This window comes from Mesoplodon bidens (genome assembly GCF_964165515.1).
Source record: "Mesoplodon bidens genome assembly, chromosome: 9".
Classification (NCBI taxonomy): domain Eukaryota; kingdom Metazoa; phylum Chordata; class Mammalia; order Artiodactyla; family Ziphiidae; genus Mesoplodon; species Mesoplodon bidens.
In genome coordinates, this window is record NC_138166.1 from 71,161,748 (window position 1) to 71,233,836 (window position 72,089).

A 72,089-nucleotide genomic window follows, 5' to 3' on the forward strand; every position below is an offset into this window, starting at 1 on the left:
AGTTCCACGGAATTGGCTAAGACAAGACTTAAATTAACAAACCACGATCTTTATTGCATCATTCAATTTCTGTATTCACTCAGTGAAATTTTTAAAAGTCAGAGATCATGACATCAGAAATCAGTAGATGTACTGGCTCTGGGGATGACAGCCTTCCTGTCTACATCTTTACTAGTTTTCCTGCTAGTTTTTTGTTTTGCTTTGTTTGCTTTTTTGCAAAAATTTATATGCAAAAATTGAGACTAATAAAGAAGACAACAGGTCTAGTGAGATCAAATAATATTCATGACTGAAAAAAATTATTAAGAGAGTATCATGAATGGTATTTGGGAAAAATACTTATTTCCCCAAATTTGGTCTGGATATTTTTAAGTTTTCCATTTAACCAGAAGACTGGTTTAAGAGGACAAAAGATGATCCTGTTTCTCTCACAAAATGGTGCAGAATATATATATATTCTTTGAAAAAATTCACTATCAAAATATTGGAACTCAGCAGGGAAACACAATTGCATTAAGCCAATGTTCGTGAATATTGAGAGGTGAATGTCATCTCATTTACCTATTTACTCTTACATTGAAAAATCTATTGAGATATTGGTGGCTTATACAGATGTGATTTTTTGAGATAGTTGATTTTACTACCTACACTTGCTTGACTCGCAAATTAATTTTTAGAACTTTGTTTCTAATAGTCAGAAGCCCAGCAAGATAAAAAGGTGATGGTTATTACATCACATTTCTTACCCACTATAGAAGCAGATATACAATATACTTCTTTTTGTTTATTCTCATGCCACACCCTTTTGGCCCTTAACCAATACTTGAGGGGACACGATGAAGGCAGCTATGCTTATAAAGTTGACCCTTGTCATGATGATTCACAGTCAAATCTTTATTAACCAGGGGCTGCCAGTTCTTCCTGAGATCCACTTTTCTTGTTCAACATAGTGATGTGGCCAAAACAGGTTGCAAAAATCTACCTCTCCACCTGGCAATAGTTTCATAGTTCTTATGACTTTATTTCTAATTCTTCATAAGTAATGTTTGGAAAGTCAGTTAAATCACCAATTATTTCTTCTTTGCCTGCAGAAAAGTACACAATGGAGTATTTTAAATCCTTTGAAACTTCTCTCGTCACATTACAAATATGCATGAGAAGGTATAGTAAGTTAATGTTACCAAAAGTCAAATAAAAGAGATAAAAAAAAGTTACATTCTTTTATGTATAAGGGAACAATTACAGTTTGGACACCTGTGTTCATAAAGTAATATAGTGTTCTTTGCATTAATAAGATATGGCATATTGACTGAAACTCTTAAAGGTAGAATGCAAAAACCAAGCCATTAGGAACTGAAGAAATGCTAACCCTAACTTCGTTGTAATCTAGACCTGTCAACAAAATTATCAAGATAGCAATTTTAGAGATAATATTCTAGGTAGAGCCTACAGTATCCCACTTGTATTTAATGAAAATATGCTCTCTCAAACAATCAAATATTTGCCCTAAGTTCTACTTCAGGATGTTTGTATTTGTTCAACTAAAAAGTTAAAGTCAAGCATTCAATTTCAATGGGACTTAAGACAAGCATGCAATTAGGGGATTTGGAAATAGTTGTGTACCTAATGAAAATTAACGAAATCATTTACTACCACATGAAAGTCAGTTTAAATGCTTCATTCTCATGTTGTCTTCCCATGCATGCATGTTTCTTAGGAGTGTAGGATAATATATGCAAGTGTTAGTCATTGAATTTACCTTTACAGGTTAATAAACAGATTACTTTTTCTCTCTGAAGATCAATGTTATATTCTCCATAAAAGAAGTTCCTGTTAAAAAGAAATCACCCAAGTGGGCTCCCTCAATATGACTTTCTTCCATATTTCTGGCCAAGTCAAAAACATCAAAATACATATCGATGCCTCCTCCCTGAGGACTAGCCATTCAGGGTATCAAAGGAAGTGCTCTGCCATAGAACAGAGCACAAGGTTTTGCATATATTAGTCATTCAATAAATAGTTGTTGAAATCAATTGTATAAGATTATTTGCATTACCACTATGTGACTAAAATGACTAGTTCCATTATTTCACATACTTAGCCATAGATGATAACAGTAACTGAAGTCACTGCTATACTGGATATTCATTTCTCTCTCAGTGGATCTCCATATCTACCTATTTGTCTCCTTAAAAATTTGAGTTATCATTTAACAACCTGATAACTATATAATAAATATCACCAATGATTAGTTGTTTGTTCTCTAAATGCACCTTGGGGAATAATTTATTGTTTTATAATGAGAAAAGTTAAAAATTTGTTTGAAGACAAAAAATAGTACCAAGTAAAATAGTTCATTAGGAAATCTTTTTTAATTATTGTTATCATTTAATGCTTTATGCTTTATAGGTACAAATTCATTCTGAAGCAATGCTTCTGGAACTTTTAAATTTCCAACTCTGAATAATAGTTGACGTCAAAATTGTTCAGCTGTGTTATACAATCTCCCTTTAAAAGAGAAAAATATTGCTTAAAGACAGGCCATCCCCCAAATTTTGCAGAACTGAAAGATCATCTCTTGATTGTTTCAGTCTTTGTCATATTTGGGTTACGAATGCCCTGACTTTGTAGGTATGCAGGATATAAAACATGTGTATGTGTATTAAGTGTTATTCAAGTACACAATGTGTTTCTTCAGGTTAAATCACATTTCAATATGCATGGGTGTTGTTCTTAAAAATATATAATCAAAGTTGAAAGATTCGATTTATCAAAATGTGCTAATAAATGATACAGTGGTAAATGCAAATTTCATGGTCAGTATTAAAAGACAAAAAAAAGTCTTCTGCCATTGTCCATGTTTTATCTATTTTTTTAAAAAGTAGAGGGAAAAATACACTCTGGAAAAAAAAATGAAGCTTTACTGCAAAAGAAGTGAATGCAAGAAATGGCACTTTAAGTAGTGAAGAGACATGAAGCATTGAAACTTCATTGCCTGCTAAGGAGCAACAGCTGTACCTAATTTCAACTTGACGTGCTTCAGATCTCATATTCATATAGGTATTTAATGATCCAAACATAATGGTCCTATATAGAATAATTACTTATATGAAGGAGCAAACTTCATACGCATTCCTTTCTAAATGATCCTTCAAGAGAAAAACTGTGCTGGCTCTTTGAACAACGAATAGTCTCTTTCACCAATCCAAATGTTTGGGGCTAAATAGCTTATCTTTTAAGAGAGAATAATAATAGTGCTGAGGTTACTTCTTTTTGACAGACTCTTTTTGTCTTCCCCCTTCCCAGCACAGCCAGTACAATGAAAAAATGTAGAATGCCAAGCCGGTCATTAAGTCATACTGATAGATGGTTACAAGAAATATCAGAAACAAAAGGAAATAAGGTATTTTAGAGTTGGTGTATTTCGAAAGCAGAGATTCCCTTTGAGCTTGACTTTCCTGGGCAGGGAGATTGTCAGAAGCAGGGCTCTCAGATTCCTTGTCTCCTGAAGAGCACAGTGATTGTCCAGAGTTTATTAATCCTTCTTTTTCATTCCTTGCCTCTTCCATGTTCTCAGAAGCTTCACTGATTAAAATTGTTGGCCCTAGAGATTTCTCCACACTGCATTCTCCTTGTTGGACAATCTGGCCTATACATCTTTCCCTCGTACTATCTGATGTCACTATTCTTGAACTTTTGGAAACTTCTTCAGGTGTAGACGCAGGAGGATGGTGATTCTCAGCACCCTGGATTTCACTTGTTGGATTACAATTATATTTTGATTTAGAAGAAATAGATTGGAGAGTCATGGTAGTAATTGCATTCTCTATAGCAGTGGCCTGTTCATGAGATGGCAGTGAAGTTTTAACTTGGTGATTAGAAATGTGAGAGCCATTCTGAGAAGCTCTATTAGTGTCTGAGTTTAAAGCAGAATGAATAACGGCATCTGTATTCGTTTTCTTTGATAATTCTTGGATCTGCCCGTGATCTCTATTTTCTGGAAATATTTGTTTATCTGTTGGTAACATTCCCAAATGTAAATCTAGTTTTGAGGCTGCTTTTTGATAGCCTGTAATGACCTGTGAGGATTCTTCTACAGATGTTGTATTTCCAATGACACATTTCTTCCTGTCATGTGTCTTACCAGGATTGTAAATAGATATGGTTTCTTCCTTCTCCATTTCATCTACATGTACATTACAAATACCTAAACATGATTCCTTTTCAAAATCATTGTCATAGATTACACCCACTGTATCTCGTTGACAAAGGGTATCATGTGAATCATCATTTCTCCCTTCATGTGGATCAAACGCTGTTTCCTTTACCTCGATGGGCCTGTCACTTCGTGCTGTCTCTTGAGGTAGCTTAGCAATTATTGCTTTTTCTCTAGCAGACATGCTTTCTAGAGGACTTTCTGATGTTGTCTTAATTATATAAGCTGTACCTGCTTCTGCTTTCTCAGTAATACCATGATCAGCTAGAGAAGACAGTTCACAGCTCGCTGTTTCTTGGCAGGTAAACAATTCTTCTGTAGGATTAGCTTTCAAACTCCTTGTATTATCTCTTTTTTCCCACATGTCTCCACAATCTGCTTGTTCTTTGGTCTGCTCTGTTATATTTGTCTTACTCTCTCTTGCTCTTCCCAGACTTTCCAGAACATTCCAACTTTGTTTATGCTGGGTGTTCTTATTTTGATCTTCGGGATTAATCCAGGCTGATTTTTCTTCTTCAACTTGGAAAAGATACTCATTCCTCAAAACATTTCTATTTCTTGGTAAACAAGCTTGACCAGGCATCCCTCCTAAAATAGTGCCTTCACTAGTCGAGAGATCGAGGTCTGAGGTTGTTAACACAGCTTCCTCGCAGCTTCGATTTGTCCTTGGTGAATGAAATGTATCTGCTCTGATTGACTGGTCATGAATTGGGGTATCCTTACTCGGCAGAGCAGTTAGGTCTCTGTTACTGGCTCCCATCCCTTCCACACTTATTTCAGAGTGGCTCATCTTCCTTTCTTGGTCATGTAAGATTGACTGAAAATTTTTGCTGTGTTCTTCATTAACACCTAAACATATTCCTTGCCCCTCCTCATTCTTACCATTGCCATAAGCTTTCTTGGAAGATCCTTTTTCTACAGACTCTTCTGAATGGAAATCCAAACGGAAATCACCTCTTAAACATTCCCAATCTTTTACTTCAGTTTGTTTAGCTTCTCCTTCAAGGTTTTGATTAAGGTTGTCTGCCATTAGTTGATCTGCAGAGGGACAAGATATTTGCACTCTGCCTTTCCCTTGGGCTGGATTAGCATTATTATCCAGTACTTCTTTGCTACCAATATGTACTTGCACTATTTCGTCACTACTAGTATTTCCCAGTGATGGCTTGATTTCTCCCATATCTGAAGTAATTTCCTCTGAAGGTTGATAACTACACTTATTTCCTGAGGAATATTTTTCATTGTCGTAAAACTCTCCCTTTAAGGATCTTTCTGCTGATGAACTTGAAGACAAAGGCCTTTTAAACAAGTCAGTGTATACTTCGTCATGGATTTGCTTCTTCTGTAACCCTTCAGCTTTATTTGGAAAATTGACTGTATTCTTTTCATCTCTGGAAGCAGGACTTCTTATTAAATGTTGATTTATCTTAAGGGATAAAAACACAAAAAATAATGATCAAATGATTTTCAATATACAACGCAAAGTAGATAGGTTTCATTAACTTGGCTAGTAATTATCTGGTATATTTCCTTGATTCATTTCATTTGTGGATTTTGCACAAATTGTGGAAGCTGGATGTTTTGGGGGTATCCATGTAGGCTATGACTTGGGAATGAGATTAATCAGAAAAGGGGCCAAAATTAATCACTCTCTTTCCTAGCTTCCAAATATCACATTGTATTATTCAACTATTCTTGCTTGTCATTGCACTTTCTCCTCACTTAGGATATACACATTGATAGCTCCATGCTAATCAATTAGAGAGCAGCTTCCTAGATGCCCCTTTCTGCATTTACACTTGCTGTAGGTGCCCCTATTACAGTTTCTCTTATTAATATGTTTTCTGCAAAGCCTCTGCAAACTATTAATAGCAAAACGTCACTCAAAGAAAAGTGAGGGAGTTAATGTCTCTGCAAATTCTGTTTTAATGACCCTCTGCCAACTGGTGCTCAAATGTATTTGAGCTCTTCAGTGATGCCAACTGTCAGGATTTAACAGTGAGATGCCTGTGTTTTTTTTTTTTTTTCTCATAACTGACATTTGCATGATCTCAATAATTATATGCAAATCTTACGTTTTCCCCTTCTTCTCACATAAGGCTCATGTTACTTGTCAACTGCACAGCTGTCTTGTAAGCCAATGCCTGTGGGTTCCACAGATTTGGTTGTATTTCCATCTATTATAGAGCTTCATTGTTTTATGCATTAACATCAGCATGGAGCAAATTAGCATCTAAATTACAGCTCCCTATTCATTTATTGGATGTACAATCTCAGTAACTTCTAAACAAACTTTTATATTTGAGCCTGCTGATTGTAATGAGGTATATTGGTGAAGTATGTGATTTTTCAGGGCCCTTTCATTATATTCTGTGGTTTGAAAAAGATGGCGATGTTAACTTTCAGCTGGTGAGAATTCTCACAATGGGTGACAACTTTGTAGTTTCTTAAAGTTGGAGCAAAGTAAATTGCATACTTTAGTGATGCAGCTTCCATATCACTATAGAAAGGGTGGAATGTGTGGGGAAAGCGGTGAGCTCCATTTCTTTTCTGTTTCAGCACTGACACTTGAAGAGGCAAATGTCATTTTAATCTTAGATGATTATGAATCCATGTATCCTAATGATATGAGCTCCAACCAAATACAGTAAAGGATAAATTGCATTATGTGACTCATTTACTCCTATTTCTTCCTTTGTGATAAAAATGCTATCTAAACCATCCCCCTAAAAATCCCAAATAGATTGAATGTTCACCAAGTGTGAAATTTATGATAACAAATTTAATACTAAATTGTACCATTCTGAATTTGTTTCCTGTTTGAAAAATATGGCACAGGCTATTTTATCCTCATTTGGTAATTTAATACTTTCCAATGATATAGAACTTAGAGATTCTCACAGATGTAAGTAAAAAAAAAAAAAATGCTGCTAAATGCAAGAATCAGACTTGTAGAGCTGGGCAGAACCCTAACAATCATCTAGTCCAGCCCTCTCATTTTACAGACGAGATTATGATAAGTGTACACTTGTCACAAAGATTAGAAATGCACATTAGGATAGTACTACCTTTTCTGTAATTCCTACAAACTATTACTCAGAGCGACTGGTAAATAGGTAAGAAATTAATGTCATTAATTTACCATTGAAGAGACCAGAAGCAACATACTGAAATCAAAGTGCCTTGTTGATCAAGCTAGAGATGCAAGGACAGAATAGGCTGCACTTTCACATTTGCAAATTATTTATTAGTTGAAGCTATTGAAAGGCAGGCATTGCAGCATCTTTGAAGCATAAATGGATTCATCTTCTCTAATACCGAGGCAAACAGAACACTTACCATCAAATCTAATTCTTTTTCATTATGTTCATCATGTTCCGTGTTTACATCTTTTACATTCTGATTACTGGTTTCCAAGTTTTCCTTGTCCTCATGAGAATAAACAATTGTTGGGATATAGGTATCTGAAAAGTTAAGATAATTGCACCTATGTAAGATTGTTATAATTGAAGGCTTTAACAAAATAAATATATTCTGTTTAAAAATTAAAGAAATATTACCTGTAATCTTTGAATTCTCAGAGTTATTCTCATCTGATGTTACCAATGATTCTTCTTTACTGTTAAGTTTAAAACAAAATGTTATACTTTTTTCTGGGACTATATTTCTAAGTATTTTTATAGAGGAGGAAATTCAAAGCAATTACAAGCCAAACAAATATTATATAACCTTTCACATTTTCTTGCATTACTTTGTATATTTTTAAATTAACTTGATCTCTTAGAATGATGCAATGATATATATTAGTTGTAGAAAAATGTAAAAATTATTTACACAATTCCATAATTCTAAATAAAATTATTTTACTCATATTAAAACACATAACCAAAGGAAAAATATATGTAAGTGTAGATTATTCCATCATTCATGAATTTAATCTTTGCAAGTGAAAACATTTTTCACTTCTTTTAAATGATGAAGTTTTATGAACTGACAGTCCATTTGTGGTCATTGAAATTACTTTCTAACATTCCAATTATTTTTTTGTGTTCCATTTTACTCAAAATTCTTCCAGTTGAACTGACATATTATTAACTCTCTCTAGAAAAGGAGAAAAAAAACAAACTTACTAGAAACTGAAAGGCAGCTAAATTTATACCCAGTTTAAAGACTTCATGTGTGTCTTGCCAAAGGCCAATTTTACAACCAAGGCTTTAGATCATTCATATGGAAGCATACATTTTCTTTCTTTAAAATAATTCAGGTTATACTAGCTTTTCTCTCATATTCTGCATGCTTATTGAGAAAGCTAAATACTTTTTTCTTTCAAATGTAATCTGTTTGTAGGCGTATTTGTGGAATTATAAGAATTTAGATTTGTCCATGACACTCAGCAAGAAAAGAGTTAGTGAAGAGTTCACTTTGTGTATAGTTATGTCATAAGTCAGTCTATCAGAAATGATTGGCCCAGTCTCCACATTTTCTCGTACTGTCTTAGCTGAGTTTCTCCTAGTGACTTTTTTCTGCCATAAAAGAAATAGAGAGTTCACAATGGCTGATAAATTTGTGTAATAGAGCCTAATTTTCGTTGCGTGGACAATGTTGATTCAAATCCCCGGAAGGCTAATCTTGTTTCAACAAATCACAAGAAAATTGCAAATTCTTCCATCTTGACCATGTAAGAAGTAATTCAGCTTTGTATACATTTTATGATGCTTAATTTTAGCTTTTCCTAAACTATTTGGTACCTTGAAGTGGGCCCAGAAATGAAAATAATGTTTTTACCTAAGTATAATTTCATTAGAAAAATATTGTGTTTCGAATAAGTGATACTGCTTTAATCCATAAATCTATATTGTTTATGAGACCTATAATTATGCAATTTTTGTGGAATCCAACTGCAAGCTGACACATTTTTCTTTCATAGAGTACATAGAAAATCTGTGTACTCTTAAAAATATATAAACCATTAAACAGCATTTAATTATCCCTTCTTTATCTTTAGTCCCATAGCAATGCTGAAAATCTCATTTGTAGAGGGAAAGATCATAACCATTTAAAGCTTTTTGGTTTTGCCTAAGCAAAATGCTGTTAATCATTTTTTCTTATTAAATTCTCTAAAATGCTTTAATTTTTAAAATGATTGCATCAAAAGGAAAGAAACCTGCTTTTAGCTCACTTTGGGGACAAATAATTAGGTATCAAACGATGTATTATTATATTGACTTCTTACAAAAACATATAAATACAGAAATATAGGAAGGAAATCTTAGATTCAGGGGTAAATACAAGAAAGAGAACCTGAAATAGATGAAATTGAAATGTTATATCAAATATGTATTAAAAAACGAATAGAGGGCTTCCCTGGTGGCGCAGTGGTTGGAGGTCCGCCTGCTGATGCGGGGGGACGCGGGTTCGTGCCCCGGTCCGGGAGGGTCCTGCGTGCGGCTGGGCCCGTGGGCCTGGCTGCTGGGCCTGCACATCCGGAGCCTGTGCTCCATGGTGGGAGAGGCCACAACGGTGAGAGGCCCACGTACCACAAAAAAAAAAAAAAAAAAAAAAAGAATAGAAAATGTGTAAGACTTCTACAGGGAAAAGAATAAAATTGTATCAATAAATATTAAAGACCTAGAAATTATTGAGAAATATACCATGTTCATAGATAGGAAGAAGATTGTGAAGATATTATCTCCCAATTTGATCTACAGATCCAATTCAATTCTAGTCAAAATTTCAAAACAGGTTTTCACAAAATTTGAAAATATGATTCTAAAGAGAAGAATAAAGGACTGAAAATAGCTAGACTACTGAGAAATAGCAGGGTAGAGGAACCTGCTCTACCTAGTTTCAATAGTTCTTATGAGGATATAGTTATTAAGACAGTTATATTGGTACAGAGACAGGCAAGTATTGAGAGCTTAGTAACAGATCCCTACTTATATAGAACTTTGGTATATGACAAATATAGCATGTCACCAAGCAGGGAAATAAGGGACTTTTCAGTAAATGGAGATGGGGAAAGTGGCTACCCTCATGGAAAAAAGATGAAATAGGCAAAACATATATCCGATAATCAATTCCACATGGATTAAGATCTTAAACGTCAAAAACCTTGAAATTCTTAGTAGAATATGTAAATATCTTTCAGACCTCAGAGTAGAAAATGTTTTCTTAAATAAGAAAAAAATAAAGTGTAAAAAATGATTGTCAGTTTAGCTCTATTAAAACTAAAAATTTTTGTTCATTGAAAGACATCTTTATAATAGAAAAATATAAATAAACTTGGAGAAGATGCTTATGTTATACAAAATCAACACAAAATAAATATCAAGAATATATAAAGAGCTTTTACAAATCAACAAGAAAGCACAAACATTTCAATAGAATCAGGGGAGAGGAGCAGACATTTCACAGAAGAGAAAATACATATGGCCCATAAGCACATAAAGGATGGTCAGCATTATTAGAAAACAGAGAATTGCAAATCAAGACCACAAGGAGATGCTATTTTATACTTATTTAATTGGTAAAAATTGCTGTCAGCTGCATAAATTGAACCAATCCAAATGCCTGTCAACAGAAGAGTAGATACAAAACTTGGAATACCACAAAAGAAATATTATAAAGCACTCAAAATTAATAAACTACAGAAACATACAACAATATGGATAAATCTTAGCAACATAATATTGAATGAACAGTGCTAAAACATTACATCAGAGGAGGTTCTTTTTTATTGAGCTGAAACCTAAAATAATTTAAATATATTTATCAAGGAATACATATAATATAATACATAGAATATAACAAGGAAGGTTGATTTTCAAGATTATGGTTACATCAAGTGGGTTGAGTCAGAGGAAAGGAATGAGTAAAGGAAATGGTGAGAAGTCGATTGTTTTGAGTGGTAGTTTTGCAGGTGTTTATTATTTAAAATATCTAAATGGTTAAATTCTAGTTTTAGATAATTTATTAAGACAAATGGGTTGCTGTCTGGCCAAAATTACAGGATGTTTATAGATAAAATCCCACTCCAAAATCCAAAGTGTCTGTTATATGACCAATTACATTTAAAGGGTTTAATTAAAACCACTTCAGAAAATTTGAGGAGAAAGGCAAAGAACTTGATGGTTGATGAAGATAGGACCTACAACTGTATACAATTGTGGTATAAGTGAAATATGTTAGTGAATATTTCTAGTCTCCCCTTTATATTCCCTGACTCCTTTTGGAGCAGGGCAGTTTCTTATTGATCTGTATTCCCAGTGGCTAATACATTACCTGACACATAATAGTGGCATAATAAATGCTGCTGAATAAATGCACAGTGTCCTGTCTACTCTTCCCTTCTGTCCACCTCCTGTCAAAATTATCACAACATTATTCTTCTTTTCTTTCCTCATTAAAATTTCTTTTCATAAAAGATTCTAATAAATTAAAACGTGCATATTTTTGTGTGTCTTATAATGTTTACCTCCCACTCCAAAGCTAAAAACAATGCTTTTAATTATGGGTTTAAATAGCTAAACAAAAATTTTAAAATCTTCTAATATAAATTTAGAAATTCAAAAGTCAAAAAGGTATGTAGTTTGTGGAGGGATAGTTCATTTCTAGTGCACCTTAAATCATATAATATAGTCACTAGTATTATTTAATCATAAGAGGGGTCATTCATTCTTCTAAGAGATATTTCGAATATCCACTATATGCCATAAGTTCTAATAAACACTGGGAAATCAAAGATGAATAATATATATGTAGCCTCTTACCTCAAGGAAGCTATAATGTAACGATGGAAATAAACACATCAACAGGCAATTATTATAATGTGATAAATATTATAATAAATAATGGAATATGATATTCTCTAGAGAAAAAATAACAGAAATGAGGAGAGCACTCAGTTGGAAGAATCAGGGAATTTTTCACAAAGGAAGTAACATTCTAATTAGGTTTTAGGGGAAATAGGAGTTCCTCAAATAGAGCAAAATGGTAAGGTCATTTCAGGCAGAGAGAATAAGAAGTGGTCAAAGAAGTACAGGTAAGAAAGCACAAAAAGAAGAGAACCATCCAGGAACAATGAGATGTTCAGAGGGTTTGGACTGTGTTTTGAGGAAAGAATGCCAAGGAATAGAACTGGGGTTGGTTTGAGCCAGATTTAAACGGTTTAGCATGCCAGGAAATGCGGGACTGAATTCTTTCTGTACTTTTAAACCAGTGCTCCGGTTGTGGGGGAGGGGAGTGGAGGAGTTAAATGGGAGAGAGACACCATCAGATTTACATTTAGGGACCAATCTCTGGAAGTACATTTAAGCATCTATCTTAGGAGAGCCTGGATGGGATGAGCCATAGTGAAGCAGGAAGACAAGTCAGGAGGCTCCTTCAATATTTCAGGCACAAATAATGACTCTGTTAAAGGTGATGGCAATGAGGAAAGAGAAAAGGAATCAAATTTGAGTTAAACTTTTGATGTAGCATCAATGCGATTTGTTGATCAATTCCCTGAAGGTAGATTTTAAAAATGCCTTCTTTCTGCCTGACCTTGGCTGTGTTCATGAGATTTAGAAATCAAGTATTGCCCTTTCCAAGACCTAAGCAAGAGAGAGTTAAGTCTGGTGGTTAACCGGGGCTCCTTCACTGTTAAGTCGGTAAGGTCTTGAATTAGTCTGCTGGCTGGTTTCTGATGTCTTGCACACTGGGTAATCTGCTTCTCAGGTGCCCATGTAGACACCTTTCAGCCTTTTTCTCTAATCTCTGGTACGTGTGCCTGGACAGTGCATCAACAAGTTATACCTAGTTTCCTGGCTTTTATTCTAGTCAATTCGTAGCGAAAAAGAGCAGAAAGACCTGGATTCAAATCACAGTCTTTCCTGTTATTTACCTTACTAAGTCACTTACTAGCCATGCGACCTCCAACAAGATACTTAATCTCTCTGTATCTCATTTTTCTCCAAAATATTGCCTAGTCCTTACACAGGGCAATTATTTATCATAATTCTCAATATGCGGAAGTGTTTAATAAATGTATTATCACTACTGTTATTACCATTATTATTAGTGACATGTAGTAAATACCGTGCTGATCACTAGTTCTATACTGCCACAGTACCTGATTCCCGTGCTTCTCCTTTTACTTGGAATTATGTATATTTTTTAAAGTTTACTCCATTCTCTCATATCTTTAATTCACAAGTTACTTATTTTTCCACAAGTTACTTTCAAGAGTAAAATATGTAGCCCATGATGACATACTAGCTTAGTCTTTCTAAAGTATACTCTTATTATCAGAGGACCACCCTCCAAAGAAAGATCACTAGATCATCAGTGAAAGTAACTTTTAATTTAAAATACAAATACAGTGTGCATGTGAATGCTAATTCACACTTTCTGCTATTACCCAATTGATTTATTCACTGTCAGAATTTAGGCACCCTGTTAATATTCCTGCAGTTTCTGGGTATGTGGCACTTACGCTTTTGGAGTTATGGTTAATTTTAACACTGTCAAAATGTAGTAGTTTTAGTATAAGTAATAATATCATTTTTCCTGGGTTTCTGTAATGCTATTGTGCTAAAAGCCCATATGTCTCTTAAAATATGAGTAAAACCTGTTCCACCCAGTCTAAGTCTGAAGTGATGGAATTACCCAACCAGTCAGGATAAATGTGAGGATTAGGTTGTAGGTAGTAGAAATGTAACTCTGTTCCAAGAGGAATCAAAAAGTTGGCATAAAAAAAGGATCATTTCCAAAATGAGTCATGAATATTGCATTTGTGTCTCTTTAACACTCTGCTTGAAAGTACTCAGCACTTCCTAAAGAAAACCAACTTGGAATTCTTAGGCATCACCTCTCACTCTGATAAACAGCTAAAAAGTCAATATTGAACTCTTCAAGAAGACGTTAAGTGTGCCTTCTTTGTTCGAAGCTTGTGCTCTCATTTGATTTCCTCTACCCACTCTCCCTAAATGAATGGAGAGATTTTAAGTTAGAAATATTATGTACCTCACTTGAATTTTTTTTAAAGACACTTAAGAAGAATATATCAGGATTGGCATTGCTAAGTGGATACTTACAGAACTACTGAAAAGGTTTTCCTGGAATAAATAATTACATATTGTGTACTGTTTATTTTCATAATTTTATGGTGATATTTCTCTAAAAATGGACTTTCTAGTATTCTGACATTTATAGCCATGAATTGGAGGAGGGAGGAAAGCAGAAACTTGTACTTAATGAGAGGTAAAGTTCATAATACATTAACCAACTACTAGGGCTTAGTATCTATTCCTTTGGTGTTACAGTACTGATAGTCTTCTTTTGATCAGGAATAAAACCAGAACAGAAGAGAAATATTTGATCAAAAGAGAGACAATTAGAGCAATAAATGTCTAATTGTGAACAGAAGTGTCTAAGGAAAAAAGTTTAAAGGCATAATGCAAGAAGGAATTTAGGATGAAAAGATGAATTAAAATTCAGTTCCTTGACGATAATTCCACAGAGGAAAACAAAATGAAGATAGTTCATTAATAACAGGGATTGAAAGAAGCAAGAAATAATCTCAAAGAAAAAACATCAAAAATTTTAAATGGCTTCTATTTCCTTTAGATGCTGAATCTGGAGACTAATAATATGGTAAAGAACATGATTTTTGTGGGATTCCTCATCTTCAGAGTGAAAGCTCTGGATTAGATTAGGGCTATCAAATAGAATACTCTCATGCTGGCCTCTTTCTCTCGCACCCATGGCAAGCACTGATAACAGATCAAGGGACTTCCTAGCTGAGACCAGATTGAGCCCCGTGATCCTTCTCTATACAACCAGGCAGCCACTACCCCTTTATTTCTCAACCCCTTTATTGCTCAAAATGGAAACAATTTGCCTTTCTCAATTTTGACATTAAATAACATGCTTTCCAGTTTTAGGAGTTCCATATTTATGTAACTAATAGTATTCCATAAATATAATTTTGAAATGTAATTTGGAAATTTCTTAAATTTGTTTTCAAAAGATATAAATGCTAGTAGGATCAATAGAAATAACCACTAACTTTGCAATACAAAGATAAATTCCCAATTAAATCTTATGGTCAGCATTCTAAATTTAATACCTACAGAAATCCTACCCACACAGTTTGTGAGCTAGACTTACATTATTTATAATGCAGATTATACAATGATTTATTCCCAAATTATTTTACTATGTCCAGGTAAAACTTTTCAAATAGTGGAACATTATCAGTATCTACAAATGATTTGGATAAATGAATATATTGGATAATACATATGATACAAGCTAATTTATTACTTTTAAAATGTAAGCATAAACCACGGCAAACCACAAGCCCCTTGAGTAAAGTCTAGTGAACTGCTCAAGTATTCAAGTAACTAAGAAGATATCACCACATTAGTGACCAGATGGTTTTATTGAGTCACTTTCCTGTTTTCCACAAACCTGAATTACTATGTTCCTAAAAATCTTCTGTTTCTTTTACTAAATTAGAACATTGCCTGTTGCCTCAGTGCTTGATCTTGAAAATATATTGAAAACGATGGTATGATGCCTTCTTGATGCAGGAAATTTCAATAGCAGAGAAAGAAGCAACTAAAAAACATTGCCTTGTTGAAGAATTCTTTGGTAAGTTTCTTTTCCAAAGTTGCTTCATTTCCTAACTCTTTGTCTTCTGCCAAGGATTGCTGTTTTCAAATCTGCTTTGTCATGTCAAAGCAGTGGGTGCTATTTTTTCTTGCTCACCCACCCCACAGAAATCAGGGAGAAAAAATTATTTGGATTTAATTCTGTGATTGAATCTGGGCATCATGTGCAATTTTGTAGAGATGGGATCTCCTTAGAGTGTCTTGTAAAGGAGTACTAAATTGCGAGAATCTAGTGCTTAATTAAGTCAAACCTTGGAGGTTCACGTATGAACAACAACAAAAATTGTAGGTTGCTTTGGGAGAGATGTAATTACAAGCAGAATCCATGAATTTTCAGTGGAAGAAGAGTTATAGGTAAACCTGGCCCAAGGGACTTCTCTGCCACAATCTGCCAATTATGTTCTACCAAGAGAGAAATGTAAATGTTTTTAAGTGATGGAGACTGGAAAAACTAAAGAATATACATCAGACAGATATCAGAAAAAAATTCTTGAACTTTATTGGTCTAAAGTCCTTATTTTACCTGAGTTCTTAATGGAAGTAATTGTTATCCGTGGAGCATGTGGGTGACAAAAAAATTAGTCATTGTCCAGCTGAGACTCTTACTACTTCAGAATTCTGACATTCTGATTCTCCACAATTCCCCTACAAAGTGATTTCTAAGAACTTTATACAGCATCCATCTTTTGAAAATTATCAGAGTATTGTTAATATCTATTTTTCCTAAGGATACTAATTTTCAGGCATTATTTCCTTCATAAAGATATTGATTTGTTTGTGTTTGTGTAAAAAGTCATTATCACAAAATCATGACTATGAGCTAACTAACTGCAATTAAGGAAATCCTGATTAAACATGTTTTCTCTGTGAAATCTACATATAAGTATCACCTAAGATATTTGGTCTGTTAAATACTGAGATTTGACATCCAAGCTCTACAGAATTTGTATTAAATATTGTTTTGAAAACTGTTTTTAAAAAGGTAATTTAAAATGTAAATTGATATTCCCAGTGTATGTGTGGAAAGGTCGTATTTGGAAGGGCTAGGAGCGGGAAGGAAAACAAAGGAGCATGAGACTTCCAGACTGAAATCAAATCATTCGGAAGTGACACTTCTCAAAAGGATCTGTTGCCCAGCTGAGGGTGGCAGCCACTCCCCTGAGCATCTGTGCCCTCTACTGTTCCCCAAGATAGTAAAATTTACATGGGGTTGTTCGTTTTGTTTTTTCTTTAATGGGGAACAAAGTGCCAAACTTCTCCAACTCTTTCCCCAGCTTTTCTCCTATTCCTGGCTCTTGACAGAGAATTTCAAGCATGTATCAATACTCTTCCCTTTATCTGGAGAGTAAATCAGGTGAAATGATGTATAATTCAGTAAAATATTGGTAAAGCAGTTCTTCAGTATTTCGTATAGGAGATGGTAGGTTTTATGTTCATAAGAAAAATCACCAAGTATCTTAAATATAATAATTAGGGCCAACAAAAGTCAGGGCATGCCAAATCAAGTTAGAAATGTTAAAGTACTGCCTTCCTGTTATTGCTTTTAATTAAATGTTAAATTTAAAAGTTATGAAATCATTTTTTTAAAATCCTAGGGCCTTTTATTTATGGCTATGCAATTAATAAACGTCTTGTATTTTCTCTAAATTTAAAATTCTTTTATATTTAAAATTTTTTTATATTATCAGCTACTGCTTTTTAGTTTTAATAAGTGTTTAGTAACCTCTATCATATGAAATCCATTGGAATTCATTTCCATTTTCAAGAAATTCAGTTTCACAAACATTTTTAAACTACCTACTCTACTTATGCTAATCACAGCATAAATTGACATATCAGGGAAAAGAGAAATATGGTAAATTGGGTTAGATGGTTTGTGTTAAATTCCAAATAAGAACCCTATTATCAAACTGGATTTGTATTTAAATGCATTTGAAAAGTTTTCTAGGCAGACTCAGGAAGTCTTAAAGCATTATTTCTAAATGTAATGCTTTTGTGAACTTACGTCACACATTAAAATCACTTAATGCACCTTTTTGTCAAATCTTCACAATAGGATTACAAAAGGAAGGGAGGAGAGGATACATTTAAAAAGCAAATGAAAAAGAACTCAATGGAAGCCTATTAGGCTACCTGTTGATGAGCCTGTAAGAGAGTTATTAATATGCGGATCATTGACATGATAGGCCATAATGACTCCTCCAGGGACACTCATTCTATTGTGTCAGAGACTAGTTAGGGATTCATTAACGTGAAGACTCGTGACTTCTTAATATGCAAAATATTAATGCAAAGCACTGAGGCATACTCACAAATGTCCACATCTTGTGTTACAGGTTTTCTTTGCCAGCCCTTCACCCACACCTTTTGTGAATTAGTATTTTCTTTCTGTCCTCTTGCGGATTTCTTCACAAAAGATTCTGCACTCCTGTGGAATCTACCACTTCATATTCAAAGACCTCCTCCCCTTCAGCCCACATTTCTTTGATTTAAGGCAGGATTATATATACAAACCACTTGAACATTTTGACTAAATCAGTCAAAATTCAGCACAAAATCTGATTTGATATTTTTCTGCAATGCCAAATTGCTTTTTGGCTAAAGGCAGAACAATGTGAACGAATCACTTGTTTTTAAAAAATGAGATTCTGAAACATGAATAGTGTAACCAGCAGTTGAATAACTTGCTCTGAAGGTGGGTAGGGAAAGAGTAGTGGAATAGAAAAAAGAAAAAGAGAGCAGAGAAAGGCCATGAAAGAGGACACGAGAAAGAAAAGTGCAATTAAACTAAGAAGAGTAAGTGTTCGTACCAATGTAAATGAGGAAATGGATTTAAACTGCTCAGTGTCTGGCATACAGCAAGCAATTAATAAACATTAGCTATTATTATTACATCGACACTTTGCAAAAAGATAAAATTAATATCCACATTCCCTGTTGAAACAATAAGAAAAATGTTATGGAGTGAAAGTTGTTCAGTCCTTGAATTAACATACTCTGAAGAAGGGGATCAAACTTATAGTCCTTATTCCTGCAACAGAATTATCTACAGAATTCATGGAAAGGTACTCAAGTATCTTTCAAAGCTTATACACATACCACATATGGGAAATATAATTTTTCTTCTGGGACTATGTAGGTAACCTATATTCATTTTCTTGCCATTTTATTCTAGCCTCATCTAAAATATAATACAATCTTTTACTACTATTTCTCTACTAAATTTCAGGAGAAACAGACCCTTATTTCTAAACTTATAAACCCTAAATTCTACAGTCCATTTATAGAAATCTATATCTGTTTATCATAAAATATTAGTATCCCCATACAAAATTAGTAAAATAATTTTTTAAGTTAACAGCTTTACTGATGTATCATTTACATACCACAAAATCCACCCATTTTAGGTGTTCAATTCAGTGCATTTAGTATAGTTAATATATTTACAGAGTTGTGCAATTATCACAAAATCTAATTTTAGAACATTTCCAGCACCCCCAAAAGAATAAGCCTGCTAGAGTCACTCTTTACTCCCATCCCCAGTCCTAGGCAACCACTAATCTTCTTTCTGTTTTGAGATATTTGCCTATTCTAGATATTTCATATTAGGAGAATCATACAATATGCGTTCTTTGTGTCTGGCCTCTTTCATGGAGGAAAATGTTTCTGAGGTTCATCTGTGTTGTAGGATGTATCAATATTTCATTTTTATTGATGAATAGTATTCCATTGTATAGATACACTCACTTTACGCATTTACCAGTTGATGGGTATTTGAGTTGTTTCCACCTTTTGGCTCTTGTGGACAGTGCTTCTATGAACATTTACATACCAGTGTTTGCATATGTTTTCATTTCCCCTGGGTAGATACCTAGAAGTGAAATTGCTGGGTTTATGATAATTCTATAATTTGTTTCTTCACATCCTCACCAACTTGTTATTATCTGTCTTATTGATTGTTGTCATTATAGTGGGCGTGAAGTGACATCTCATTGTGGTTTTGATTAGCATTTTCATAGTGACTAGTGATATTGAATAGTCTTTCATGTTCTTATTGGTCATTAATATATCTTCTCTGGAGAAATATCTATTTAAATCCTTTGCTCATTTTAAAATTAGGCTGTCTTTTTATTATTCAGTTGTAAGACTTCTTCTGGATAAGTCACTTATTAGATATATTTGTAAATGTCTTCTCCCATTTTCACTGTCTTGAGTGTGTCTTTGAGTTCAAGAGTTCTTAATCTGGATGATGCCCAAGTAATAGAATTTTTAAATTAGCTTTAAGGTCTTTGCTAACTTGCAGAGACCCTTCATAGAATCTATTTAAAATTCTTTAAATAAGAGGCAATATTATTTTTAACATAAATAATCTTTATTAGGGTAGTTATCACATGCAACCAACTACATTTCATATTCTTGCTCGTGTTAATTTCAATACTAAAATGCTAGAAAATGTCCACCAGTTATTGGTCCTAGCCAAGTTCTAGACTGGAGTAGATGTAAGCAGATTCAGGGATGATGCAAATGAACCTATAGAGTCAAGAAAAGAAGTCCAACTGATTTAAGAAGCTTACAGTACAAACACCACTTTACTCCTCTGGTTGGTGCCTTTCACTGGAAGAGATGGAATAGGCAGGAGGAGCTCATCACTGCCAAGATGGCTCTCCCAGTTGAAGGCTTTTGGATCCCTGATTAAGTAAAGCAAAATTCATTGCCAGCAAACCTAAGAAGATGAAGTGTGAAGGTCTCACTAAGACAGACTATGGTTAGAGATTAATAGAAGAGCAATACGGTGCTTGGGAAGGACAAGTTGAGAACCAGTATGAACTAAAAGGCAAGGAGCAGGTGACTGAAGAAGTTGGGCCACAGGCTGGGATTGCTGAAGGAGTCAAATGCAAGGGCTGAATCCTGAAGGGATGCAGTTATGTTGCCAAAGATGGGGATCTCTGCCACACTTTTAACAAGGCAGCACAAAACTTTACAGTCAACATTCTGAAGAATACAGCTATCAAGTGGCTTTAAAAGGATTCAGTCCTTCTACTGGACATCATGCTAAGTCGGAATAATGTTGGACAAAATTTAATGTGTATTCAATCAGCAAGTAGTTAATTTGTACTTGGCATCATGCTAGACGTTAAACTACTAGCACAAGCTGAGATTGAACCAACTCTGACTTCATAGAGCTTACAGTCTAAAGAATGATAAATGAAAACTGGCAGTATAAAATCACAGCTGTACATTTCACGATTGGGGAAGCATGGAGTGCTATAGAAGAAAATACAGTCGACTCTTGAAAAACACAGGTTTGAACTGCGTGGGTCCACTTATATGCAGATTTTTTTTCAATAGTAAATACTACAGTACTACGTGGCCTGAAGTTGGTTAAATCTGACGATGCAGAACCATGGATACAGAGGAACTGAGTATATGGAGGACCAACTATAAGTTATACTCAGATTTTCAACTATAAAGAGGGTCAGCACCCCTGATATCCCCGTTGTAATAAGATCCATAACAGGGTCCATACAGGGTCCATACAGGGTCAACTGTAATAAGATCCATAAGTCAAACTCAGGGAAGTCAGTAGCAACTGTATATACATGGGCTTGTAAAGAGAGCAGACTGAAGGAAGATCATATCCTTTAATATGATTACAAATCATATTTAAAAGTTTGATTTTTCTGAACTGTAAAATATATGCTTTTCAAAAAGAAAAGTAAATACTTTCTGAAAGTTTACTTCATTCTAAATGGAAATTAACTTTACCATGCTATTTAAAATGTCTTTTTCACCTTCCCCAAGTCATCACAAATGATGGGGCAAAATTTCTTTAATAGATACCTTATTTAAAAAGCTTATCTTTTGTATAGTAATTCCCAGAGTACTTAATGTTGCTATTAATGCTTAAAAATCCCTCAGGCCATATTTGCAAAAGCATTATTTTATTTGCTAATTTTTCTTTTTTAATAGCATTATTCTTTTGGTGGATCCTGAGACTAATTGAGTTTCAAATTTAAAAAAAAAGTTACAACTCAAAACACACGTGTTTAGTCTTTTGTTTATATCATTCTCAGCCCTGGTGCATATCAGAATCAGCTGGGGAGCTTTTTAAAAATACCAGTGCCTGCAACCTGCCCCCAACCAATGAAATTGGGGTCTTATAGGAGGATCTAGGTGTGGGTGCCTTATTTTTCCCCTTCCTATGCACACCCAAGTTTAAGAAACACTGGTTTACACTACTATTCTATCCTGGCTTTTACCATATAAAAGTATGGTTAGTGGGAAAATAAATCCTTCAGTGAAAATACTCTGCTCTTAAGATTTTCTATGGGGTGGGAGGAGAGGGTATACATAATCAAGCAGGTTAGCAAAAATGTAAATTTTATAGGGATTTTACTTCTGCTACTGTTAGGTCTATTAAACAATTAATTTTTTTTTTTTTTTTTTTTTTTTTTTTTTTGCGGTACGCATGCCTCTCACTCTTGTGGCCTCTCGCGTTGCGGAACACAGGCTCCAGACGCGCAGGCTCAGCGGCCATGGCTCACGGGCCCAGCCGCTCCGCGGCATGTGGGATCTGGGGCACGAACCCATGTCCCCTGCATCGGCAGGCAGACTCTCAACCACTGCGCCACCAGGGAAGCCGACAATTAATTTTTATTCATCATGGAGATTACCAATCCATACATCAGTGAATTTAAATTTACTGATTTTTTTAACTGAAAGGAAATCTAGATGCTGTTTAGGGTAAGAGACATTAATCTTTTCTACCCTAACACTGATCATGTTTGTTAAGATTTAGACCTGGGATGGTAAAATGTTTTCCAGTTGTACTGTGGAAAATTGCCCAAACAATTATTGTAAATGCAAGCACTGTAAAGTGTATTGCCAAGGACACTAGTTGGTTAGATCCCATAAAAGAGACAATTAGTCTTGAGATGAAAATGGTAGAGATGAGGTGACAGTTATTAAAAAAGCAGGACATGCAATGTAGTGGCTTAAATGTAAGTTGTGGATAATGCTGATAGTTTAATGTGTTTGGAGTTTATAATATGTAAAATAATGTTTCATATAAAAAGATCAAAACTGCTTATATTCCGGTCTTCTTTTTTCCTCATTTGCTACATAAGTAAAGGCACTTGCAAGATTACACTTGCTATCTTTCCAAATCATCATTTTACAATGGTTTGCTTGATTTATTATATGTATACAGTGTTAATTTATGAAAAATATTTTCTTCTTACAGGTATCAATTTACATAAACTTATCCAGTATCTACAGTACTTATAGTCTATTGTCAGGATAATTGAAAAATTTTGAAATAAAATAATAATAGATAGAATTTTTCAGTGCTTTTTAAGATAACTCAAATGTGGAATTTCTTCTTTGATTAGATTACCTGTAACACAACTGCACCTTCACCAAGACAAAATTGCAACTCAGTTCTTCAGTTGCAAAGATGAATCTAAAAGACTGGATATAGGGATTTGGGCAGCCAGAGAAAGCAGAAAGGGACCCTAAAAGACTTTAGAGTCAAAGACAAACTGCTGATGATATATTTTCATCTGTACCTTTGCTACCCTGCCCCTTTCTCTCAGAGACCCTGTGGGTAGTGATGGGTCCTGTGGGAAATAAGCCCAAGAATGTATAGGCGACCTAAAGAGCATGAGAACCTAATGTAAACAGAAGGGGAGATCCATCACTTGAACTTGCTTAGAATATTTGCACTGGTTGCTTTGCTCTGCATGGAACTCTCTTCCCCCAGATTTCTTCATGACTGACTTTCTTCAAGTCTCTGAACAATTGTCATCTTCTCAATGAAGTAGTCTTTATTCCTTATTTTTCTTATGCTGCTCTGTTTTTTATATTCTCAATTGCTTATGTCATCTTCTAAAATAACTTACTTATTCTTTATGTTTATTACTTATTAGTTTTCCTTCCATTAGAATGTAAGCTACATGAGGACAGGGATTGTTATTTCTTTCATGATGTATCTCTAGTACTGAGAACAGTACCTGACACATAGTATGTGTTCAACAAAGATTTGTTGAATGTATGAAGATCCTGTATTCATTTCTTCTAGTCGTCGATCTTTTTTTTCCTCTCTTTTAATACACAAGCTGAAAAGCATAGTTAGAACTTTGATACTAGTATTTTGATTATTTTTTTTCATGTGAACCAAGATTCATACCCTCTTAATCTTGAGGTCATTGGTACTATAGAAAAAAATATACTAGTGTAATTTCCATGTATCCATCCAAGAGGATAAAGTCTGGGATGCCTGGACTAATCTTTTTCACTAAATTAAAACGTAAACCTTAGATTTTGAAGGAAGAATTTGGGTGAAAAACAATTATAGAAATAAATTTCCCCTAAGTGTCACCAGAGTAGTAAAATAAATCACCCATGAATGAAATAGTATAGAAATACCTAAAAATTAGTGCCATAATTTATATATGTGTTTTTATATGTTAAAGATGACCTATAGCAGAATTCAGTTAATATTGATAATGAGAAAAGGATAAAACCTATGTTTTAAACATTCTAACATACAGAAACAGTAAGTAAAAAACAGTTATGAACATAGAAAATCAATATCCATTCTTATGGACAGTGACCTAGTTCATACTTTTCACTCTATTCTGCATACGCTTTCTGGATTGATATAACTAAAATAATACTTTATCCTTGAGCACAGGAACTAAAGTTCAAAATCCTTGGTCTAGCAAGACTGTGCAATTCTTTTTCAACCTTTTTCTTCAAGTTTGACTCTCACAATTCTTTCCATTCCAGGCAGTCAAATTGACTAACAAAACCTCCAACTTATCTTTTTTGCTGCCGTGTCCACAAGTATTTTTTATTCTATGTAAACAGTCTCCTAACTCTTCTCCACCTACCCAAGTTTTACCATTTCCTGATCAAGTTCAATTCCTCTGTGATGCTGTTTCTGATCAGGTCCGCCTGCAGTAAATCATTTCTCTAAAGCCTGTTGCTCTGCATCTCCTATGCTCTCCTCTAAGTCTGTGTCATTTCTTTTGTGTTGATAACTGACTTCTCATGTGCATAAATATTATCCATTTATCAAATTAATGCTTGAAAATAGAAGCTAACTAGGGGAATACTACATAAATTAAGGACTCTGTAATTTCTTTATGGTTAATTGGCTGATTGGGGCACTGTGGTTCAAAGCCACAGGGAATTAGAGACCTTAAATCACAAAAAGAGCTTTTCCTCTTATATATTTCCTGATCTTGATCAAATAAATCCCTTTTGCCTAAATTTCTTCTCATGTAAATGGGACTGGCCTGTTGACTACAATGTATAAAAGTGATCTAGTAGGAGATAATTTTATATCACTTAAGAAATAATGATAGAGACATTTAAAGTATGTATTAAGTTTATATAATTAGAAATTTCTAAACCAAAGAACAAGCTAACTTGTTAAAGTAGTAAAATATCATAAATTTAAAGTTGTCGATGGATTACAATCCATGCACAAGATGAGAGTCCCACCTGGTTTTGTAGACAAGTTCTAATAAATTTTACAGATGCTCAGATAAAAATTAAAAGAATGAAAGCAAACTGGTCCAAAATTACCATAAGTGGTCAAGGAATTCCCCAGGAATTGAAGAATAACACAGAAAAAGAAGACTCTTATAATCACACCAACATAATTTTGAGGGTTTTCAAAAAAATTAATTGCCTCAGAATTTACAATAAGTCACAGACAGGAGTATTCTGTTGTACTAATAAGAATACCCCTCCAGGATGCTCAGTCAATAGCTAAGCTTTCCCCAGAAATTGTTTAACTCAGTCTCACAAATGCCATTTTCAGTAGGAACCCATCCATATTTGTATACTAAAAGTTAATTGGACAACAACAAATGTAAATGATAAAACTTTAATTTTCAGCAAGTTTCATTAAAACACTTCTTCTGAGAAAGTGAAACATAACTATTTACAAATGCTATGCCTTACCTACCTCAATAATACATTTATACTTTGGGTGGAAACTTCAGGTTTTATACAATAAAACTTTTTAGGATATTAGGAAAATTATAGTAAAACTCTTAATGAAAACTATGAGATGATAGTTGAGGGTAGTGATGTAAGAGTTAATTGATGTGTCATTATAGACGGGGTATATTATTATTTTGCCATATAAAATATGTAATTATTTATGCTAATTTCCTAAAAACACATATTTGTTTCCCAATTCTTATATCATAAAAAGAAAAATAATATAATTTTAAAATTTAAAGCATTATAATATAATAACAGTACTATTTCCATCTGAGTTTGTTAATATTTTCACAAAACATTTTAATTGTAGTTTATATTCTGCAAAAATCAGCAATTAGCTACAAACTAGAAAGTTACCATTGCTTATGGTTTTCAAAGGTAAAAGCTTTTGCCTATAAGAATCAATGTAACTGGACTCCTCTTATATAGTTTTAAAACATTTATATACAAGGATATGGGAAGTCTTCATATTATTCTTATAAATATTTTTTAAATCTAAAATTATATCAAAGTAATTTTTTAAAATATTACTCAATAGGGACTTCCCTGCAGTGGCTAGGACTCTGCACTCCCAATGCAGGGGGCCCAGGTTCAATCCCTGGTCAGGGAACTAGATCCCACATGCCACAACTGAGACCCAGCACAGCTAAATAAATAAATTTTTTTAAAAAAAGTACTCAACAGAATGTAGCAGATTTATCATACTACCTTTTTGTAGGTTTTAAGGTTAAACATTTACATGCACTGCATTATTTCTCTTTGTTTTTGTTTTTATGGTTTCATATAAGCAAGGACCAAGAATCTGCAATCTCAAGACAGAGAGGACGTGGTTTAGGTGTTTAGGTTTAGGTACAGGGGAGGAATCTGGTAGAGGCAAAAGGCCCAGTCAAAGGAAGTCATTAAGGTAAAGAAAAGCAGACAGAACAACAGCCAGACCCAGAATCCACAGGTGTCAGAATCAGTGAGTGCCACAAGCAGCAGCAGCAGAACTAACATGAGTACTGGCCCTGGTCCTGGCCCTGGCAAAGAGAAAGAATGAATGACTCAGTTCTGATCAGTGGACATTCAATATCTGCCTTTGGTCTTTTATTTTTCAGCCTGTTGGATTTTTCTCTTGTCCCACTGGTCTGGATTGTGATATGAAGGAAGCCAAAAGCTGACCAATGAGTATTTCTTTTATTTGGGATGTTAAGATTACTTGACATTACAGAATAGTAACATTGTACTGACTCAATGAATCAGCTCTTTAGAAGACAGGAAAGAAGGAAAGACTAAATAAAGTGTCCTATAGTAAACTATATTAACTTATTTCTCAATTTGATCTTTCTTTGATACCCTGGTAACTGAAAGTAAATTTAGACTACTACAAGATGTTAATATGGTTAATATGTTCAATTCTATATTTAATTTTGAGTCAATTTAGACAACAAATACGTGGTTATTGAAGAAATAAATTTCCCTCTTAGCTGTTGTTTTTATAATGTGTAAGTATGGTTTTTGTATACTCTGTTCTTTATTTTTTAAATAATGTGTTTTTTTAAATAAATGTATTTATTTAATTTATTTATTTTTGGCTGCGTTGGGTCTTCCTTGCTACGTGCGGGCTTTCTCTAGTTGCAGCGAGCAGGGGCTACTCTTCGTTGCGGTGCATGGACTTCTCATTGTGGTGGCTTCTCTTGTTGCAGGACCTGGGCTCTAGGCACGCAGGCTTCAGTAGTTGTGGCATGCGAGCTCAGTCGTTGTGGCTCGAGGGCTCTAGTACGCAGGCTCAGTAGTTGTGGTGCAAGGGCTCAGTTGCTCTGTGGCATGTGGGATCTTCCTGGACCAGGGCTCGAACCCATGTCCCCTGCATTGGCAGGTGGATTCTTAACCACTGCGCCGGCAGGGAAGCCCCAGAAACAATGTTTATTTTTATTTTATTTTATTTATTTATTTTTTTTAGCACCACATTTTTTATTTTTATTTTTTTATTAGTTTCTGCTTTATAACAAAGTGAATCAGTCATACATATACATCTGTTCCCACATCCCTTCCCTCATGCATCTCCCTCCCTCCCACCCACCCCATCCCACCCCTCCAGGCGGTCACAAAGCACCGAGCTGATCTCTCTGTGCTCTGCGGCTGCTTCCCACTATCTACAACAATGTTTATTTTTATTCAAATGAACAATCATTACTTATGTGGCAATGGAACTGAATATGAGTGTAGAATTAATAGGAGTTGGCAAAAGAGAAATCAGTTCTTATGTTGACGTTTCTTATTTGCATGACTGGAATGATGACTATGACTTTAAACAAAGTATAGGATAGAGGAAGAAGGATTAGGATTGAAAGGGAAATGTAGCTTTGGTTTGGGACGTAAGGGAATTAATTTGCCACATGGATATCCAGATGGAGATGACCAGTAGGACCCTGGTTTTTAAAGATTATGAAAACAATAAAAGCACTTATCATTAAAATTATAAAAAGCATAATTCATTCTTTAAGTATTCAGAATGGATACTTTAGGATTTTACCAGGCTCTACAGTTATCAGGTTTAATCAATATTTTTTCAGAGCTTTTCCACACAAAACCCTTTGTTAGTCACAGTGGGGAATAATGCTTAAACTAATATACCACTGCTGACCTCAAGGATCTTGCAATCCATTTGAGAAGATGGCACACACATAAAAGTTTTTAAAAGCGCAGGAAAAGGCCACCGTTTGAAAGGCCACCATTGGAAGAATTCTGGCTAAACAGATATAGAGGGACATATGACAAAAGTCCTCTTCTTCCAAATAAAAATATCTGATAAACAGTAAGTTTCACTGAATGTTAATTTCTTTGCCTATTAATTGCATCAGATGCAAACATGGCAAACAGCAACCCTTTCATTTAAGGAAAGTTGTTTTATTTTGCATCGTAGGAGTAGCTACTCCATGGGAAAATATTGCCGGAAACGCTGGTAATTTTAAAGCAGTATAGTAAAGCTATGAAAGGGCAAAAGCAAGTTCCATAACATGGATAAATCGACAGTAGGAGTAGCCCTGGTGAACTACACGAGTTTTATGAGATTTGTAAACAAATGCCTTGAATGTCCATATAACTGCCATTGTCTAAAGCTTAACTTGGTTTGCCAAAGGTAACTTTGAATGAGGTATTATTAATACAAACAATATAAAATACTAGAAAATTATGAACTATCTTTGTGAAAAATGAAAAGCTCATATATACATATGCGTGTGTGCTTTCCACACAAAAAAGCAATGCATCAAGGATAACTTGAATGGAGGTGGGCGATATTACTTACACTGCTCCCTATGTTCAGTTTACTAAATAAATTATCAGCTGGATTGACTGTACCAGTCCTCTGTACATATTCATTGCTTCGAACAATGCCTTTTAGTTAAAATTGTACACACACATAGACACACACACACAGAATCTATAATTTTAACATATATTCAAATGACTTCTGCTTGTGAACACAGTATTAACCTTTCTACAAAAAGGTACACTTACAACAGTTTAAATTTCAGCTGGTCAGTGTTACATTTGGTTTTTACAAATCTATTCAAAATTTCTTTTCAATGTACTTACAAAATTATATTATTGAATGAAATTGTATTAAAAATGAGATTTCTAGAAAAGGGTGTAGCCATTATTCAAAATTATTCATTATTTGTCTAAGAGAGTTTCAACAATTCTAATGCAGCTATCTTTTTAGGTAGGATTGAGAAATAAATGACATGATCTTCTGAAGTACTTTTTTTTTTTTTTTTTTTTTTTTTTTTTTTTTTTTGCTGTACGCGGGCCTCTCACTGCTGTGGCCTCTCCCGTTGCGGAGCACAGGCTCCGGACACACAGGCTCCGCGGCCATGGCTCGCGGGCCCAGCCGCTCTGCGGCATGTGGGATCTTCCGGGATAGGGGCACGAACCCGTGTCCCCTGCATCGGCAGGCGGACTCTCAACCACTGCGCCACCAGGGAAGCCCCTGAAGTACTTTTAATTTTGTGATTTAGTAAAATAAAGCCTCTTTCCCTTCTCTGACTCCCACAGGAGTCCAATACTCAGGACTCAGAGCTAAAGAGGGCAGGATTGGGAAGCTTCTTAGCTAGCCTATTAACCTATCCAGCTGCCCCGATACCTTGGTTCCGGCAGTGCACAGTCCTTGTAACAGTGCTATCATTCACTGGCTGGTGATGATTTTTTTCTTCTCTGACTTTTGCATTGAAATATTACAAACTAGTTTATTAGTTTGATCATTAGGAACTCAGAGGGAAATCTAATGTTGTTGAGCTTATTTGACATGGAAAATAGAAATTAAATACTTTAATTTTAAAGTATAAGTATAGGGACTCCAACATTTAATTCACTTGAGAATCAGAGTAAACAAATCACAAGATTAAAGGTATAGAACAACATGAATGGCTACATGAAAAACATAGAATTTCCTGATCGAATACTTTACTAAAGAACACAGTCTTCCCAGGAGATGTTTAAAAAGAGAATATTATAAGCATTTGGCTTGGGTAGTTTTCAGGATAATTCTGCCTGAAAGCAAAGGATAGAATTAGATGGTCTCTCCTACAATATAATTCAAGGAAGGCTGTTCAGAAATCAGGTGCTGTATTAGCATTGGAAAAAAATGATTATAACTTTATTTACACTAAGCACAGTAGTCTTATACACTTACTCAAGATTATATGTGAAGATCATATTTTCTTCTGCTTGTACCTGAATGTGATTTTAAAATTCGGTGAGATTTTTCCATTGGCAAATACTCAAGAGATTTAAGTTGTAACAATATATTATTATAAAATTATTTATAAACATTAATCCTCAGGAGGAGATATTAGTAAAATGTGAAAATACTCAGCTTTATATCATATGTGGCTTATGAAGCTGAAAGTTACCTGAGCAGTTCTATGTAATTTGTAATTGTGTGAATACATCCACAGTAATTTTTAAGAATGAAAATCAGCTTAGGGTTTTTATCACAGCTTTAGAGTCAATAGGTTAGCTTTGTATCATGGTTTAATTCTGTAAAACAAGCAGAGTACCATCAGTGCTAAATGGGTATAAAATCTGTTTCACATAATTAGGAAAAGCATCTACAATTTGGCATGCTTTACAGATTTAAATTTGGGGGATATTTTGATCTTTTTTACTACTGCAAACTTCAAAAGGGGTGAATGAAATTCAAATCTACAACCACACCCAGGACAATCATTGTCTTATGCTGTTAGAATCCCATTTATAGTTGTGAATTGAATAACACTGATGTACAACACAGTCAGACCATTTTCAGAATAACTAGAGGGGGAGGGAACAGTAAAATTTCCTAAAATGGGTTTGTTTAATGTACAATTGGTCTCTGTCACTAAACAATGCTTTATAACAGTCCAATTTGGCAATCTATTTCTATTTGTCATAAAATCTTTAAACAGCAGGATAGTATGACTGAGGTTTCAAAACCAGTTATTATTTATATAATAGATAATAACACTACCATGCCAATTACCCAAGTAAAGCTATTAGGGAAGCAGAATAAAAACCAGAAGAGATTTGAGAGTTATGCCCTGAGGAGCTTTTTCTTTTTATATAGTGGTGGGGTACAGAAAATGCTTCAAAAGCAGAGAAATGACCAAAATTCAATGGTGTATAATAGATCTTCTTAGAGGAAAAAATTATATCAAATTCAGTTTCATTAACTGAGTTATTTGTAATGAGGTAGATGGACCTAGCTAGAGTCTGTCATACAGAGTGAAGTAAGTCAGAAAGCTAACACACATATATGGAATCTAAAAAAACAGTACTGATGAACCTAGGGGTGGGGCAGGAATAAAGACACAGACATAGAGAACGGACTTGAGGACACAGAAGGGGAAGGGGAAGCTGAGACGAAGTAAGAGTGTAGCATTGACATATATGCACTACCAAATGTAAAATGGATGGCTAGTGGGAAGTTGCTGCATAGCACAGGGAGATCAGCTCGGTGCTTTGTGACGACCTAGAGGGGTGGGATATGGAGGGTGGGAGGGAGGCTCAAGAGGGAGGGGATATGGGGATATATGTATACTTATAGCTGATTCACTTTGTTATACAGCAGCAACTAACACAACATTGTACAGCAATTATACTCCAATAAAGATATAATAAAAAAATTCAGTTTCTATTCATATGTATACAGGGATGATAAGGTGAAACTGTGTATAGCCAACTCAGTTTTTTAGTCCAAAAGAACAATCTTAAGAGCTACCTTAAGAAAAAACATGTTGTACTTCATTAAAAAAATACCTAAAAAATCCAGTCGATGTTCCAAAATTTTTTTGTAACCCAGAAGTTGCTGGAATTTAGGAATCATTTTTCCCCATAGTAGCAATGCCATAAAATATTAGCTTCCTGGTTAGTGCCCAAAAGCTTATTGAACCCATAATTTTGAAACTATGTATTTGTACTAACCTGGATCCAGGCAGCAGGAATGATACTGAGGGGAAAAATCATCTCTCCGTTAATCTTGGGCATAGGACTAGCCATGTACAAGATTTTAAAATATGGATTTTATCACCAATGCCATTTTGAGTATCTACAAAGTGTCAGCAACTGGGATGGATATTTATATATGTTAGCTAATGTATTTGTCATAGCAGCTCTTCCAAGTGGAGATTATTATCCCTATTTTATACCTGAATAAAATGGATACAAAGCATAATTTATCCAAGTTCATACAGCTACTAATTAGTTAGAATGAAAGCCCAAATCTGCCCTACTTTAAAGCCCATGCTGTTTCCAATATGCCTTGTTGTTTTTGGAATCCTCCTTCCCTCCCAAATACACACACACACTCCAGACCCCCAGAGTCCTCCTGCTTCTGTGGATCCCCTACCAAAACTCTGTATTGAAATCTGCCTTGTACCCCATAGTGCTCCCTGCTCTAAAATTATCCATTTCCACTGTCTCAATCCAAACTCAAAGCCCATTTGTGCAGCTGACCTTAATTGGCTGTAAAATAGAGATAGTCCCTGCCAGCCTAGAGGTCTGCATTTAAGGAAAGGAATTTTTATGTGTGTGTGTATTATATAAATGTGTGCTTACACATATAAACACACACACACACACACACACACTTACATATGTATGATCTTTTAAGTCTGACAATGCAGTGGACAATCAGGCCCACTTCAGGTGACTGCCCCCGAGGTTACTTCTCTTATACTATTCCTGTTGGGGTGCTGGGGTAAAACCTTGGAACAAGGACAATAGTCACAGTGAGCAGAATTGGAAGAAGGTGAAAAACTTAAGTGTCCCACTTCACAATCATCTTTTGCCTGGAGCCTTATTGGCTCAGAGTTCTTGGGCCCTGCTCCATTTTTACAGGCTGCACATGGGCTTCAGGTGGGAAGTTAGGCTCGTAGAGATCCCAGAGGATCCATGTGAGGCCTGGCATCCATAGTGATTCCCTTCAGCTAGGGCTTGAGAGAAACCCTGAGTGGTGAGACCCTCTTCTTCCTCTTCTCTCAGAAAAGATTCAAAACTACTCTAGGGGAAGTCTAGGCTTATAGGGGTATGGATTTCCCACAAGACCAGGAAGTCACAAAGCCCTGGTAGATCTCCAAGGGAACTCTAAAGTAGTTGGTTCCTTGCTGTCAACCAGCTGGCAGCTTCCAAACAGTCCTCCTGATGGGTCCTGTGCAGCTGTGTTCTGGGTTTCCATATGGCCCTGCCAGAGGTCCCTCCCTTAAACAGACCTGGCTTCCACAATTAGCGTGCACTCAAAACAGGTTAGTTATGGAATACATTAAGTCCTAAAGGCCTCATGGGGCTACTGACACTTCTTTGCACTACTTCCAGGACCCCAGGTTATACTGTAAGTGAAAATTAAGCAAGTCTCACAATCCTAAAGCTCTGACTGGAACATGCAACATGACCATATCTTAGGCACCATTTTCCAATGCTTTTCTTGGCTTCATTTTAATGATTTTCCCACCCTGAAAGATAAACTCTCTCTAATCTTAAAGTCATGCTTTAGAAAGTATCTCTCTCTTTCCCATTCTTGAATGTACCTGGTTCTGTTCCTCAGGGACAAAAATTGAAGACTGATCAATTTTTTTCCTTTGGCATTGAAATCTTTTGGGAATTTATTTGCATTCACTTGGCCAAGTTATAAATACCATCCAATACCTATATCATGCCATTTCATTACTTAAAATAATAAATTGGTTTCACTTAACAAAATACAAAACCATATGAAGTCAGTCTGTGTACCCAATGGTTAGGAACATTTAGCAGCTGTTGGGAGGAAAAAAGAGATGCTGAAAAGGTCAGTCCGCTGTCCAGAACACAAGATCAGTTATAGATCACAGATCCGAGAAAACCTGAAATGTAATGTAAGTAGTTCTTTTTCATCCATGGCTTCCCTGGTATACCCAAAGAATCTGAGCTTTGTTTTGGTGTTCTTTCCCCCCCCACCCCAACTGCTCTCAGCCCCTGTGAGGCCTGTTCCCTTGGGGCCTCTGGTCTTCACGGGGTCATGTTTCCAGCCATATGCCTAACAACACAGTACCTGACACACAGGCCCTTAATAAACACCTGTGGAATGAATTTTGAACCCTGAACAAGGAAGACTATGATGTCAGGAGAAAAAACACAAGTCCAAGAACCAAGAAATTAGTTAGCTGAACACAATTTGATAATAATGACGGCAATTATATTTGGGTTTTAATGACTACTTTATATGTGCCCAACACTTTACTAGAAGTTTTTAAAATATAATCTCATTTTATTTTAGCTTAATCATCACAACATTAGGCAGGCACTATTACCCCTATTTACTGAGGCTTTGAGACGTAAAGTAATATGTCCATGGCCACATAGTTAAATGTATATTAACTGGGATTAATATGTGTGTCTGTTCAATGCCATAATCAATGCCTTTTTTAACCCTTTTGATCTGGTCCTCCATTTTTTCATCTATTAAACATGGAAATTTTAATAGTCATTAAGATCTCTTCCAACTTTAAGATGTTCTAGATATCAGGTGACTAAATCTCAAGAAAATTTAGAATTCAATGAGTTTCCCTTGTTGATTAAATTCCTGCATAAGACAGGGCTTCCCTGGTGGTGCAGTGGTTGAGAGTCCGCCTGCTGATGCAGGGGGCACGGGTTCGTGCCCCGGTCCGGGAGGATCCCACATGCCGTGGAGTGGCTGGGCCCGTGAGCTATGGCCACTGAGCCTGCGCGTCCGGAGCCTGCGCTCCGCAACGGGAGAGACCACAACAGTGAGAGGCCCGCGTACCGCAAAAAAAAAAAAAAAAAAATCCTGCAAAACACAAAGAAATGGCTCTCTAAAGCTAAAAATTTAGAACTCGTGAAAGGAAAGAGAAAAGGAACTTTTGGGCAGTTTGGGTTTTCTAGGGTTTTTCAGATTCACCTAAAGCTAGAGTTAGCCTTGTCTTTTTACAGGAGTTATTATTTACTGATAACTTACTATGTTCCAGACACTATGCCAAAACTTTATATGTATTATTTTATGGAAATCTCTAACAATGTCTATGAGATAGTACTATTGTTATTCACAATTAACAGAAGGGGTACCAAGTTTAACTTGTATAAGGTCACACAGCTAGCGTGTGGTGCAGCTTGGACTCAAACCCAGATATGTTTAACTCTGAAGCCCCAAATTTTAACTTTGAAGTTATACTACTTATGCATGCTATTTTTAGTTTATTTATCTATGTACATTTAATATTATTTATATCAATGTCGTTTAATTCTTTTGGTCATTTATTTTGAAATAATGCCCCTGAGATGTAGATCAGAAATCTGCTTAGTTTGTTTGCTAACACATACACCAGTGCCACATATGTGGTGACACTTACCAAGTATTTCATGATGCATGCCTTTCAGTGCAATTAAATACCTTTGGGTCACTCTCAGTCATATGCCTATGAGTTACAAACTCTGTTTCCCTCTCCCTCTAGATATTTCTTTCTGTCCAAAGTGGATAGATTAATAAGAATCAAAGAAAACAGACAACCACATCGATGTGGAGGTTTGCAAACTCTGACCTGAAAAAAATCTCCATAGAGAAAACATAATAGAAATCCTACCTCACTCAATGTGTTCCCACAGTTCATTCTGTACTTATTAGAAGGGATTATTGACACTTCTAGAAGATACAATCTCTGAGACCCTGATAGCAAATTAACTTTGGTATCAAGAGGAATTCAAGTTAGTTGTTACTCTCTACATTAAGACAGACTTATTCTCAGTTTAACTCTGACTTTTGTTACACACTATTATTAATCTACTTGCAGGTATGAAGTAAAAATTCACATACATTTCTCTTCTGCATTTACCTTCTCAAAGAATTGACCTCCAAATTAAGTTACATAGGAAGTGTGGAAATGCTCAAAACAGACCCATTTAGATTCTGTAACTTGAAGGGAGGAAGGTATTTTAGAAGCTATAACTTTTTTGATCAAATAAGTATTAGTCCATTTTTGCTTTAGCCAAGTACACATTTTGTAAAAGAACACTAATAAGGTGTGCTGTTTTTCCCTAACCAAATTCTTCACAATGAAATCCAACTGCAATATTCATTTAGAAATTTGATAATGTTCTCTTGTGTGAGTTTTAGGAATATTTGAAACCCCATTGCATATAAATTATATCATGGAAAAGCTGTATAAATATTCTATTATGGCACATGCTGTTCTAAGGATCTGTCAGGATTTCCTTTATACACTCCATTTTGAGTGGTATATAAATCAGATGTAAAAATTCATGTTGGACTGAAATTCAGCACAAAAGGCCTCCTCCAGAGGCAAATGCTTGTTTTCAAAATGTGGTTTGAATTATGTTGGTCATTTTTAAGTTATAGAAGTGCAGAAAATGTATTTGTGGTTTTGAAGGAGAGAGATTTTTTCCATTTTTATAACTCATTAGGAAACTTTACAGGCCTTTCGACCATTTTGTGGTTTAGCTCTTCTCAAGTTTTTCCCCAAAGCAATATTAAAACTTGAATGGTGTCCGCTATGAATCCAATGGTTACTGTTCTGAATACAAATGTGGGTATTGATATATATCCAGTTATACGTATCTTAGACTAGGAGAAGTTTCAATAATATCATGACTGGGATAGATTAGGCCTAACAGTTATCCTTTTTTGTTCTTGCTATCAAGTCAAGTTTGCTCTATCAAAGGAATCCTCTATCTTTACCATAGTTCAGCATGTAATGCTTGTAATTTTAAAGCTGCATTTCTTAACTTGCAGAAAAATCCAGAGTTAAACGCTGCTTCTTTTATGAGGTCTTTGACAAAAAGGCTATGCCTTTTTTAAGTTTCACTTTTCTCTAATATATAGGGCAACTTGCAGCATGTATATTAGATATTCACAGATGATGATCTTATTTGTAAAGTATTTAATATGTGTATGTTTATGTATATAAATAGTTTATTAAATAGTGTTGAACTTATTTTATCTGTATAGCTAACATGTTGCTGAGTAATTTCATAAACTAATAAACTATTACTTTAGCACATAGAGATTATGATTATATTATCTTTCTATAGCATCAGTTAAAACCTGAGAAACTTTTGTTTGGACTAAGAAATGTAGCACATCTCACAAAGTCAGATAAACCAATCTTTCAAATGACTTTAAAGGATTATGAAAACAGAATATTTTATATGATTGAATTGCTTCACCTACATTATATTTAGTTCATTAATGCATTAGAATAACACATTTAGTAGTTATTATTTATTGCTGTATAAGAGATCAAGGCATTAAAGCGTAAGAGGTTAGAAACTTCCCAATGTAATTCTTTATGTTTTTATTTAATTGGGTGTCTTGATTCTTAATACAGTTCCCTTTTCATCATCTTACACTATTTCTGGTGCAGTTACTAGAATCCTTGGGTCCAGTGACAGTTATGGTGGACCATCTAGAGGATAATCAAACATTTGCCTATGGCTGGTAGAGCATGTGGATTTCTCCCTTGGGACACTCGGAGGAACAGGAGACATCCATCTCCTCTTGGATGTTTTATCGACTCGCCTACTGTCATGGAAATTAGCCAACTCTACAAGAGATAGAATTGAAGACTCAGTTTTCTTTATTTTTTACATTAACAGGAGAGCAAGGTTACTAATGAGGGGTCATATCCCAAATCTCTAATCTATAAAGCTAATATCCTTATTTCTATTTGGGTCATTTTTTTATTCTGCTCCATTTACTTTTACTAAATTATACTACTTTGTGTTCTATAATGTTACATTTGGTTATAATTATAAATTTTTATGTGTAATTCATGCATCACTCATATACTTCTGTCTTTCTCTTAGCTTATCATTAAAGTCGTAGCTCTTCCGATTTAACTTAATATATATCACTCCAAACATCCCTGTATGACTCAATCAGTCGTTAAAAAGTTCGTTACAGCTTTGGGGGGAAGTCTATGAATTTCTGAGCACTAGATACATATTGAAATACAGTTTTATGTTAATCAGAAATGTTTTGAAGTACAGCAAAAGTATTTAAAAACCACTGAAAATAAATATACATTAAATGACAAAATAAATAGTTTTATATGTTAAGAATCTAGATTCTGTGGTTTGAATTTAAGCAATTTATAACTCGCTAGGTTGGCAATATACACATTGCAGTCTCCCTGCCATCTGTTACATTATACCCATATTTTCCCTACATTCGGAGGATAGATAGTGCTTTTATCTGAATAGCACTGACCTTATTAAAGCCTAGCACCATTGTTTTATACATAACTAAAATATATTTTTAAACAGAATGGCTATTTCTTACAACCAGTGAAATAAAGAATGACCTTAAATAACCTTAAGATTATTAAAGAGCAAGGAATGTAAGATATATCCTCACCTTGATTTTACCTTTAAGCAGCCTTTTATTTGTCTGTTAGAAACTTCTTCCTGTAGTTTTCCAGGCTCCAGCTCTTGTTCTTTCTTTTGACAAACGAGTATATAATTTGTGCCATTATTATTTGACCAAAATGTACCAACAGAAGTTTCATAACGTATACAAAACTCAACTTTACTGCCATCTTTTTGATAAGGAGGAACCAATAAAATCTTAAAGGAGAATTGGTCAGTTTCACCATCACATGAATTTGGGACATATTCTGCTAATATGTCATAATACGTCTGCCAGTCATCTAAGGACATTCTCACATATACTAACTTCTCAAAAGAAATATTCAAAACTCGAATAGTGCCCTTCATACTTGTAGATCCAGGAAGATACTCAGTTGATTCTAGTATTGCTTTCTGTACTTGAAGTTGTTGCATAAGGTCTTCTTTTGAAGAAGGCAAGTCAAATAGTGGAGATAAAACATATTCTTCTGTGTGGAAAATGTCCTTCATTAAGTCAAAATCAGTTGAAGCACTCGGAAGTTCCCAGGAATCAAATTCTTTAACAGACACAAGATTGAACCCAAAGTTGTCAGCAAATGAAACTCTTCTTGCACCTGAAGGTGGAGTGTCCGTGTAAATGTCTTCAGATGAATCAGAACCTCGTCTGCTAGGTTGAGGGGAGAAACCAGGTCTGAAGGTAGCTTTAACTTCTTCATCTTCAGAAAGAGAATCAGATAAATTAGGAACTTCTAAAAAGTTATCTTTGCTAATCTGACTAGGTTCTTCAGAAGGCTCCATTGGGCTCTCTGATATCAAATAAGAGAGAACTGTACAACTAGTAGAGACTGATACTTGAGACACTGAGGCTTAAAATAAGTATAAGGTTACAGTTGACATTGCAGAAAGGAGTCAGCCCTATAAATAGGTCCGATGCCGTGTAAACTATGCTCGCTTGCCTCCAAAGGCCTTTAATATGATAGCATCCATGTTACTCTCACCAGCATGTTTCAGGTTTAACTCTCAGTTTTTAAAGTTGCATATGTTTATGAGTTCCAAAGAGACATCTTAAATCATTTTCTGCTGTGTTCAACAATCTGAAACTTTAGAATAAAAAAATTATTTTAACCAGTTGATATTAAAAATGAAAACTTGAACCATTTACTTTAAAAGACAGTAAAATTAGTTATCACAATACTAAATATGTAGTTTGAGCTAAATCCATCCATTGGAGGAGGCAAGGGAAGACAGGAGAGAATGGGGACATTTATAGAACTGGAAAGATCCAGTGTATAATAATAATGATAGCTACCATTTATCATGGACTTATATATAATGTGAACTCTAAAGGGTTAAATAGAGGTGCTGGGAGTTCTGAGGAAAGAAACATGATTTAGATGGAAAAGGTATCATTTGAAATAAACCATGACGGGTAGGTAGAATATATACATCCAGGGTTGGAATGAGGTGGATTTTCCAGGTGGAAGAAATAGCCTAACCCAAGGCCTAGAACAAATAATTAGTCGAATCTGTTATTTTAAACATTATTGTTTCTTTCAGTTAAGCCATGGAAAAATACAAACAAGTAATGTTTAATTAACTTGAAAATATAAGTAGGCAATGGTAAACCTGGCCCAGGAGTAAAATATTTATGTAGAATAAAATGTTCATCTTTGACAAATTGCCATTTTATGCCCACAGAGCAGAAGTTAATACCATGACATGTTGGGGTTTTATGTGAGTTTTAAAGTGTGAGCAGCCTGTTTACACTCTCATATTTTTTTGTATTAATGTAAAACCCACTTTGGAATTGGCAGTTGGGAAAAACCTTAAAAAATTTAAACATACATATGCTTTGACCCAGAAAATGCTCCAGCTATGAATTTGCCCTATCAGTAGGGATAAGTATGCAAAAATAAATGTAGATATATATTCATAATAGGATTGGATTATTTTTAAAATTCTAGAAACTATCTAAATATCCACCAACAGGGAAATGGACAAATAATGTTACACCCATTCAGTAGAATGTTTTATAGTCATTACAAAGGATAAAGTACCTACCACTTTATGTGTTGATATGGAAAGGCAACCAAAATAAATGGCTAAGTGAAGAAAGGAAAGTGTGCACAAATATGTGCATAGAAAATTTCTGGAAAGACACAAAAGAAACTATTAGCAGTGGTTATCTCTAACCACAGAGGTTGAAGGTTCTAAGGGAAAAGGACTCATTCATTTCAGTTTATGGTCTCTGTACTGTTTGAAATATTTGCCATGAGAAAGGTTTTCTTTCAATATATCTTCAACTCAAATTAATAAGTGTGAGGTGATTTTCTTTTTAAAGAGAACTCAATAGCATAATTTCTTTAAAATTACAGCTTTATAAATACATTATAACTTACTGAATAATTTGAATTGCATACAGTAGTGGATCAAGAAATTATTTTTGAAATTAAAAATAAATAGTGTCTAGGATAAGGGAATAAAATTATTTAGGCTTTACCACATAGCTAGAATGGGTGATGACCACATGGATTGTTCAAGAATGGAAAATGGCCGTGGAAATGACTATCCCTTGCAAATGTAATGACCATGAGCCATGAGTAGCCATATTCCAAGGTACCTAAAATATGTCATTAGCTAGTCAAGGAAATTCATAACAAAGTACTCCATAGAATTTGTAAATAATCCATACAGTCATATAAACAATAGGATAATGAAAATTTGCAGATAGAATAATGAAAATTTGCAGATATAATAATGTACTAAAGTAGTACATCCAGGGATTATAAGCAGAGACATGGAGATAAAGACCCCTGGGTTTGTACACTGGCTGTGACACTTACTAGCTGGGTGACCTTCAGAACGTTGCTCAAATTTTCTTACCCTAAGTTTCCCTGATTGCTAAAATGCAATGTTAACAGTTAAATGAGATGCCTGCTAAAATGTTTAGCACAAAACTTATAGAAGCAATCATTATTTTTATTTCTATGTATGTTTGTGAAAGGTTGATTTTAAGATACACTGGTAGATCAGATAGATAGATAGATAGATAGATAGACGGACAGACATAGAGAATCTACCTATACAATATTAAGTAATGGTTTATAATTTGCATCATTTTTGTCTTTTTTTAAAGGCTATAGTATATAACATTTAGCTTTACAAGACATAAAATAGCTCTACATTAGAAAATGGTCCTGTATTTGAGCTTAACTTTCCTGTTCTTAATTTCTCTTCCCACAGAGCAATACTCCCTTGATTTGTAATAATCACTGCCTATATTTTGGAGTGTATAACCTTTGTGTAATTGTAGACGGTTGACATGTTCCCCCTTAGTCACCACTTAGCTAAAGCAGAGTGATTTCATCTTTTCAGTCTCTTCTCACATGTCAGTCCTTTGGCACTTGTTATCGTTTTGTTACTCCTCTGTGAACTCCTTCCAGCTTGCCTATATTATTCTGTTAATGAGCTGCCCCCAGATGAATGCAGTAGCACAGATCAAATGTCTCTGGGGCATGTAAAGAAACTCTGCCAATTTCAGCCTTGTGACTTGGTGTTTGTATCAGTTAAAATTCACATCTCCTTGCTTTTTTTCCATATCATAGATCAAACCAACGTCTCATTTTCTCATACTCACTACTACCTCAGTTTTAACGTGACTTTTACCACACTCTTCCTCAATACCTTAGGTATACCGGTTTTATCAGAGTTACGACTTTTTAAAATTTTTGTTTATTTGTTCATTTACCAAACGGCAGCTCAAGTTTCCACACACTCCACTTCCTTTGTATTAATCAAACATTCTCAACATTACCTTTAACATAAAAGGCTCTTTCAATCAGGATCCCTGTAAATAGGAAGTAGATGTCATGCTCAAAATAAGATAATTCCAGGAGGCCTTATTTACAAGGGTCTATTTATAACGTGTAAATGCAGAAAAGCCACAAGGGTTAGTGCAGTAAACTGGGGCCAATCGCATCAGAGCTGTTACATTCCTCAAGGGAAGAGGAAAGGGGACAATCATCAAAACTTGAAAGCACAGAGTGCCATAAACTATATACTGGCCTGAAGGGGATCAGTGATCTTTGGTCAAGGGACACAGCCAGCTGAAGATGACCTTGCCAGGAGTGATCCATGGGCAAAAATACACTGAATTCACTCTTCTTTCCTACACTATCCTGCCTGGGCTACTCATTGGCCAGAGGCTATGGGTTCTATTACAGTTCATTCAGGTCAGTCCCAGAGCTGAGAGCAGGGTGGAAAAGGGTGAAAAAAGTGGTGAGTGGTTTGGAAGAGCAAACAAAAGATATTGGAGATTAAGATTTTGTATTTACTTATCTTTATGTGCTTATGCGCTATATTTAAGCACATGTATGTGTTGCTCTTTCTTCGTACATATTCCATCTCAATGCCAACTGAGTTTCTATTACCTGATCTTTTATTATCCTAGCAAAAAAGTTCAAATATCTAAGATCTTTAAGCTCTGATCCAGTGGAAGCCACATAAGAAATATTGAGCTTATCCATGGATGACTAAGAAAGAAATGATCTTTTTGAGATTAATTATAACGTTGCATTTGTTTCCCTTGTTAGCATGTCTTTGTCTGCAACCTAAACTCAAGAAAATTTTTTCAAAAGAGAACCTGGAACAGTGATTCTTAACAAGAGATACATAGTAAAAATCACTGAGTGAGATGTTCAGACTCCACAGGCTCAGGTGCACTATCAGGTCTACTGAATGTGAGCTTCCAGATTGATGATGCCCCGCAAGTGATTCTGGTATACAGACTGGTTACAAGGCATGATCCCCATAAGGTCCAGGACTTAGGTTCTAGTTAGAAAGAGATGTAGCTATCATACCTCAAGTACCACATGCTTTTTTTATACAGAGGCTATAAAATACTTTTACCAAAAAAATGACATAAAAATTTAGTTGAGTTTCAGAGTATCAGAACTTTAAGGCATTTAGCAATCATCTAGTCTAGTCCCTTCATTTTCACATAAGGAAACTGAAATCCAGAGCAATGAAGGACCCCATCATTTGATAACAGAGCTGGGACTTGAACTCAGCTCTCTCTTGCTTTCAGTCCTGTATTCTCCATATTATACCATCCATACACCAATTCATAATTAACAAATTAATCATTCTTTGAAAAATAGTCATTAAAATTTGTTTTGTTCTAGATCTAGTTTATTTTTTTAATCAATTAACTTTTGTGAACTTTATTTTTTCCATTTGTTGAAATATCTCCAGAGGTGTCCAGATAGTTTTTATTTGTGGCAGAGTCTCTCAACCTTTTTTAACCTATGCTCCTTTGGTAAATATAATATCTTACACTGTTTTCTCTTGCTTCCTCAGAGACTTTGCTATACTCCTATTTGGGAATTACTGGTCTCAATTATAAAAATGAATTATATGATCTCTTTAGAACTAATATTGATATTTATTATTTTAAAGGACTGTTAAATGGTCCTACTTCAAACATAGCTTGAGACGCAGACTTGTTTATCAGATCCCAATCACTGGAAAAAAATTCCTTTGAAAATGTTCACATCTACCAATAAAGCATACCCAGATAAGTCAGCAGAAAATGAAAACTTTGCCATATGAAGGTAAATGTTTAAAGGGATGTGTCATTTATTCCATGGAGAGATGAATAATTCAGTATAGGTAATTGATCATGTTATAACAGAAGGGTTTGCCACCAAAGGCATCATCTAGATTCTTTAGCTTAATTTATAAAAGAAAAACTAGTAATATACTCAAGCACCAAGTGCTTATTTTATATGTATTGTATAATATGCTTTAGTCTCCTCTGATCAAAATAAAGGCATGTAAGTATAGAGTAGTTATAGAAATCTAGAGTTTTAAGGACAGTTAGCAAGCAAGCATCAGGGCTACTCCCTTCATTTTACATATAAGAAAATTGAAATCTAAGTGGTCAACTGGATTCTTACCTTGGGTTGTGGGTGATTTCAGCATTAACCTTAGGAGGAAATCATATTGTAAACTTCTGAAAGACAGATACCATCTGATAATATCTTAGTAAATTGTTGATTGACCCATAAAAGGCATGCTCATAGTGTATGTGTTTTGATATTAAAAAGTACAGCTAAGCACACTGCACTAGGAGTAAGTAGGCCTGAATTCTGGAGTCACGTTTATCACTAGGAAATTGTATAACATTGGAAATTATTTACCTGCTTTGTATAAATACCCAGATATTTATTTAAGATCTCCTCAAAACTTGGGAATCTGCAAACCCTTGAGCCTTTTATTTTGCAAGTTGCCATTTGTATGTGAAGCAAGCATACACTGACTTCCTTCTCTGTGCCACATCCTGTGCTAGAACCTAAGGCTACAAAGTTAAATATAAAATATGCAATCTTTTCTCAATAGCCTAGCATCTAGTGGAGAGATAGGCAACAATAGATACCCTTCACCATAATATAGCTCACTTTCTTGCCCTAACATCCTTAGTCATTGATTGGAAAATTTGGGGAACTTGGTTTACAATATTCTTCTCTTTATTGTGTTAGAAGTATATTGTGTTAGAATTGGACTCTTGTCTCGTAAACAGGTTTTTAAATTCTTTTATCTGCAGCCAGGACCGATCTATCCCTTTTTTAAAAGAAGTTCAGACTCCACATCCTACAAAATACTGATTCTTGTGGCTGCTATTTACTTTGTTAATTTTATTGACTATTTTTTCAGAGACTCTAGTGTTAGAATGTTAACCAAAACTGCTCTGCTCAATTTTCACCCCACATTTTTCCTGTAGGTGAGGGAATCAGCTAAGAAATACTTAGGGGTCCACCTGAGAGTGCAATATCCCTTGGTATGAAATAGATAGCCCTACCTAGAATTGCTGCTTTACACAATTAAGAAAAGCAAATTCAAGGGTTTTTTTCCCCTAATTATATTAATGTGAATTATCAAAAAATTATTTTAAATATTAACCTAATACTTAAAGTTATAAATTCTAGTAGTTAAATTTTAGATAATGTTTATCTAGATTCACTCTGACACATTTGTCATATTTTTCAGACACAAATGTTTATTTCATTAAACATATTTAATGGTGGAAGTTTAATAAAGTGGTTAAGAGTAAGTTTGGGAGTCAAACAAACCTGGTTCAAATGCCTGCTGTTTTTCCTATAAGCTTTTTGCTTTGGGGCAGGATGTTTAACTACTCTGTGCCTCATTTTTCATTCTATGAATGGAGCACAATAATGCTTAAGTCATTGGGTTGTTGTAAAGATTAAACTAGAACTTGTGTATAAGCAGTTGTCAACAGTGACAAGTCTATATAAACAATAAAAATTGTATATATCATTATTGTTATTCTTGCTGATGCTAATATTGCAATATTGTTGATCATATTAACATACCTCCATTCTTGAGAGATAATACAACTGTGGGATTTGAGAACACAGTGTATGGAGGTGCACTGCATATGTTCAAATCCTGCTTCTATTTATTAGCTGAGTGACTTTAGGTAATTATTTACCTTTCTGTGCTTTTATTTCTGCATCTGTGCAATAAGTAATACTAATAGTTCCTACCTCCAAGAGTTGTTACAAGGATCAAATAGTTAATGAATGGAAAGCTTATGAAGCAATAAAAAATATACAATAATGGTGGTTAAACTTTACAAGGAAAAAGATCACTTGAAATCTCATCATCTAAATTATGTGACATGATATAAGTGTTAGCTAACGCTACGGTGGTAATCACATTGCAAAATATAAATTTATCAAATCAACATGTTGTACACCTTAAACTTGAACAATGTTAATGTCAATTATATCTCACTAAATTTTTAAAAATCCAATCATCTAGTATAGTCATTGTGTATTTTTCTTACATTTTTCTTCATGACAGTTTCATGAGAAAAATTATCCATTTTGTGTACCACTGTATTTCCATATATCCCATATTATGTAAAATGGATGAGTGGGTGTATGCATGGATGGATAGAAAGATAGATGGGTAGCTGGATGGATGGGTGGATGAGTGGTAGGCAGAATGAATCACTTCAACATAAGCCATCGTCTTCCTGGAATTCAAGTATACCTTTTATTACTATTTCTGTACTTCTGCAATATAGTAAAAATCAATGTTTATAATGTAAGATCCTGAAGTAACTTCTAAATTATTAAAAATAATTATTCAGGGCTTCCCTGGTGGCGCAGTGGTTGAGAGTCTGCCTGCCGATGCAGGGGACATGGGTTCGTGCCCCGGTCCGGGAGGATCCCACATGCCGCGGAGCGGCTGGGCCCGTGAGCCATGGCCGCTGAGCCTGCGCGTCCGGAGCCTGTGCTCCGCAGCGGGAGAGGCCACAACAGTGAGAGGCCCACATACCGCAAAAAAAAAAAAAAAAAAAAAAAAAAAAAAAAATAATAATAATAATAATTATTCATATGTGGCAATTCTCCATCTGCCAAAATAATTTCTTAAGCAGAGTACTCTATTCTTTGTGCAGGCTGGATACTTCCCATAGTAAACAGAATGTAAATACCAATGCATGCGGTTGGTGACGTTTTATTATGTGCACATCCAGATAAAAGCAGAAGAAAGAATTCCATTAGTTGTTTCAGATTCATTTTCTACTACAGTATTTTAGAGGTATATATTTTCTTTCCACTGAGTCACCATAGGTTCAAACCACTAGAAGACTTTTGCCTTCTTCTCCACTTCATACTCGTCCTTCCTTGTAGTCATTGAATTCAATAAATTGTTTAAGATATAATGAAACAACATAGGGCATGGAAGGAAATTAAGAGTTTCTGGGATTTTACTATGGGAGCCTACAGAAGTAAGCATGTAGGTAACTACATTTTTTTCCAATCTACTTACAGGGTAGTATTGTAATATATGTGACTTACTTTTTTATGTCTTATGTCATTTGAGTTGGTTAATATAGGCAAACATTCAGCATTAACTGTGGATTTCTCTCAAAATTTCAAAGACAGGTAAATGCTTTATTCAATGCTTGGCACAGTTTTGGGTGATGATAAATACTTAATGCTTCCACAACAACTTAAAGAATCTCAAACTGAATTTACCATGCAGGGTAGGATGCCTAATAGTGTTTAATATTATAACAAAGCCAGCAACATTGTCAGTGTTTGTGTCAACTATACATTATTTTAGTTAACCAGGCCAGGACCTGTGATATATGTGTACAGGATAGTGCCAGATATGTGGGTAGAAAACAAAGGGTCTGAAAAGTCTCTAAAATTATATTTTATATTTATTCATGTCTACATTTTACTGTGTTGACCATACATAATTTTTATTCTAGGTCCTGAACCAAAAAATTTCAGAATTATTGATATCTGCAAACAATTATTTGACAACCAGGAGGAGTTGGTCTTATGAATTAAAAGTAGAATATGTGCCAGTCTCTGCCTTTCATGCACCTAAAGTTCAGCCCAAACTGAATCAGTATCCATTATAAAAATCTCTTTGCTATGTAGTATGAAAAATACACGATGGTGTTTATATCAATACATACACACATTATGCATATCTAATATGACTATTTAGGTGAGCAATAAATAGAACTTGCTTAATTTTTCATAAGGCAGTCCTGGTACAGTGAATAGATATAGTTAGCATCATTCTAAATTTTCCCATGGCAAAACATCTTTGACCAATAGAGCAGTCAACTGTCACTAGATTATTTTAGGTTTTTGTTAAGAATATAAAAAAATCTAGGCATAATCTAATGTATTGCTTAACTCAGTAGTTTAATAATATATATATTTTAAATTATGTAACTAAAAGTTGTCAAACATATAAGGAAGTGAGAAATATATTTTCTTTTAAGTGGAATCAGCTTGATAGTTTAAATGATTTGCTCACTGATGAACAGTGTTTGGCAAATTGTTTGGTATGACCCACTTGGGAGGTTGTGTTTGTTCATTGTAAGGTTGACATTATTTTGTCTTAGAGTTGAAAAGCTCCTTGGAAATCATTTTATCCAAAGTCTACCCTTTAAAGACTCCCTTTTAAGATTATTTAATAGGAATGCTTTTATATTTACCTTGTATAAATCCAGTGATAACAAACTCACTGCTTCATGAGGCATCACATTCTACTTTAAAAAATTAATAAAAGTTCTATTACTTTGTGCTACAGTTTAATTTATATTAGGTTTTGTGTTTTATTTTTATTTTTGTCTCAGAAGCAGGATTTGATATCTTCATAAGAACTTACTGCATTAACCAAAGTCTTCATAAAAATTTGTGTCGACTGAAGCAGAACTTTTAAAAGTACTACATTTATTCTAAAACTTCACAAATCATTAGTGTGCAGCCCACTGAATTTTTCCTAAAGTGATCTTAGCCATTTAGCCAACTAGTTTGAAAAATAGATTACCAGCTCCAGCAAGAAATCCATCTCATATTTACTCCCAATAGCTGCCTCTAAAGGTAACCACTTTCTTGACTTCCAGTCACCACTGATGAGTTTTTCTTGTTTTTAAGCTTAATTTTTTTGGAACCAAACTCTTTGGCCTAGTGTCTTCTGCTTAATATTATATGTTTGAGATTCATCCATTGTCTCTGTTATATACTCTTGTATTTTATGAATAGATCATAACTTATTATTCATTCTACTGTTGAAAGACATGGGTTTGTTAATAGATGAACCACTAAAGGCAGTTATCCTGTAAACATTCTTGTATACGTCATTTGGTGCACAGGTGTATGCATCCCTGTTAGGTATATACCCAGGAGTGCATTTGCTGGATCTTAAGGTATGTGTACATTTACCTTTCATAGCTACTACCAAGCAATTTATCAAAACGGTGGGACAAGTATACATTCCCAACAGCAATGTATGAGGGTTTGAGTTACTTGAAGTCCTTGCAAGCCCTTGGTATTGTCAACAGTTTTCTTTGTCACCCTGGTAGTTATAAAATGGTATCTTACTGTTGTTCCCTGATGTCTAATGAAGTAAAGCATCTTTTCATTTTTTGAATATTTGGATGTCTTCTTTTGTGAAGTGACTGTTCAAGTCAGATAAATAGATTGATTGATCGATAGATATTAATTTTTTTTGTCATAAATACATGTGTGTATGTCTATATGTGTATTATTTCTCCCATTATGTGACCTGTCTTTTTTTTTTTGGTAAATATTATTTTTTTTTATTAGTTTCTGCTTTATAACAAAGTGAATCAGTCATACATATACATCTGTTCCCACATCCCTTCCCTCATGCATCTCCCTCCCTCCCACCCTCCCCATCCCACCCCTCCAGGCGGTCTATGTGACCTGTCTTTTCACTCTTAATGGTGTCTTTTTTTTTTTTTTCTTTTTTTGCGGTACGCGGGCCTCTCACTGTTGTGGCCTCTCCCGTTGCGGAGCACAGGGTCCGGACGTGCAGGCTCAGCGGCCATGGCTCACGGGCCCAGCCGCTACACGGCATGTGGGATCTTCCCGGACCAGGGCACGAACCTGTGGCTCCTGCATCGGCAGGCAGACTCTCAACCACTGTGCCACCAGGGAAGCCCTAATGGTGTCTTTTGATACATTAAATTTATTTTAAGTAGAATGCATCTGCCAGCCCTTGAGGTGAATTCTTTATGATTTACCTTTCACATTTAAATCTACAGTCCATCTGGAATTGATTTATGGATACAATATGAGGTAGGAGAATCAAGATTTATTTTTGTTGCATAAAAATATCCAGTGTGTGCAGCATAACTTACTGAAAAGATTGTTCTTTCTCCCTACACCATGGTGTCACTTTTGTAATAAAATTAGTGACCATATGTGTGAGAGTCTGTTTCTATACTTTCTAATCTAGAAAATTGTTCTAGGGACTTCCCTGGTGGTCCAGTGGTAAGGAATCCACCTTCCAATGCAGGGGACGAGGGTTCCATCCCTGGTCAGAGAACTAAGATCCCATATGCCGTGGGCAACTAAGCCCATGCACCACAACTACTAAGCTCGCGTGCCTCAACTAGAGCCCATGTGCCACAAACTACAGAGCCCACTGCCTCTGGACCCCGCGTGCTACAGCTACAGAGCCCATGTGCCCTGGAGCCTGTGCACCACAACTAGAAAGAGAAAACCCACACGCCACAACTAGAGAGAAGCCCGCACGCCGCAGAGAAGAGCCTGCATACCTCAACGAAGATCCTGAGTGCCGCAGCTAAGACCTGATGCAGCCAAAAATAAATTAAATAAATAATAAATAAATCTTTAAAAAAAAGAAAACTGTTCTATCTTACTATTTTTGTGCTGATATCACATTTTAATTATTGTAGCTTCATGATGTCTTCATATTCTCTAAAGTGAATCCAAACTTGTTCTTTTTCAAAATTTTCTTGACCCTTTGTAACTCCATTTAAACCTTAAAATCAGTTTGTTAATTTCTACAAAAAATTCTGCTAGGATTTTATTTGGAATGCGTTGAGCCTTTAGGTTACTTGAAGAGAATTTGAAGAGAAATGACACTTTTACAATACTGAGTTTTCCAAACTGTAAACATTGTATGGCCTATGTTTTTAGCTCTTTTAAAATTTCTCTTAATAATACTTTATAGTTTTCAGTGAGGAGTCCTTTCACATGTATCATTAGATTCATTTCTTGGTATTTAATTTGCTGTGCTAGTGTATATACTGTCATTCTAAACATTTAATTTTCTACTTTTCCATTTCTATTTTCCCTTTTGTTGGTATATAGAAATGCAATTGACTTTGGTAAGCTGACCTTGTAGCTAGTGACCTCACTAAATTCATTTATTAATTGTAGTAGTTTATTTAGCTTATTTTGTGTTTTATGTGTACAATGTCACATCATCTGTGAATACTGGAAGTTTATTTCTTAGTTCCTTATATTTTTATCTGTTGCTTTACTTTCTTGATTTATTGCACTAGGAAAAAAGAAAAATCTAGTACAATATTCAACAGTAGTGGCTGTAACTAGCATCCTTGTGTAAGTCTCATCTATATTATAAAGATTACAATATTTCACCATCAAGTATGAAAGTTAACCTTGGTTAAACTAGATATCCACATGCAGAAGAATTAAGTTGGACCCCACCTCCTGATAAACAAAAATTAATTCAAAAAGACTTACATTTTAAGAGCTTAGACTAGAAAACTTTTACACAAAAGCATAGGCATAAATATTTATGAGCTTGGATTAGACAACAGTTTCTTAGACATGATACCAAAAGCACAAATGATAAAAGAAAAAAATAAATTGGACTTCATCAAAATTAAAGACTTTTGTGTCCAAAAGACACTATCAAGAAAATTCAAAGACTACCTACAGAATGAGAGAAAAATATTTGCATATAATATATGATAAAGATCTCATATGCAAAATATATAAAGAACCCTTACAACTCAACAATAAAAAGACAAATAACCCCATTCAAAAATGGGCAAAGGATTTGAATAGGCATTTATCCAAAGAAGATTTATGAATGGCCAATAAGCACATGAAAATATGCTTAACCTCCTTAGTAATTAAGGAAATATGGATCAAAACCACGATGTGATTCCACTCCATACCCACAAGCATGGCTATAATCAGAAAGCAGACAATAACAAGTGTTGTTGAGGATTTGGAGAAATACGAAGTCTCATGCATTTCTAGTGGGAATGTAAAATGCTATAGGCATTTTGGAAAACAGCTTGGCAGTTTCTCACATGGTTAAATATGAGTTGCCATATGAACCAGCAATTTCACTCCTAGGTATATGCCCAAGAGAAATGAAAACATCTATGTACACAAAAACTCATAAATGATAGCCCAAAAGTGAAAAAAAAAAAAGCAACCCAAATGTTCATCAGCAGATGAATGGATAAACAAACTGCGGTGTATCAATGAAATGTGGTATAAACAATGAAACTGTGGTGTGTACAATGAAATGCCATTTGGCAATAGAAAATAATGAAGTTCATGTTACAACATGGATGAACCTTGAAAACGTCATGCTAAGTGAAAGAAGCCAGACAGAAGAGGCCACATATTGCATAATTCCATTTATATGAAATGTCCAGAATAGGCAAATCCGTTGAGAGAGAAAGTAGATTAGTGGTTGTTGGAGGCTGAGGGTAAGGGGAATGGGAAGTAACCGTTCATGGGCACTGAGTTTCTTTTGCAGTGATGAAAATATTATATAATACTGATGTTGCACATATCTGTGAAAATACTAAAAACTCGCTAAACTGTATACTTTAAAGAGTGAATTTTAAGATATGTGAATTATGTCTCAATTTTTAAAGATAAAATTCTCTGGTGAAATTCTCCATCTTGCCCTGTTTTCTCACACTATTTTCACAGCGATTTTAAAATCCATGTCTGATAACCATTTTTCTTTCTTTCTCATTGGTCTTGGCAGGATAATTAGTCTGCCACAAGATATATGGCATCGTAACAGAAAGGGAAATTAATTTTTCTGTCTTTTAAATATACCAATTCTCCCTCAATGTGTATTAGTGTAATTGATTTTATGAACCTAAATGTAAGATAATATTATTCTTGTCAGCTTCTTTCATCTGCTGTAGCATCCAGCTTTCGTATTAGTTATAGCATTCAGCTTTGTTACAACAAGCATTCCTAGGTAGGATATAATTTTCTAACATCTATATTCTCGATAGATTTATAGGTGCAGTATTTCCAAATTTCCTCACCCATACAAGTACAAACTTCCAGTAAACTAGTAATGATGATCTATGAGATTGTTCTGATAAAAAAAAACTTAAAAGCTATTTCCATGTTTTTTAGATGGTCTCCAGCAAGAAAGTCTTTGAAAAAAATTAAATAGAATATATTTCTAGAGCAATAAAGAACTTTAGCTAAAACCCTTCTTTTTTAGAGATGTAGATATTAAAGGGCAGGTACACGGCATATCTTGACCCCATCACAGGTAGTTAGTAAAAGGATGGCATTAGTCCCAGAGCTAGTACTTTTTATCTGCTCACCGCTTTACATTAAATTCAATTCAGCTGAAATCCACTAGGGAGAGAGCAAATATGAAAAGAGCATTAGAGTCTGGAAAGTTCTGTTCAAACTATGGTTCATATATTACCAGTCATGTGAACTTGGGCAAGTATTTAACTTTTCTAAAGATTCTCATTTTCTTTACATATGTGAAACAAAGATGGTAACTATGCTGTTATGAATGTTAAATGAGGTGATTTTTTTTAAAGGTCAAGCACAGTGCCTAGCACATAGCAGGTGTTCAGTTAGCAATAACGTACAGGAAGTTAAAAATAAGGTAGTTTATTTGCCTTAAACTCGTGTAAAAATATTACATTTTTTAAAGCACAATATTCATTAGATATTATCACTGTTATAACATTTTATTGTTTCTGTATAGCTTTCGTTTAAAGACAGCAACTTGTAGTGCTTAGTTTGCACTTGAACAACCATAGAAGAAGAGTCCTAATTATTGTATCTTGTTTCATTGAAGATGTTAAGTCCCAATCTTCCTATCTCCACCCCCAAATCCCATCAGCCCATCTGAAAAACACCCACCTATACTCCCAAACCACACCAAAATAGCCTAACAGAACACAAGAACTTCCTACAGGCCTAAAGTGTAAAGAGGTGGAGATAGGAAGGCTCTGATACTACCCTTTTTATGCTTCTGGAATTTAAACTTATTTCAATTTGATAATTCCCTCAGAAAGGATAAATATAAATTCTTTCTCATCCCCAGCTCCCACAGAAAGAGAATGTGATTCCTCGTCATGTTCTCTCATTAAAACAAAATTTCACTATCATAAAACAATTAGTTGATCTCCAAGGTCCTTTTTAATTTTCTGATTCTGACTCTGTGCCCCATGAAATTTATTGCAATGTGCTTAAACTTGTATATTGAATTTTGCCAATTTGTTCATTGTGTGTGTACATGTATGTGCTGGGACAGGCACTATTGATTGACCCCCAGAACTTCCATTTTATAAGATTCACTTCAGTAAATATTTATTGAGACTCTAACCTCGTGAAAGGATGAATAAGAACATGCCCTTGCCTTCAAGGGCACCACAATTTATCACAGAAAATGTAACTTAAATAACTTCTCCATTGTGAATTAGACAAATATTTTTGTATGCAATGATTAGAGTTCATGCTTTTACTTCCTTAAAAGTTGATCAGCCTGTGACTTTCTTTTAATTTTTAAAATGTTAGTGCATAGCTTTCCACATGTTATTTAGGTAAGTTACCTACATCAAATATGCATCAGGTTGAAGCACACTGGATTGCTGTGGTGAATGGTGTTTTATTCTTATTAGGAAGTCTGCATATCCAAGAAACAGACCATGAAGATAGTATCATAGTTGTTACTAGGTTCAGAACAGACAACATTATGAGCTCTTTTCCATTACTTGCATAGTATTATAGGATTGGCTCAAAATTTCAGTTCATCTCCATCATTTTCACATATGATGAAGTGAAAGCTAGCTATTGAAGGGCTGGAAAAGCATTTGTATGATATCATGTCTCCCACGGCTCCAAGTACACAGCCTTACTAGAAGATGTTTGTGTACTAGAACATGTTTAAACTGGAAGGGATTCTAGAGAGCATTTTGATCCTCTGCTTCATTTTATTGTGAAAAGAAGCAGGACTATAGGAGAGAATGGAATTTCCCCCCTCCTATTATGAGTGCACTGGCAGCATAGGCAAAGCAATCACTTCGTCAGCTGGCTCACAATTCAATGGTCTTTCCCTCAAACTCATTAAGCAGATCTTTTTTAATAATTAAGAGGACTGCTTGAAATGTGTCCCTGTGCCTTTCCTGTCCAGATCAGTAGCAGCTGAACCCTTCTTTTCTAGATATTTTTATTGTATCCATACTTAAGACAGGGATGGTCTATAAAATGCAACTCTGAGAATCAATCAAGTCCCCTTAATGGAAGTGGTATCTATCCTCTTAATCGAAGTAAACCACACTGGGATAATTATCATATTCCATTGCAGTGAGAAAGTACAAAGATGATTCCTCAATTGATAAAGGATTCCTACAACACTGATATGTCATCATTTTTCTGCTTATCCCCACTTGGCGGCGATTTCTCCACTGCCTATCTGGAGTCTAAAGGAGAGTGCTTTTTATCTTTCTGAAGAAATCTTTTAAAAGAACAATAAGCATGTGTTAATGTAATATGAAGCTATTTACCATACTCATTTATATAAGAAGCCCTATGGGATAAATTTGCGTCATGTATTATATAGACTTCACAAAAGATAAAAGAAACTTTAAAGAGCAATAGAGTAGAAAAGAAAACAGAGTTATGAATACATGGACAAGCAGACTAACATTAGATCATTTTCAAGTATAGTTTTAAATAAAATATAAAGATGTGAGGAAAATGATCCATTAAAAACTGATATTAAGGAATTAGAATCGTTAGAGATGTGATAAATACATACTGTCACTACTTCCACCTGATTGTAAAAGTTTTAAGTTTAGGTCTGGCCCATTTCCTTTCCCCAGGAGACTAATCAAAACTTAAATTGGAGGTGGGAAGGTTTACAAGGTTTCTGCCAGAACTTTCCCAGACATGAAGGGTAAAAAAAAAAAGTCCTAGCTTACTTGGAAGGCAATATTTTTTTCCATCCTTAAACACCAGAAATTATAATTACTGCAGCAAAGAATAAGGATTAACCATCTTATATAATTATAGGTTAAGTCTTCTGAGCATAGGTGAAGTGAAAATAGAATATGAATAAAGTTCATTTTCCCAGTCTAAAATTCAGAAGTGGCATAGCAATCTCGGTTTCCAAGATTCAAATTACTACAATCAGCATACATGGTCTGTGGCCTGACAGTGCAAATACCAAAAAGGAAATAAAAATCTAGAGTCATTTTAGTCTACTCTGTGTGTCCAGGTGTCACTCATTCACCCTCTACTGAAAGTTGAGGAGTTTGGAGGCCAGGCAGGTGAATTTACTTTCTACACCATCCCTATGAGCTTTTGTCTAAATTATCTAGCGACACAAAAGATCAGCTTGAAACTTATTGCTCACCTCTTATCTGTTCAATGGTTTGATGCAACAGCAAGGAATATCGTTAAAGACAATGAGGCATCAACTCCTTTAATTATTCTCTCTTAAGAATCTGCCATTTCAGACCATCTATTTCAGATTTGGAATCGTGACATTTTAACCTCTTCTTGATTAAAAGTTTCTATCTCCATCTCAAAGAATGCTTACTTTTATGTGGTTTCTCACAAATGGCTTAACCTTTCTGCATCTCAGTTTCATCCGTTATAAAATAGAGATAATTACAGTGGGTTCTATTTGCCCAGCATGTGGCAGTCATGATCCATGCCTGGACTCCCTGTAAGGTCTTCATATGGAGTTCAAAATATGTCCTAAGAGCAAAGAAAGAACTGAAAACAGATTTGGGACTAAAAACAAGGCAGGGCTCAAGGCAGAGGAGAGTTGAATGTTGATGTTCTAGAGTCCTTTGGTATCTTTCTGTCTTTTAAACACTTAATTCATTTACCTAAAAAAATATAAAAATATCATCCACAACTTTACAGCTGGTATAGATTAAAATTTTCATCAAGCTTCCAAGTAATATAGCACTTTTCCTTTTTAACAGTAATAAAAACACAAAGTTGAGAACCGATGTGATTTTAGTTTTCAAAGTTATTTTTCTAAAGGAGATAAAAGTTGTGGGTATACTGATATTTTAATGAAGAAGTGAATTATTATCCCATGATTTCTCCATTAAGAATGAAAACAGCCTCCACATGCAGAAGGGTTTGTATTACTTTGTCAGTAATTTTAAATTTGAATGGCATTTATACTTCCATTTATTAATTATAGACTTTTTGTATTGTCACTGAAAAGTGCTTTTAGGCAATCTGCTCCATCAGTCATTAGTGATTAATAGTTTTTAGTCTATATTGGTAAGTATTTTGGAAGTGTTTCTCACACAATATAGATAATACCTATCAATAAATTCCAATAACTATGAACATGTCTTTGAAGCAATTTGTTCTTTCTCTGTATTAGAAGAACTATGTACAGCTGTTACTAGCAACATACTATCAAAATGTAATCCATAATCAGATATTAATCCAATGCCATTGATAAACACCGAGAACTTCAGGAATTTTGACAACAGTATTCACTATTAGCAAAATGTTGGCATCATTAAAGTGTCCCTTTTATGACTTTCTTTAGTTGACTAGAAAGGCTTACCAATTAATTAAAAAATGCATGCACTTAAACCAAAATATTTTCACAAGGTAATCTCCTTGCTTTAGGTAAAATAGCAAGGCCAAGGAGACATTGATTCTATGTCAATAGGTTATGATTTTATTCCTCTTTCAATAAGTTGTCAAATGGAATGTTCTTATTCATTTTATGTGAAGAATGTTGAAGTGGAAGTTGTTCACTAAATTATTATTGATTTACCTATTATTTTTAATAGCCTGAGAAAATCAGACCCTAATAGAATTTTGACAGGAAGAAACTATTTGCCATTAAATAAATCCTAGCATATGAGGTAAATTTATTCTTTAGTTTGATTGATGAGATAAAATTCTAATATCTTTAAATATCTTTCTAAATATAGTAGTCCTTTGTGATATTAGACATGTAAAGTTTGTATGGTTATGTGTTTTGTAATATATCTTCTAAGAAAAATGGATAAAACTTTCTATATAAGTCTCAGCTCTTTGAAGAAATAGTACTATTTTCACATTGACAATCAGTCTTATATCATTCCCTGAACACTTGAAGAGCCTGCAGGTTTACAAAGTTAACTCAAATTTTAAAATCAAAATTTAGCAAGTGAATATAGTTCAGTGTAATTGAAACTTGCCCAAATTTATATTTATTTGATAACAATCTGTGACGTTCTAGATTTGATTTTTTTTGTTTTTGTTTTTTATTCCTCAAACAGCCTATAGCATGTTTTCTTTACTTCTTCCTCCAAAGTGTTAGATTTCCAGCAGACAACTAAGGGTTAAGTATTTAATTGATATTTTGAATTGGTCAAGAACCACACTCACTTGGACTCCCGAGCCTCTTGGTCCTATTTTGAGAGTGGCCTGCCCCATATAAACCATAATACAGTTTGTAAATTGTCCAACTTAGCTGTTCAGCTGCCGTAGCCCAAAGTTTAAAAATATGTAAGTGGGTCAGTTCTAAAATTAATGCAGCCTAACTTTGCCTGAAAACACTAAGAATATTACCCATCACAAGAGCTGAAGTATCGCCCCCAAGCAGACAGAAACAATCCCTGGAGAATGACTGCCCAGGATGATGGCTCTGTGACATGCTCACTCTACTCTCCTGTCTGCAGCCCTTGATTACAACCTAGGGTGCTCTGATCCTGCTTTTCAGACAAGAACGATGTTGGTTTTAGCTGACATGCAAATAAAAATAGGCTGATCAAATGAAGCACAATTAAATGATAACAATCACAACTAACATTTATTGAGCATTTGCAATTTACCAGACACACTCCTTTAATCTTCTAACAATTAAAAAAGAGAGGCATTATATATGCCTATTTTACAGATTTAAAAACTGGGTTTGTGTAAGAGGTATAGCTGGAACTTGAAGAAAAGCCTCAAAAGTCTGTGTCCTTTATCACCACATTATACTGCATTTTGCATGTATTACTTTCCTTTGTGTCTATTCATTATTTATTAAGCACTTAAAAAGTGTCAGCTAAGGATTAGGGATATAATGATAAGGTTCCTGTCTTCAGATAACTAATATAATAATGGAGACTGCTATGGACTGAATGTGTTCCCCCCACCCCCTGCCAAATTCCTATGCTGAAGCCCTATTCTTCAGTGTGACAGTATTGGAGATAGGGTCTTTAAGGAGGTAATTAAGGTTAAATGAGATCATAAGGGTGGGGCCCTCATCCAATACAACTGGTGTCCTTATTAGAAAATGAAGAGACACCAGGAGTGTCCATGCATGGAGAAAAGGTCATCTGAGAATGCAGTGAGAAGGAACCAAGGAGAGAGGTCTCACCAGAAACCAATTCTGCTAACACCTTGATCTTGGATTACCAGGCTCCAGAACTGTGCAAAAGTAAATTTCTGTTGTCGAAGGCACCCAGTCTGTGGTATTCTTTAGGGCAGCTTTGAAGACTAGTACAAAGACAGATACATATATCATTTTCTATAAAAGAATATGAAAAGAATAGATGTATAAATCAAATATCTGGAAAGAATAAATTTAATTTTTTTCTAATAAAAATATGAAGATGGGTTAAAAAATTTAATCCTTAGAGAGCATGCAGTTTTTTACTTTTGTCTATAGCTGATATGGTCTTCTTCAAGAGGCCCCCCTCTGGTTTACTGAGAGGAGTGTTAACTAATTGTTTAATCCAGTCTAAAACTTAATCCAACAATTGAAGTAATATAGTGGGGTACTATTCAGGAACTCCAAGAAACTGTTATCAGTCTCTCAGACTTATTACTCCTTGTTCTGCTTCTCAGGTTCATCTCCAACTGGGCATCTGGGTGTGGCATAAGGGTGGCAGGGGTGGGAACTTCTTTCGGTGAAGTAGTCTGGCTCTTCCAGCCTCCTGGTGGTGTTCCTTGAGTGCCCAGTTTCTGGATGCTCTATGAGCCTCCAGTGCTAAAATGTGAGCAAGAAAATTGTGAACCATTCTTTTGGCCTCTACAACGTACAGATTGCTCCCCTAGTGGGTTCAGCCTCAGTTTTGCCCATATTGCTGATATAAACAGTAAGCTGAATGTCCCACTCAATACAAGCCTAGGTGGTCCACTCACAAGAAGTACACCACACTTCTCTTAGCCACCCAAGAGCCTGTGCTACACAGGAAAGAGTAAGATTGAATTGGAAAGATAAAATATCAAGTTGTGACTTTAAAATAATTCTGTTATGGCTGAGTCCCAGACAGGATGGTACAAAGAAAAGTATGAGGGGGCCTCCACCCAAAGTCCCAAATGGGCATGGGGGCGAGGCCTCACTCTGCTCCCAGTGATATTTATTCATAGAAAGGATAGATCTGTTCATCATATTCTCCCACATCTCTCTTTTCTTGACACATTTCTCCAAGATTTGAAAGGTACAGCCTTCTTTTCCATCCTCTTCCTGTGTAGAATGCTTATGTAAATATCTATGGACTAAGTTCCTAAGTCTATGCTAATATTAAATAATAAAATTTGGAAAGTCCAGTTCTCAATCACTGAGCTCCAGACTATGGCCTTGCTACAAATTCTATTCTTGAATACTAATTACTACCTCAAACTTTATCTTTTCATTCCTTTTGGAAGAAACCTTAACCAAATCAAAGCAGAAGGATCTCTTTGATGGAAAATAGTTCAGAAAGGCAAAAGAGTAAGCCACGTAAATAATGTTCAACATATAGATCCTATTATACTCTTGCTGAGTAGCTAGAGGTGAATGATTGATTCTGACTTAAAAATGCTTCCCAGAAGAGAGAACCTTTGCGCTGAATCTAGAAGGAAGAAAGAAATATTTGTTAAAATATTTTTAGGATCGGCTCAGTTTAAAAATGCACAGCCATGGGTTTTGTCTAAACTGGGCACATTTTTATATCACCAGAGAATAGGCAGCAACAGCAACAAGAACACTTGACAATTATGGATCAAACTCAATAAATCTGAATAAAAAAACTCTTCCATTAGTTGACAGACACTATAAGGCACCTATTACATGCTATGAATTGTGCCCGGTGTTACCAAAAATGGAAAAGACACACTCCCTATTATCAGGCAACATACAAGCATACTATTGAAAATGCTTAGCTTGCAGTGCAGCACACACATTTTAGAAGGGAAGAAGAGTTGTAATCACTGAGCAGGGTTAAAAAATAATTTTCCAAATGATGAAAGTCAAGTATTTCATAGTAAAATCAGGACTAATCCTTTTATCAGAGTCCCACCTATCCAGTTGTTCAGAGAGTCACAGATGGCACCTCCCTTGCATTCCATGAGAAGAAACATGCTGAAAGATTATGACCAGTATAGGAAAGTTTATTGAAAGATTATAGGTAGAATAGAGTATATTTTGGCACATATGTTTATTATTGAAATTCTATTTACAATAATCACTAAGACTTTTAATCACCTGTCCAATAGGTATTTTTAAGTTTATAAGTTTACACTCATTATTCTTTAATTTCATAACATTGTAAGAAAAGTTCACAAAATACAATTCTGAAGGTATAATATGTAAATAATCATTTTCCATTTATTGAGTAAAAATTCTTTCTCTTAACCTATAATATTATTTTTTATGTAAAATTTATTGAATACAAAGTAACAGGATATAAATGGAAATGAGGCAGGTAGAAAAACTAGCTTATAGAGTAATAGTGTTATGACTGAAAACAAATATTGTCTGATTAACCAACCAATAAAGTATTAAAATTATCATCTATAAGTATTTTTAAATCAATGACATTCTATAACTTTCATCATTACTGCAACTGGTGGGGACAAGATTGGGTTTCAGAAACAAATAATGCTGTACTTGTATTCTGCTTGTATTGACTCCACACTTTTAGGAAGAAATTACTTATTGTCCTCATGAATTATCTCATATACTGTTCAACAGCAAATAAAAGTAGAACCTCCTCTTAAAATATACTGAATTGGGGGCTTCCCTGGTGGCACAGTGGTTGAGAGGCTGCCTGCCGATGCAGGGGACACGGGTTCGTGCCCCGGTCCGGGAAGATCCCACGTGCCGCGGAGCGGCTGGGCCAGTAAGCCATGGCCGCTGAGCCTGCGCGTCCGGAGCCTGTGCTCCGCAACGGGAGAGGCCACAACAGTGAGATGCCCGCGCACCGCAAAAAAAAATAAGAAAAAAAATTATACTGAATTTGTAACCAGCAAAGTCTTGAATATCTTGATGAAAGTGAAGCCCAGAAATTTATATGTAACACAATCAATGGTGGCTTCTAAATTCTACATAAGTGGGGCTTTAGGACAAATCTGGTTAAGCTAAGGGTCTTGTGTTGAAGTTACATTTGCAGAGCAGGTACACTACTTTTATTTAGGTTGTTAATTATAGTGGATAAAAACATCAATATTTTATAAAATTTTATTTGGCTTTTACATAAGTTTAAGAAAACACAAATCTTCACATGAAAAATATTATCATTACAGTTGTCCCTCGATATCTGCAAGGGATTGGTTCCAGGACCACCTCGAAGATACCAAAATCCGACGATACTGGAGTTTCTTATGGCATACTAGAGTCGGCCTTATGTATCAACAGTTTGTGCGTCTCATGGATGCAGAGAGTCAACCATATTTTTATGTAAGATATAGTTTAAAATATTATTGGGAATTAATATGTTCTCCCTTCCTCAAGCCATTCAGTGGTACTGCCACTGTAGACACATAAAATAATGTGTGAATAACTCCCATATCTTTCTAATACTAACCCTCTCCTAAAGTCAAGAGTTATATATTTACCTTCATTCTCAAAGGCATATCAAACTTATTATGTCCAAAATTATGTTCATAATTTACTAGTCTCCCTAAACATTTTTCTCTTTCAGATTTTCTATTTTAGTTAGTTGATGGCACCACCAGCCAGCCAGTCAGCAGACTGGCTTCATTCTTAGTCCTTTTCTTGGCCTCATCTTCTATTATTTATTCCTTCTGTATCTCAGATGGAGGCATCAACATTCGTCCAACAATTCAGGCCAGAAATGTGGAGCAGGCTCATGTCAATATCCCATCTATCTAGCTAGAGAGAAAGTGATAGTAGCAATGTAGATAGTACTCTCTCTCCACCCAATGCAATCAGTCACCAAAGCTGGTGGATCTTACCATCGGAAAAGTTTCTTAGATTTATTCTCTCACATGATAGAGGGGTTGATCAAACTGAGCTTTGTGTAAACTTGAATACTTGGAAGATTCACATATTTAAGATTTGAGTTCACACACTTGAATACTTTAATTTCATAGCAGAAGACTATGCAAAAGGCAGAACTGGAATGCTGCCCATGTAGCCAAAATGGAAATAAAAAGGGACAAGAAAGTCCTGGAAGTAGTTCACGAGACAAAAACTCCATCCCTAAAATTAGGTATAAGACCTGAAGGAGTCAAGAATAGAAGACAAGTTTAAGGCTCTGTGCTATGAGTCTAGGATCTTATACATTTCCTCTGATTAGACACAAGATTAGTTTAAGGATCAGAGGCAGAACCAAGCAAACACCTATACATCCATACATATACACATACATACACATAAATATAAAACAAAAAAAATTCACAGTATATGGCAATATACAAAACTGCAGAAGCCATCAAGTCATTAGTCTTTTTCAGTGCAGCTCTGAAGCTCAAATTCTTAGGTTCTAGCTTAATCTCTGCCATATGCTGTATGGTCTTGGAAAAGTAACCTACATACTCTGAGCTTCATCTGTGAAACAGGGATTATAATACCATCTACCCCATAAGACTGTTGAGAGGTTTAAGTGAGATAATGCCAGGGGAGAAAATAAACAAAGTTTATTATTACATGTTGAAACCTCTTGCAGTGTAATCTTTAACTAGAACTAACTTCCTTTAGCATAACCGTCTACTCCTTTTTTCCTCTCATCACTATATTGATGACACTCTAGTCCTCATTTCAGGTCATAAAGCTCACCTATGCCTTGTTTGTCTTCATTATTTATTTGGATGTCTCCACTTGAATGGCCTTTGATACATTTTACAAATCTGAAACTGAATACATTATCTTCTCTTATTTACTTTATGTGGCAATAGCCTCAGCAAGTAATTGAGAACTTTGGTTGAAGAGACTGTAAAGAAAGACAGCATTCCTCCCCTTAAGGTAAGTTAACCCTAGTCTTCTCAACTAGACTGTAAATTCCTTAAAAATTTAGAACAATTCTCCTTTTTACTGTTGTGAGGCTGGGCACCCCAGGAGAGATGAAATTGATACGTTGTGGGAGGGTGATGAGGATGTTTCTCATATGTTTTCAGCTGATAGTGTAGCCAGAGAATGACCTTTGTATCCTTGAACAAGTCCTCCTACCTAGAACCTCCCTTAGAGGACAAGCCACCATGGAGTCCCTGTGGGTAGCATCCTTAGTAAAGCAGGCAAGCAGCCCATTACCTAAGGAAAAATTACTTGAGAATTTTAAAATGAAAGATTACCTTCCTTTGAGGGGTTTGCACCCAGATAGGTATCATATTCTGGAACCAGCCCTAACTCAGCATTCCTGATTCCTTTTGGAATTCCTCTTTCCTTTTACCCTCGTGAGATTATCCAATGCCTTTGGCTGTTTCCTCTGTTTGAAGGATCTTCTTCCCAGATATCTGATGGCTCATTTCCTGGCTTCCTTTAACCTTAAAATATAAAACAACTTTCTTCTTTTGGGGCTTCCCTGGTGGCGCAGTGGTTGAGAGTCTGCCTGCCGATGCAGGGGACATGGGTTCGTGCCCTGGTCCGGGAAGATCCCACATGCCACGGAGCGGCTGGTCCCGTGAGCCATGGCCACTGGGCCTGCGCGTCTGGAGCCTGTGCTCCGCAGCCCGAGAGGCCACAACAGTGAGAGGCCCGCGTACCACAAAACAAACAAACAAACAAACAAAAACTTTCTTCTCTAAAATTACAAGCTCCTCTCTGGGAAGCACACATACACACAAACTTCTTGTCCCCTTTCCCTGCTTTCTTTTTCTCCTTAACCCATGTCAATATTTAACACACATTCTCTCTCTGTCTCTGTGTCTCTCTGTCTCTCTCTCTCTCTATATATATATATAGTTGGCTCATTTATCATTGTTGTCTGTCTTCCCCATTAGAATTCAAGGTCCATGAAGACAGGGATTTTTGTCTGTTTTATTAACTACCCTAGCCCCAGCACCAAGGACAGTGTCTTCTGCATTATTATATGGGCTCAATAAATATTTGTTGAGTGAATAATTCAATTACTGGACATGTTCTTTGTAATCTCAAATGGATGGCCTCCTTCTCTAGGGATTTTCATGCTCACAAGCCACCACCAGGGATTTTACCGGGTAACTTTTGTCTTAAGCGATTCTTGATTCACTTCCCCACTCCCATGTTCCATTCTCTTGGAATTTTTTTAGATGATTGGGAATTATTCTTAAAAAAATTATCTAGGTGAATGCAGATGGCTAAAATTAAGTACAGTGTAATCCAGATACAGTTTTCTACTGTGGGAGTCCTCAGTGACTCATCCCAAAGAGTCAAAGATGTGAAAATTTCAGGAAATGTGGCAGTCTTTTGGGAAAAATTTGAGGACAATCGAGTGTTAAACATAGAGTGTAGAAAGCTGCCTTTGCCTTCTACGTCTGTGTTCAACTCTGGGTCTTCAATGTAATCACCATGGCTTAAAGCTGATGTATTGTAAAGATAAAAATTAGTAGGTTCAATAGCTGTTTACTGAAAGGGCAATTCATTTAGGAATACTTTTTAGCACAGATATGGGCTTTTTAGCCAAGACATTTTTACTTGACTACAATTTAAGCCAATTTCCTTTTGTTTAGTCCACAAGGGAGACTCAATAGCTAGTTCTCGTTATCCATCTTTCTCACAGTAATATTTCAAAGGTTTAATAAAGGACAATACAAAACTTTTGCAAGTATAAACTGCAAGAGAAATAATGATGGCTTTATTCTTTAGTGGTTCCATGTCGCCTCACTATATCTTGTTGACATTCACTAATTAAATGTCAGTTCCCAATTGCTACATGGGTAAAAGTGTTATTTGACATAATCTAAAATAGAATCTAATTAAAACTCAGTTGCGCTTGGATGCCAATACTGTTTGTCCTCCCATTCCTCATGTTCCGCCCAGTATCTCTAGTCTCCTTTACTGTTCTTCTCCTCCCTCTACTACTCACCTGTCAATTCCCACCCCATTTCCCACCACGACATAGAATAAGTGAAGGCCAACTCCTCTCCAGCTGTTATTTACTATTACTGTTCCCATATGTTTTCAACTGATAGTGTAGCCAGAGAATGACCTTTACCAGTCCCATCCCCATTGTCCTAATGTTGTTTCGTGCTACCTACAGATTTCATGCTGGTTTTGTCTTTTGGCTTCTATTTTATTTTATTGTCAGGAGTTGTGTCACTGAAGATCACTTGGCAGAACTAAGAACCGGTGTTAAATAACCTTACTGTGAGTGAAGCATGTGTTTAGGAGGCAGTAAGAGATGAAGGCTGGCAGTAAGTGGCAGCCACAGTCGAAATTTACTGGTTCTTGGATTAACCTCAACCCCACAACAGAAGCAAATGTGTGATTTGCCAATGGAAGGACAGCAATTTGCAGAATAAGCTTGTTCTTAGAATAGGTAACTTGTGGCACTAACTGGCTTCTATATTTTCTTATTTTACCTCAAACAACATTAAAACCATGAGCAGTATTTTGAGAAAATAGAGTTGTCTCTTGAGGAGGATTCCATAAAACAAAAAACAGAAAGTATATCATAACATACTTGTATGAGTCTCTGCACAATATCACTGTGAGGCAGGAAACTAAGTTACAGAAAATTCAGACGACCTGCCTCAGTTTGCAAAGAAAGTCACATTCAACTCTCAAACCCAGGTCTTTTTGTTTTTTTTATTGGAGTAAAACTGCTTTAAAATGTTGTGTAAGTTTCTGCTGTACAATGAAGTGAATCAGCTCTATGTATACATATATCCCCTCCCCCTTGGACCTCCCTCCCACACACACCCCCACCCCACCCATCTAGGTCGTCACAGAGCTGAGCTGCCTGTGCTACACAGCAGGTTCCCACTAGCTATCTATTTTACACATGGTAGTGTATTTATGTCAAATTTAATCTCCCAATTCATCCCACCCTCCCCTCCCCGCCATGTCCACATGTCCATTCTCTACGTCTGCGTCTCTGTTCCTGCCCTACAAATAGGTTCATCTCTACCATTTTTCTAGATTCCACATATATGTGTTAATATACAATATTTGTTTTTCTCTTTCTGACTTACTTCATTCTGTATGACAGACTCTAGGTCCATCCACATCTCTACAAATGACCCAATTTTGTTACTTTTTATGGCTGAGTAATATTCCATTGTATATATGTGTACCACATCTTCTTTATCCATTCATCTATCATTGGACATTTAGGTTGTATCCATGTCCTGGCTATTGTAAATAGTGCCGCAATGAACATTGTGGTACATGACTCTTTTTGAGTTATGGTTTTCTCAGGGTATATGCCCAGTAGTGGGATTGCTGGGTCATATGGTAGTTCTATTTTTAGTTTTTTAAGGAGCCTCCGTACTGTTCTCCATAGTGGCTGTATCAATTTACATTCCCACCAACAGTGTAAGCAGGTTCCCTTTTCTCCACACCCTCTCCAACATTTATTGTTTGTAGCTTTTTGATGATCACCATTCTAACCGGTGTGAGGTGATACATCATTGTAGTTTTGACTTGCATTTCTCTAATAATTAGTGATGTTGAGCATCTTTTCATGTGTCTCTTGGCCATCTGTATGTCTTCTTTGGTGAAACGTCTATTTAGTTCTTCCATCCATTTTTTTAGTTGGGTTGTTTGTTTTTTTTTGATACTGAGCTCCATGAGCTGTTTATATATTTTGGAGATTAATCCTTTGTCCGTTGCTTCATTTGCAAATATTTTCTCCCATTCTGAGGGTTGCCTTTTTGTCTTGTTTATGGTTTCCTTTGCTCTTCAAAATGTTTTAAGTTTCAATAGGTCCCATTTGTTTATTTTTGTTTTTATTTTCATTACTCTAGGAGGTGGGTCAAAAAAGATCTTGCTGTGGTTTATGTCAAAGAGTGTTTTTCCTATATTTTCCTCTAAGAGTTTTATAGTGTCCTGTCTTACATTTAGGTCTCTAATCCATTTTGAGTTTATTTTTGTGTATGGTGTTAGGGAGTGTTCTAATTTCATTCTTCTATATGTAGCTGTCCAGTTTTCCCAGCACCACTTATTGAAGAGACTGCCTTTTCTCCATTGTATGCTCTTGCCTCCTTTGTCATAAATTAGGTGACCATATGTGCATGGGTTTGTCTCTGGGCTTTCTATCCTGTACCATAGATCTATATTTCTATTTTTGTGCCAGTACCATACTGTCTTGATTACTGTAGCTTTGTAGTATAGTTTGATGTTGGGGAGCCTGATTCCTCCAGCTCCATTTTTCTTTCTCAAGATTGCTTTGGCTATTAGGGGTCTTTTGTGTTTCCATGCAAATTGTGAAATTTTTTGTTCTAGTTCTGTGAAGAATGCCATTGGTAGTTTGATAGGGATTGCATTGAATCTGTAGATTGCTTTGGGTAGTAGAGTCATTTTCACAATGTTGATTCTTCCAATCCAAGAACATGGTATATCTCTCCATCTATTTGCATCATCTTTAAGTTCTTTCATCAATGTCTTATAATTTTCTGCATACGGGTCTTTTGTCTCCTTAGGTAGGTTTATTTCTAGATATTTTATTCTTTTTGTTGCAGTGGTAAATGGGAGTGTTTTCTTAATTTCACTTTCAGATTTTTCATTACTAGTGTATAGGAATGCCAGAGATTTCTTTTTTTTTTTCTTTTGCTCATTTTATTTTTATTTATTTTTATTTTTATTTTTTTATTATTATTTTTTTTATTAGTTTCTGCTTTATAACAAAGTGAATCAGTCATACATATACATCTGTTCCCACATCCCTTCCCTCATGCATCTCCCTCCCTCCCACCCTCCCCATCCCACCCCTACAGGCGGTCACAAAGCACCGAGCTGATCTCCCTGTGCTCTGCGGCTGCTTCCCACTATCTATCTACCTTACGTTTGGTGGTGTATATATGTCCATGCCTCTCTTTCGCTTTGTCACAGCTTACCCTTCCCCCTCCCCATATCCACAAGTCCATTCACAAGTAAGTCTGTGTCTTTATTCCCGTTTTACCCCTAGGTTCTTCATGACATTTTTTTTTTAAATTCCGTATATATGTGTTAGCATACAGTATTTGTCTTTCTCTTTCTGACTTACTTCACTCTGTATGACAGACTCTAGGTCTATCCATCTCATTACAAATAGCTCAGTTTCGTTTCTTTTTATGGCTGAGTAATATTCCATTGTATATATGTGCCACATCTTCTTTATCCATTCATCCGATGATGGACACTTAGGTTGTTTCCAGCTCCGGGCTATTGTGAATAGAGCTGCAATGAACATTTTGGTACATGTCTCTTTTGGAATTATGGTTTTCTCAGGGTATATGCCTAGTAGTGGGATTGCTGGGTCATATGGTAGTTCTATTTTTAGTTTTATAAGGAACCTCCATACTGTTCTCCATAGTGGCTGTACCAATTCACATTCCCACCAGCAGTGCAAGAGTGTTCCCTTTTCTCCACACCCTCTCCAGCATTTATTGTTTCTAGATTTCTTGATGATGGCCATTGTGACTGGTGTGAGATGATATCTCATTGTAGTTTTGATTTGCATTTCTCTAATGATTAATGATGTTGAGCATTCTTTCATGTGTTTGTTGGCAGTCTGTATATCTTCTTTGGAGAAATGCCTATTTAAGTCTTCTGCCCATTTTTGGATTGGGTTGTTTGTTTTTTTGCTATTGAGCTGCATGAGCTGTTTATAAATTTTGGAGATTAATCCTTTGTCAGTTGCTTCATTTGCAAATATTTTCTCCCATTCTGAGGGTTGTCTTTTGGTCTTCTTTATGGTTTCCTTTGCTGTGCAAAAGCTTTGAAGTTTCATTAGGTCCCATTTGTTTATCTTTGTTTTTATTTCCATTTCTCTAGGAGGTGGGTCCAAAAGGATCTTGCTGTGATTTATGTCATAGAGTGTTCTACCTATGTTTTCCTCTAAGAGTTTGATAGTTTCTGGCCTTACATTTAAGTCTTTAATCCATTTGGAGCTTATTTTTGTGTATGGTGTTAGGGAATGATCTAATCTCAAACTTTTACATGTCCCTGTCCAGTTTTCCCAGCACCACTTATTGAAGAGGCTGTCCTTTCTCCACTGTACATTCCTGCCTCCTTTATCAAAGATAAGTTGGCCATATGTGCGTGGGTTTATCTCTGGGCTTTCTATCCTGATCCATTGATCTATCTTTCTGTTTTTATGCCAGTACCACACTGTCTTGATTACTGTAGCTTTGTAGTATAGTCTGAAGTCAGGGAGCCTGATTCCTCCAGCTCCGTTTTTCGTTCTCAAGATTGCTTTGGCTATTCGGGGTCTTTTGTTTTTCCAAACAAATTTTGAAATTTTTTGTTCTAGTTCTGTGAAAAATGCCAGTGGTAGTTTGATAGGGATTGCATTGAATCTGTAGATTGCTTTGGGTAGTAGAGTCATTTTCACAATATTGATTCTTCCAATCCAGGAGCATGGTATCTCTCTCCATCTATTTGTATCATCTTTAATTTCTTTCATCAGTGTCTTATAATTTTCTGCATACAGGTCTTTTGTCTCCTTAGGTAGGTTTATTCCTAGATATTTTATTCTTTTTGTTGCAATGGTAAATGGGAGTGTTTTCTTTATTTCATTTTCAGATTTTTCATCATTAGTGTACAGGAATGCCAGAGATTTCTGTACATTAATTTTGTATCCTGCTACTTTACCCAATTCATTGATTAGCTCTAGTAGTTTTTCGGTAGCATCTTTAGGATTCTCTATGTATAGTATCATGTCATCTGCAAACAGTGACAGCTTTACTTCTTCTTTTCCAATTTGGATTCCCTTTATTTCCTTTTCTTCTCTGATTGCTGTGGCTAAAACTTCCAAAACTATGTTGAATAAGAGTGGTGAGAGTGGGCAGCCTTGTCTTGTTCCTGATCTTAGTGGAAATGGTTTCAGTTTTTCACCATTGAGGACAATGCTGGCTGTGGGTTTGTCATATATGACCTTTATTATGTTGAGGAACGTTCCCTCTATGCCTACTTTCTGTAGGGTTTTTATCATAAATGGGTGTTGAATTTTGTCGAAAGCTTTCTCTGCATCTATTGAGATGATCATATGGTTTTTCTCCTTCAACTTGTTAATATGGTGTATCACATTGATTGATTTGCGTATATTGAAGAATCCTTGCATTCCTGGAATAAACCCCACTTGATCATGGTGTATGATCCTTTTAATGTGCTGTTGGATTCTGTTTGCTAGTATTTTGTTGAGGATTTTTGCATCTATGTTCATCAGTGATATTGGCCTGTAGTTTTCTTTCTTTGTGACATCCTTGCCTGGTTTTGGTATCAAGGTGATGGTGGCCTCGTAGAATGAGTTTGGGAGTGTTCCTTCCTCTGATATTGTTTGGAAGAGTTTGAGAAGGATGGGTGTTAGCTCTTCTCTAAATGTTTGATAGAATTCGCCTGTGAAGCCATCTGGTCCTGGGCTTTTGTTTGATGGAAGA

At 35.3% G+C, this 72,089-nt stretch overlaps 1 protein-coding gene across 1 annotated transcript; it reads right to left on the reverse strand.

Moving 5' to 3' along the window:
• Nucleotides 1-3,263: 3,263 nt before the first annotated feature.
• PPP1R3A (protein phosphatase 1 regulatory subunit 3A) lies at nt 3,264-39,558 on the reverse strand (the record flags this gene model as incomplete). Its single annotated transcript, XM_081244626.1, has 4 exons — nt 3,264-5,642; nt 7,556-7,680; nt 7,777-7,835; nt 38,771-39,558. The coding sequence occupies 4 exons, from the start codon at nt 39,556-39,558 to the stop codon at nt 3,264-3,266; spliced, it is 3,351 nt and encodes a 1,116-aa protein (XP_081100752.1).
• Between the last annotated feature and the right edge of the window lie 32,531 nt (nt 39,559-72,089).